This window comes from Eucalyptus grandis, chromosome 3 (genome assembly GCF_016545825.1).
Source record: "Eucalyptus grandis isolate ANBG69807.140 chromosome 3, ASM1654582v1, whole genome shotgun sequence".
Classification (NCBI taxonomy): domain Eukaryota; kingdom Viridiplantae; phylum Streptophyta; class Magnoliopsida; order Myrtales; family Myrtaceae; genus Eucalyptus; species Eucalyptus grandis.
Window position 1 is genome coordinate 14487954 of NC_052614.1, and position 69433 is coordinate 14557386.

Genomic DNA, 69433 nt, shown 5'->3' on the forward strand with positions numbered 1-69433 from the left:
GCATTCGTTTAAGTATTTCATTTTATTTGATAAAAAAATTAGTTTTTCTTTTCTTTTTTTCTCCTTCTTCATCCAATTGCCAGCCATGACAACCGTGGTCGACAATAAGCGAGGATCCACCTCACCAGGTCTAACGAGGTCAAGCTAGCCTTGATGCCGACGAGCTTAAGTCTCGCCCAGATCTATGAGGCTCAAGGCTCGGCCTTGCCCAAGGTCGACAAGCTCGAGTCTCCTTAGATGAGGGAGGCTCGAGTCCTATTAGAGCCAAGGCTGGCGAGCTCGGCTCACCAAATTTGGCTAGCTCAAGCTTGCCTCAAGCTAGCAAGGCATTGGCCTCACCTAATCGAGCTCACTAATGCAATTGGGTGGGGGCCACAAACCTTGCGCTATTGGCAAGGGTCGATCGTCGATTTCGTAGGGAAAAAGTGAAACAAAGAAAGAAAAAGAAAACAAAATAAAACTACTTAAAAATCAAAAATCAAAATGAACAAAAATGATAAAAACTGTTCAAAGAGGATAATATATCCTTCACAAGTTGACTCAACTAATAATATTTATAACTTGAATAGGTTATAAATGAATTTAAAGACAAAACCAATTACAACCCATTTATCATTAGACTTGCATACAACCCAAACCCATTAACAACTCATTTATTAAAACTTAATTAACTCATATATGACCCATCTTATTGAATATGGTTCAATCCATTTTGATACCTCTAGTCATTTTTAAACATCGTTAGTGCATTTTAAAAGTCGGTAAGCAATAATTAACGGTGGTATTAGTCATTTCGAACATGATTAGTACATCTTAAAAGTTGGTAAGCAACAAATAATGGTGGCAAGTTGATAGAAAAGTAAGTAAATTTACGGAAAAACAAAACCCATAACTAGTGAGCAACGGAAAAAGTGTTAGAAAAGTAATAAAGTTTTTGTTCTAGAGTCAATTTAGTCCTAAATTTTTCACCTAGCGTTAATTTGGTCATTTCAGCCGAACAATGCTGACATGGACATTAGTTAGCTATTGTGACACGACCAACTAGCGCTGACTAGATAACTTTCAATAATATTTTTAGTATTTTTTTTTTCAATATATATAATATCTTCTTCTTTTTCTCCTCTTCCTCAGGCCGATTGCTAGTCCTTAATGACTGACCAAAGGTGAGGGACCTCTTCAGCCTCTGGGCAAACTTGCCAACCACTGGTGAGGCTTAAGCCCTTGCCACAGGCCACAAGGGCAACCTTGCACTGGGCTGGCTTGTTGGTGACCCTCGCCTCTAGCTAATTGTCAAGGTCTAACAACCGGTTGGCTGAAGAGGAAGGAAAAACAAAAAGAAAGAGAAAGAAAAGGAAAAATAAAATAATAAATAGATAAATAATTTATTGAAAGTTATCTATATCAACGTCGTGTGCCATGTCAACCGACTAGAGTCTATGTCAATAATATCCAGCTAAAATTAACAAGAATGACTGAATTAACACTAAGTCAAAAGGTTTAGGACTAAATTAGTACCAATAAAAGATTTGTGACTAAATTAGAACAAATGCAATAGACTTAAGACTTTTCTAACATTTTTCCCGGTAAGCAACTTAATCAGAGAACTGTTGATAAGCCACTCAATTAATAGTCTGTAAGATATAAAATAATTGGTAAATCTAAGGTGTTGGTGAAAGAAGATTAATGAAAGTTTGTAATAGATGAAAGATTTTTTTTTTGTCAAGATAAGAAAAATTGATATTAAAATAAAAGACAAATAAACGTCCACATTTAACTCAAATAGGAGTTAGCAATGCATATTTTTAGTAACTTAGCAGGAGAAAAGTTTTTAACTATTTCAATTAAAGTTGGTAATCTCTAAAGGAATTGGTACATTTAATGGATTGGTAAATAAGACAAAAAAAAAACTACAAAAGCTTGGTAAGCAATTCAAATAGGAGTTAATAAATCAAAACTATTTAGTAAAACAACGAGAAAAAAGCCAATGGATCACACAAATATAATTTCGGTAAATCTATATAAGAATTGATAAAGCCATTGAGGATGAAATATATAGTTACTATGTCAATAGTGGTGAAATTCTAGGAAGCACCAACATCGTTCAAGAGTTTTCATGTTGCCTCAGACACTCCAACATCGACACTCTCCAACACTCGGTCAATATGTGTCGAAAATCCAACACCTAATTAATTTTCCCGATACTCTCCAATGGGAATCATAACATACGAGTTTTTGACATGCGATTCCAACATGCAAGGTGAATTTTAAAAATTTTCAATAATGAGGGGTCAAAATTTATATATATGAAAAATAATCAATAATAAACGAGGAAAAAGAAAAATATAATCTTCTCTTCTCTTTTGATTCTCGTGGACACTTCCCGTGATATACAATTCAACTCCTAAATTTTTTTCTCCTCTTCCAACATGTTTAACATGCGATTTCAGAATATGAATTACTTGTTTTTTTCCAAATTTTATGGATTATTGGAATAAAGTTAAATTTATCAAATTGAAACAATTAAGGTATTAATAAATTGTGGATTAATATTTTTAATATAAATTCATTATATGATTTTTTATTATTTATTTATTTGTGAATTTGAATCAAGTTAATTTGATTGAAATAATTATAAAATGATAATTTATTATGTATATATAAAAATATACATATAATATCTCAACGTGTTGAAATTCTTTATTTTTTTAGAAACAATGTGTTAGCATGTCGTATTGTATTGTATCGCATGTTGCGTATCAGTATCAGTGCTATTTAAATAAAATTAGACCTTAATCATCTTAATAGATGAAAAGCAATAAAAGTGTAACTTTTGGTATTATAACGCGAAACCTACATTATCTATTGCGGGCATCAGGTAAATCAAACAAAAAAACAGGGTCCTAGAATAATAGTCCTATTTTGAGAACCAAATTATGAAATATTTACTAACAAATGAATCTTAACGAGAAGAAAATCAAAGTGCCTTTGGTAGCATTTAATGCACAGGATGCAAAATCATTGACTACTCATTCTCTTTCGTGATTTCCAACGCCTGCACAAATTAGAAACGCGTCCGTGCTTTCCCATAGGACGTGAGATACTTGCATGGGTGGTTGCCTTCTCCATTTCCCTTCTCCATTAAATGCTGAGCTCCGGTTCTCAACACGAGAGAGAGAGAGAGAGAGAGAGAGAGAGAGAGAGTTTCGGAAAGATCACCAGAGCAGCCATGAATGGAGGAACGGCATGATCACGCAGAAGAGCACGCGACCGAGCTGGAATGAACGGACTGTAGAATTGAATGTAAAGTTTTCGAGCGGTGAGCAAACTGTAAAGACTGAACGAGAGCGCGTCCCAACTTCCAACCCCATAAATATTCAATCCTCTCTGACTTCGCGCCTTCTGTTCAAATTAAGTCGCTCACAGAAAAGAGACAACAACTTGACCAACTCGACCGTCCAAATATTCACGGAGATCCCTCTCCATATAAAGCCTACACGACCCTCGGATCATTCATTGCGTTTTGCATGGTCCATTCACGTACAGGGTAGTGTGCTCACAGATCGATTCGTGGTCGGTAGTCTATGAGTCTGATTGATGGCCGCCGTGAAATCTGTTGTCGTAATTTTAGCTCTGGCTTTTGTGGCGTGCAGTGTGTGTGCGGAGAGCAGGAAGCTGGAGGAGAAGAATGAGGCCGGCAGCGAGGTGCCGGAGTGGTTCTTTGGCGACAACAGTGGCTGGATCGGTGGAGCTGCCAGTGGTTATGGAGGAGGGAAAGGGTTTAGCTTTGGACACTCTTTTAGCTTCGGCAAAAGAGTGGGTTTCAGTTATGGTTCTGGGACTCCTGGCGTTCCTGGACTTCAGAAGCCCGACTGCGTTGGGAAGGGCGGTGGAGGCGGCACGAAGAAGCACCACGAAAAGGGCGAGAAGCCTCATCACGGGGGTATTGGAGGAGGTGGCGGAGTTGGGGGAGGTGGTGGCATAGGCAGGGGGTGGTGGTGGTGGTGCTGGAGGAGGTGTTGGGGGTGGAATTGGAAAAGGAGGTGGTGGAGGCATAGGTGGCGGTGGCGGTGGCGGTGGCGGTGGTGGTGGTGGCGGCGGCGGTGGTGGTGGCGGCGGCATTGGTGGGGGTGGTGGTGCTGGAGGAGGTGTTGGGGGTGGAATTGGAAAAGGAGGTGGTGGAGGCATCGGTGGCGGCATTGGTGGAGGTGGTGGTGCCGGAGGAGGTGTTGGGGGTGGAATTGGAAAGGGAGGTGGTGGAGGCATCGGTGGCGGTGGCGGCATTGGTGGGGGCGGTGGTGCCGGAGGAGGTGTAGGCGGTGGAGGAGGCGCTGGGGGTGGAATTGGAAAAGGAGGTGGAGGAGGGATCGGAGGGGGTGGAGGTGGCGCTGGAGGAGGTGGTGGAATTGGTGGAGGCGGAGGTGCTGGAGGAGGAACTGGTGGTGGGATTGGAAAAGGAGGTGGTGGAGGAATTGGTGGTGGTGTTGGAGGTGGTGGTGGGGGTGCCGGAGGAGGCGGAGGCATTGGTGGCGGCGGTGGTGTTGGTGGTGGAGGAGGCATTGGTGGGGGGTTCGGGAAAGGAGGTGGTGTTGGAGGAGGTATAGGTGGCGGTGGAGGGTTTGGGAAAGGAGGCGGTGTTGGAGGAGGCATTGGTGGTGGAGGTGGTGCCGGTGGAGGAGTTGGTGGTGGAGCTGGTGGGGGATTTGGAGGCGGCATAGGCGGAGGTGGAGGGATAGGAGGTGGAATCGGCGGGGGAGGTGGCGGCGGCGGAGGCGGCGGAGGTAGTGGTGGCGGTGGAGGAGGGGGAGGATTTGGAGGCGGTGGTGGCGGGTTCGGTGGTGGAGCCGGTTTTGGTCGTGGGGTGGGCAAAGTGGGTGACTCCGCTCAGCTCGTGGAAAAACCATGAGGGCTAGTTGAACCTGCGCTGGTCTTCGTACGTGAATGGCCCCGGTGCCTTGCACGAAAGTCGTGTTGTTTCAAAATAAAATTTTATCATTTCTTATGACTGTCTTAGTCTCGTTGATTTCACTGTTTTCGTTGAAGGCTTGTAAGGTCTCCCCAAGAACCGGACGTGTAATACCATTTCGATTTCTTCTTGTAATTATGATTGTATTTCGTTCTTATCATCGTCCATTTCGTTCTTATCATCGTCCATAAATTAGTTTTATAAAACCTAGAGAATTGAATTACCTGATAAACATATTTTATAATATGGATGGTCATCATGTAAATCTCGTTACAAGTGATGAATTGGAGAAAATATTTTATAAAACTTTAGTTTACAGACGATTGGCGCACAAAATCAATCGTAATGCAAGAATCCTATTGAAACTATTTGTGAGACCCAATATGGATCCTATAGATTCTTTAAAAAGAAAATTGAATTTGATTTAGTGGAAGAATCTACAATACCAGTTAGCACAGCATAACAAGAAAAATAAGCGTACTCGCACTTCTCTCTGTCTTGTCTCGTTGGCTTCCGCGCTCTCTCATTTCTTATAAGCACTCAATTGTGATCATCAACCTCCAACTAGCTTATATCAAAACTGATTGTCGGAAATTTGACTTTAGAGTTTTGATCTAGTTCGATTTTGTCTTTAGACAAGCCCTAATTAGCTAGTGGCTAATATTTGAGGTTAAGGGGGTGAATGATAACCATTCTCGCCGTAAATTGATTTATGGAAGAAAAATAGATTTTTCTATTTTTGTTTTTAGAAGAATTTATACGTAAAATTACCGTTTGATAATGACATAAAATTTCTACTTTAAAAATAAAAATTTATTTGATAACGACACAAAATTTCTTCCTTTTAGACAATGGTGGACCCTAAAACAATATGGATCGGCGACCACGGTGGCGACGGTGGCGGGTGGCGGCTTGCAACCTAGTGGGCCCGGCCGATCGGCGGCGACGACCAGCCCACCAATGGCGGCCGGCCGACAGCGGCGACGAACTGTGGTCGGCAACAACCGATGAAGGACCTAAGTTAACGAATAATGAGAATAATTTTTATTTTTTATTTCGCATCCTAAAATAGAGAAGTAGAAAATTTAACCTATTTCTAAAACAAGAATTTATTTCAAAAATATAAAATTGAAATAATTTTATCAAACGAATTTCTATTTTAAAACAAGTTTGGAATAAAAATTATTTCTGAATGTAAATAAAGTGGTTGTCATACACTCCCTAAACAACCACCATCTTGGAATGGTGGCCACCATCGAAGCTTCTTAATCAAACTTTCTATTGGATATCCCACTCTCAATTGTTAGATTTCCAATTCGCGGTTTTCATATTGTCCTATCATAAAATTCTCGAATATTTTAAACCAAATTAAATAAGCCAATTTAAGTTGATAAAAGTAACTATTTATTAATTATATATCAATAAAAAGAACGATTTACATACACATTATTAATCATATAATTTATCAAAATTAAGTACATATTACTTTAGTTTCCCTTTTCTCTTCTCATAATATATTAGATTTTTTGCTCGACAATGAATTTCTTTATCAATTTGATATTGAGATCAAGCTAAATCCATAAAAATCACATCTGCTCGTTACGTTGTTTTGTGTGGAGAATCCTCCTCAATCGAACAAGAAATCAAAATTTAAATTAGTTTTTTTTTTTTCCAAAAGAGAAAAAGGAAGAACAAATAAAAGAAGATTGTCTAGAAATCTGCTTTGACCTGGCCCTGACCGCCTAGCATCGGATCAAATTTAGGTGGTTAGATGGATCTAGTTCCCAATTCCAATTTATTGAAACTATTGAGTTCCGATCGGGAATCCAATTAGACTAGACCAATACTTATATATATATGTTTTGAAATGGATTTTTTTATTTATTTTTTTGGTTCGAATTAAAACGGAAGTGGAAAGCCTAAATGTGTTAATTCCCTTCGTTAGCTTCCTTCCTCTCTCTCTCTCTCGCTCCCGCGCGACCTCGCCTCTCTCTCGCTCTCGGCCGCCGCCACCGGCCTCGTCGCCTCCCTCTCTTCGCTCTCGCAGCTCGCGACCGGTAAGTCCCGGCCGCAACATGCCGCGCACGACTACGGTGGAGTCCCCCGGCTGCCCTCCCCTGCGGGCCCTCGCCTTCGACGTCCTCGGCCTCGTGAAAGGTAAGGCCGCCGCTTCATCGCTTTTCGCCTCGAGGTCTCGCTGCGCGATGATGATTAACGCTTCGATTTGTGCTCGGCTCGGCTGTGGCGGCGGCAGTTGTGGAAGCCAGAGGAAAGCAAGGAGGCGTCCCTTCGGTGGTCGAGCGCTGGGGCGAGCCGGAACCGCGCAGCTGCGTGCTCGCCGCGTCCATCGACGACCGCAAGCGAGAGCCTGTATGTGTTCTTGCCACTTCAGTGCTTTTACTTTTTATGCGCGTCTTAGTATATTCGGGAGGATTGGCAGTCGTTTTTCATGCCTGCGTAATTGTTTGGCGGAATGCTTGCCTTCTCTTAGCTGAATTTCTTCTGTCGGCTGCTTTTGATTACTTCTTTAGCGGGGTTATTTTAAAGTTTTCGTTCCTTGTCGATATGAGAACCGCCAAGGAATTCGTTTATCCCTGTCCATTATTTTGTTGGGGTTATGTGAGGGGTTCTTGATTGCAAGTTGGAATCTTTCAGCTATTGAGAGCGTATTGACGGTGGAAAGATGTGCTTTAGGCTTGTCAATTTAGTAAAGAGGTGGATATCATCATGCAACTAGCTGCATTTGTTGGAAGAATGCATTTGCGTTTCTGATGAGACTTCGGACAGGCACAATTATCGAGAAAGGATTTCGTGGAGTGTAACTCGTTGTCTCATGAATTAGTAGTTTTGCAGAGTCCAGGCGTTGCTCCTCCAGTGCTTTGACAGTACTTCTATTACAAGCATTGCCAATTCTTCAGGAAAAAAATAGCTGACTTGTGTGGTCACTCGATTGAATGGCATGTTTGGAATTACATTGGATATGCTGCTGCAGCTCTTTCATTATGTTTCACTGTCGAAACTGATTTGGCTTAAGTCTTGAGCACATTTATTTTTGTTTTATTAGTATGAGCTTATACCCTCAATTTTTACATAAAAAGATTGTAGCCCATTGTGTCGTTTGCATGTTTTAGGAAGATTTTGTAGCTTGTAATACGTTGCTTTAATCATTGATTGGGCTGCATTTTGATCTTGCAGATGCTAGCAGTTGCCAGAAAATGTGGTAAGGTAAGTCACAGCATGGAGTTCTCTGCATATGTATTGTAATTCCACCTGGCAACGCCAGGCATAAGTGGCCCTCTTTTTTATCATGTGGTTTACAAGTTCATTTGACATTTGACAGATTGAGCTCCTTAACCCTCTTAATGGGGACACTCGAGTTGTAATTTCCGATGCCATTGATACAAAAGCTGAAGATGATCCTGTTATTGGGTTACATCTATTCAGAAGAGAGAGAACAGAGGAAAGATCGAGGTATGCCATTTTTGTTATGCTATGCTTCAGTCCCAATCATGTCAGATTGTAACTTTACTGGCTATGCTAATCTAGCTAGTATCATCCATCTTCTTGTCTCCAGCTGTGAGTTTAAATCTTTGTTAATAGTTTTTTCTGGAATTATTTTTCTTGTCATAAGGTTTTTTCATTGTTCGTTTATGCTTTCACCTGACATGTACTTCAGATTAATTTCTGATTTCCCATCCACATGTATATCTTTGTAATGTTTTCCTTGGGCTCCATCAATAGGTCATGCACTTTACTTTCATGTACAACCAAGGGAAATGCAGTTATGAGATCCTTTGAAGTTACGGATTCACCTGAAGACTCTGTCGCCAATAGCACAACAAATAAATGGAATGTATGTGCTGCAGGGAGTGTATTGTGTTGTAAAGTGGATGAAAGTGAAAATTATGCTGCAGTAGGGGGGTGAGTGCTTTAATGTCATGTAATCCAGCCACAACAGCAAAAAGTCTAGTAATTTCGATCCCACTGGTTGCCCAGTTCTTGTGCTTGCCATGGCCATTGTATGGCTAAAAAGCGTATGCTTTCCTTTCCAATTTTTTTGGGTTATTGAAGTAATTGGATGTTGTTTCTTTGATATCAGCAAAGGGGTTGAACTTAACATTTGGGATCTTGACAAGTGCAGTAAGATGTGGACTGCAAAATCGGTGAGCGTTATTACATTACTGAATGAGTCTTGCAGCTGTCTCTTTCCATCCAGCATGTGGCTTTGGATTGATTGCTATCTATTTCTAACCATTGTAGCCCCCAAAGAACAACCTTGGAATTTTCACGCCTACTTGGTTTACATCCGCAACATTCCTTTGCAAAGATGATCATCGTAAAGTCGTGGCTGGTACTAACAGTCATCAGGTAAGTTTCATAAGTTTGAAATTCTTCAAGCAATGATGTAGTGGCCGGTTCTAAAATGCATCCTGGAAGCAAGACTCACGGGGATTTGTGATCGAGATTCCTATTTTATCTTAGATCTAATTTTTCAAGAATAGGTTGTTTGAGAATACTTTGATATCTTTGGAATAATATGGTGTTACAGAGAGGACTTAGAGTCAAGGTTAATGTATGCAGTTTTTCATGTCAACTGGCATATAAGAACAAAGAAAAGGAAAAGGTTGATGATAATGTTAGTCTATGAGTTCAGCCTTGTTGAGGGCTCTCCTTGGCTTTCCATATCTGTTTTGTTTTGTCGGAAGGTCAGTTTTTTAATTTATTCGGTCCAACTATCCTCATTAAGATGAAATGAAATTAAGCTGTAGGTTGAGATGGGAAGCACTGCATTTTCCACACTTATACAGTATGATTGTGCAATGTAGTCATTTTTGGAACGCGTTGCTGAAATAACCTATGGTGGTTTTCGCTTTGATGACAGGTCCGCCTCTATGATAGTTCTGCTCAGCGCAGACCTGTTTTATCGTTTGATTTTCGGGAAACCCCCATTAAAGCAGTTACTGAGGATATAGACGGTCATACAGTCTATGTCGGGAATGGGTCTGGAGATCTTGCATCATTTGACATGCGCACAGGTACTTTCTGATTAAATAAATGGTAATGATTTGACACAAACCTGATTAATGGTCACTTGGCCTGACAGGCCTGACAAGTCTACCCATTTGTGACGGCTAGACTTGGGTTTTTGCTGATGGTACAAGAACCAGACTCAGCCTACCCCAACCCCCTTCATGTCTAACCGTGCTTTCTTTCAAAATATATTTCAAGGGCAGCATTAGTTTTCCTGAATGCTAGGCTTGGGCTTGCACTATTACCATGTCAGGGCATCATGTTCGTTAAAGGCTACTCATTCATAGAGATACCTGTTAATGTTCTGCTTTCTCAATAAGCGTACTGATGGTAATTGTTTTCCAGGAAAATTGCTAGGATGCTTTCTGGGGAAGTGTTCTGGAAGCATCCGATATATATCCAGGCATCTGGACTTCCCAGTGATAGCATCTTGTGGTCAGTACCTGTGTTTTAGCTTGCTATCTGCTTTGGGGGTAAATGGTTGTATAATCCAGATCCCAACTTTTACAGTGCGAACTTGCTTTTAAGTTGGAGTGGAATTTTATTTTTCTAAAGTTGGAGTCTGTCAGGGCTAGCAAATTTGTTTGTACTTTTGTTTTGCTTCCTCTTTTTCTGGCACTGAGTCTAAAGCTTGATTTGCTTCTAGGACTCGATAGCTATTTGCGCCTTTGGGATGTGAAGTCACGACAACTTCTTTCTGCGGTATGTTACTTCTGTCTTTGTGACCTTTTTCAGATATTGCAATTACTACTCAATTATGCCAGTCTGTTGCTGGAAATATCTGTACTGTGTGGCAAGAACTATGAATTGTGACACAAGAATTATGTTGTATCTTATGAAATTTAGTTAGACAAGGATGTAAAAAATTGCATGTGCATTTTCATTCTATAAATGGAGGACATACTTTTACATTAATGAGCTTGTAATACTAATGTGATACTTGTCAGAACTTTTCTCCTGTAAGCCTTTTATGTGAAAATGGTACTGATTCTGCACATGACCTCCAATTTTTCAATTTTTTTTAATGAAAAAGAATTTTATTGTGCAATATTGATGGACAAATTTGTAGTGGAAGAATAATGAATGAAATTGAACTTAGGATGGACTCAGGTGCTGTTATTTTGACTATGAGTAGAACATTAGCACTTCCTGGGCACTTAGGTCATGGTTTTGTGGTATGGGTGTCAACCGTAAATGGGAGTGAAGCAGTAATAATTTGATTATTCCCTGAAAGCTCACGAAGGGAAGAAGATGGTATTATTTTCTGAAGTTGAGAGTGCTATATAGGAATCAAACGGGGCAATTAGGGTTGCAGTTTGAAGGGATGATTTCATTATTTCTATTGGCTGAAGATTGCCCTAATAAACAAGCATGGATTTATTGTTTTGATTTTGCCAGTAGAAGCACTGGCTCCATTTTGTCTGGAGGATCCAATTGATGACACTAGGGAAGTCTTGGTCCTAACTATAACGAAGGCACATTTTGGTACTAAAGCTGAATAATCTCCATCCGCCTGTTGCATCTCTTTGGCTTCAGAGCCTCTCTTCCTGAATTAATTTGCTAATTTTGTTTCCTGTCTATTGTACCACATCATATGGACACATCTTGTTTTTGTATGATTCCTGAGGCCTTATCTTGTGATCTGTATAATTTCTTATGCCTTAAATTGGTTTGGAGTGTCGATAGTACCTTTATGACGTGCCTCAAATCAATCTGGCGTGCCAATAGCATCTTTATGACAATGACTGGGTCATTGATTTAATAATATGCATCGATGCACACAGGTCTTTTTGAAACAGCACCTCAACTGTGTCCTCTTTGATTCTGGCTTTGCTGATGAAGGTAACATCCTCATTACTTGCCGTAGTGACTTAGGGAATCTTCCTCCTCTGTCTTTTGGTTCTGCTTATTGTCTAGATTCTGAGAGGAAAGTAATTATTTGCTCTATTATACATTCGATTTACGTCTCCACAGAAATTCAGAGGGAAGAAGAACGCAACTTGTCTACAGTTGGTTGTCCTTCTTACTTCTTAGTTAAAGCAATAGAATGAACTTCTATTAAATCGTGCATCCTGTAGCTCAAGTTTTGAGCTTAATCCAATGTCTCAAGAAGTGGTCACATGTTCTTCATTAACCATTAATTTTGATAATTGTCCAATTTACTTTCGCGATCAATCTTCACCGTGCACTTGCTTGAACAGAGCTTGTCCAAAATGCACGAGATGTGCCAGAAATTGAGGCCCAGAGTCAGAGGGTAGATGAAACCCGACTTGGAGATGAGGAAGGAACGCTCCCAGTGAAGAGGAAGAAGAAGAAGAAGAAGACACATAAAGAAGGCAGAGATCGCAAGACATCCAGTAAAGAAAATGATGGAAGTGAAAAGCTGAACCATAAGAAGAAAATCAAAAGAGTGAAGACAGTAGCTAGTGAAGACGATGTATTGTGACCGGAGATAAGCATGCAGCACTTGCGGTACTGTGATTAGGTCGATCCTCGGCCTTTGTGAAGCCATCGAATATTCATGAGGTAGTTAGATACCGAGCCATCGCCAAGTTTTGTCATTCACTAAAAGTTTTGGGTGAAGTTTTGTCATCGTGTCTCAATTATCAACACTGTAACATGGTTAGGAAAATACGTGAAGAGTATCTTCAAATCTAACCAGCTGAAGCACTTGGGAAGATATCGTGATCATCTTGTTGATTGTTGACTAGAAGGATCTTAAGATGAGAATGCAGAGGGTGTGTACTCTAGCTTTCATTGCATATTAGACAAAAATGGTCGTTTTCTTGCAATGCAAGGATACAGCTGATCCGCATTACCCGAGTGATGTAATGTATCATGTGACAATCTAGTAGTTAGATATGGTAGCCCGGGCACGTTATACGCTTGGGCCTCGTTTTTTTTTTTTTTTTTTTAAAACTAATTAAAACTTGATTAGTTCATGACAAAAATTAAAAGTATATATCTTTTAAATTATTTCCCATTTATGGTTTGTTGTTTTATATCTCCCAAGTAAGGATGGTTGCACAACAATAAAATACAAAATACAATACGTAAGACTCGGATGTAGACATGCATTTCATTATAAAATCAAATTACATCACACAAATTGCTTTTTGTCGGAAAAATGAATATAGAAGAGACAAGCACATCTCATTAAAAAAATAATTACAACCTAGCTATCGAAAGCGTGTGTACGCTGCATTTGGAATTGGCGGGCAATTTGGGAAGTGGGTAGGGTGCTGCTGCTGATTTTACGCCTACTGCGAATTCAAAGACCGGAAATGTCATGTGTAGGAACTGGGATTTTCTAAAAGTTACAAGAGAGCGATAAGGAGAAAATGGATGATGGTGAAAACGAGAGAGTTGAATTTATAGAAGATGATCTTTTTTAATGTGGCGGAACCACCACATTACCTACTTTTTTGTTTTTTTCAACAGTCACCCAACTGTCACTAGGGCTGCCAAGCACTGGCCCGGGCGAGGTGCAGCCCTGCCTCGGAATCACCCCGGCCCGGCCCTGCCCCTTGGCCATTGGCCGTTGCTAGTGGTAGGAGTAGTCAAAGCGACACCTCTCTATCTCTGATCATTACATACGTAGCAGGATTTGGATGACCAGATGCTTGATCAGGTCTCATCAAGACAGCTTTGTCGCAGCTGTCACGCATGAACGTCCAGGCGAGTCTGCATCTATTTAGCTGTGCACACTTCCTTTGGCGTTCCTCACCACTCGTCATCATCCGAGAAGTCGCTCACTTCTCGCCATGTTCATATTGCTTGCAGACCCCTCGTCTTTTGACCAGACGAAAGGGAAGACCCGGCGCAATTGCGATCCAATTTATTCCGGTCTGAATAACGCCATTGCAGTATCCAACCAAAACGACAAAACATCCCAAATCAAATTGGTCAAATACGTAGGCTTAATCATTTTCTGTCATCTCTGTCGGCCTAGTTTCGTCCGCTATTTCGGTTGTGATCAATCTCCTCGCCAGGCGAAAACGCAAACGTACTCGTTGAGCGTGAGTGCTACGGCTTTCGGACATCGAAATCGCATCTCCATATGATGGTTTAATTTCTTACGCGAGTAGACATCAATCTCATAATTTCATGACGCCCGCTTGTTCCACGGCGGGAAAGTCAAAACTGCTGGGGCTCCTCTTTTCAATTAAGCACTGGTTTCTGGTCAAGAAAGAGACCATTGAACACTGGCTGCCGTAGCTCTATGTATGCACCCAACAAATTCTACCGCTTGAAAAGAACACAATCTTAACAGAGATCAAACTTATGCCGCATAGCTAGGGACACGTCTCTCTTACAATCTCATTAGGAAAGATACTTGCACTCTTCATTAAAGAGCATTCAGCAGTTAAATCGTACTTCAACTTACGAAATTTAAACACGCGAATTACTTCACCCTGGTTCAGATAATTGTACAAGGTGCTGCGCTACGAGACATCGTTCGACGTTTCGGACCCGCCAACTTCTCATCTCATTCATGATCAATGAATGCATGCAACATATAGAAATATCTCCAGATGGGTAATGCCCATAGCATGTACAGTTCCTTGTGTAGTTGCGCGAACTCCACGCACCGAATTTCCATCTCTCATGTCAACACTTTAACATGAATCATGCAGATCGATTTCTCAAGCTTTTGTCGATGACCCACTCATCAGTGAACTGTCGGGCTCACCAGCTTTTAGCTGCTTTAATGGTATAGCGCAGCTAGCGGGACCTTGGAAGTTCAAACACACTGCAACAAAATTAATCTCTCTCTCGAGTTAGTCATGGAGGGTTTGCTTTTGAAGTCACATCTCTTTTGCTCCAACCAGACCGAAGCGATTCTTGTGATTGTCGTCGCTTTACAGATGCTAAAGGATACATAAAGAAGGGTAGAGAGACCCTAGAAAGACAGCAAACAGAACATCTAGAAAAAAGCAAGCATTTTTCGAAAGAGAGGTTTCAAATTTTCTTTTCCATTTTTGCTTTACACCTAAGAACACCGCGTCCTTCTCTCTTTTGGACACGCAACATCCTCGCATCCACACATCACTTTGCCCTTGTTTTGTTGTCCTCTTTACTCCACAGAAAATGAACCGGAACCGAACCCATAATTATTAGCCCGGTTTGACTCTCTCTCTCTCTCTCTTATCTTCTTGGTGTATTCTTGGCTATTATTTAGCTGATAATCACTGCTAAGGATGTTCCCATCAGCCCAATCATTTGATTCCTTCTTTTAATGAGGCATCATTTCCCGGCAAGAACAAAGGCGGTCGCTTTGCTTTTTGAGAATGGCAAATAATCACCAGAACACATGCTAAGAAAGGAACAAAAGACAAAAGTTCAAGAAAAAAATATGGTTTTGTGGGGGGCTGCTTATATTTTTCTCCTCAAGCAGACAAATCTTGCAAAACCTTAGCTGGCATATACTTTCAAAGTGAAACTAGTTTGCTTGGCCGTTGGCCCTGGTTTGGTTTCAGAGTACTTGGGTTATAACAAGAGCAGATTAGGTAGATAAAGCATGGCCAATGACAATCTTCTGTCGTTCAATGATTCAGGGTTCTTTGTTCTTACGTGCCGACATTTTCAAGGACTGTTTTGCCTTTCTCCTTCTTTGCCTTTGCTTTGATTTAACTTCTCTTGGGTTCACGCGAGATAAAAAAACAAAAGGTCATGAATTCAGAAAGAGCAAAAAGCTGATGACCGGTGGCTTCCCACTTCGAGTCCCACATGCGACGCGGCCAAAACCGAGAGCGTCGGCTTCCGAATTGCCCCAGTTTTACATCGGGACATGGAGGACTAACGTCTCCAGAACCAGTAAAAATAAAAACTTCCTCTGCTGAAACCGGATTGTCTGTTTCTTCATCTCGATAAGTTCACTGACTTGTGTTGTTTTGCCTGAAGGCCAAATTGATCCTTTCGAACAAGCGTACGAGGGAAGACGTTAACCGTTAGGGCAGTGTCGGTGCCTCTGATTCGAGTACGAAAAGCGCGAGAAGGAAAGATCGAAGGGAAAGCACATGGTAGGGTTTCGACTAGCACCATGTACAATGGCGACTCACCATTTAAAATTACTCATTTTGGTCCTCGAATTAACCCTCGACAAAATGGGGCCGAGGTCGCGACAAGTTACTTCATCACATTTTGTTTATAGATTTTAAGATGATCACGGTACGTCACGACTAAGATCGAGTTTGTTTGAACATGTCCTTTCTTGTGCAACTCGGGACCTAGATTTAACCTAGTTTTAAGCAACTTCCCGGGGAGTTGGTATTAGGGAGGTTTTATCGTAGGTCGATATGCACGTTAGCTGTAATCCATCCTGAATATTAGCATGATGCGCTTGTCATTCGGAACGAATCATGTAAGAGTCAACAGGAGCTAAAAAAAAACACTACAGATTGCTTAATTTAAGAGCTTAAAACGTTGAGGAAAATTCACCCAATTGCGATCATTCACGGAGCAAATCAATGATGCCATACCCCTCTAATCATCATGCGATTAGTGTATTATTGAACAGCTTTTTATTCCGATGCGAACATTCTCCGGACACGGGTTAGAATCATTGCAGAATGTTGACCCGAGTGGCGGAACAGTTCCGGGGGCGACGAACTATGTAACTTGCCCCCACGTTCTCGATTCGGAATTGGTGCTTTGTTTTCTCTCTTTAGACTTCTAATTCTCAATATAATTTGAGTCTTTTAAGGTATAATTCCAAGCTACAATGAAATGTCAACTTCACCTGGACCCCAAGACCCACCAGTCGCGAAGCGATTGAAGGATCGACGATTCCCGGGCGACGGAGGCGGCCGAATCCCCCTTCCCTTTCTTCCGCCGACGACGACGGTTCGAACGCGGGGAATGATTGGCTCGAGGGACAGCAACGCTGCGCCAGGCAAACCATGAATAGATTTCTTCTTCTCTTTCGAGAATGATAATGGTACGCGAGCAGAGAACGGATCTGAGTTACGATGAAGACGTGTTCCGAAAAATACCTAGGAATCTCTAGGAATTGTAGGGAGAGTAGGTCCTTCCTTTTTGGCATAAATAATGGGAGGGGCATCTTATCTTTCAACCGCTTGGCGGTACCCAATTCCTTTTGCTAAAGATGAGGGGCAACCACATGGGGGGATTGGACTTTAGACTTTGCATTGGCCACAACCTAGGCACAGTTGTTGCGGGGTTAGGACCACCACCACTATATCGCCTAGTAGTCCTAGTCCTCTTGTCATCTTGGGACATCGTTCATTGGCCATCTGAAATCCCCTATTCTCTGCCAGCCTTGCTTGTCTTTTTTTTCCCGGGGAAGAAGTGAGATTCGAGAAAGCATAGCTACGTAAGGGCAGAAAGTCCTAAATTTATTGTATGGTTGTCAATTTGATCTTAAGTCTTTCGATTTAACCTATATTAGTCATAAATTGTTTAACGAGTTATCAATGTAGTCTTTCCAACCGATTTTAACCTGAAATTGCGAATATTGATGCTAGCCATTTAGGTGACATAGTCAATACTGACATGGACAATTTTTGTAATTTTTTAGGAAAAATTCTAAACCTTTTTATTATTGTTTTTTATTTTTTCTTTTCTTTTTAAATCATTGTGGCCAGTGAGGGTCCAAGCTCTTGTTGATTGAAAAGACTAGCTTGACAATTCATCAAAAGGTTTATAACTAAATTGGTTAAATTGAAAAGTTTAAGACTAAATTAGTATCCGTATAATAAGTTCATGACATTTTTGGTAACTTTGCTATAGAGTGATCATGAAAAAAACTTGTGTATGGCTTTATCGATCGTTTTCATAAGCTATGTGTTTTAATCTTCAGTAGCAAGAAAATGATTCACTTACGTCAAACACACGAGTATAGTTTCTTGTCTTATACAACTGAAGATTTTTCATTCGGGAGGACAATAATTTGGTCTAGATAGTTCAATTTTTCGGACCATATAGGCTGGCGAAAGCCTACTCTAAAGAGTAGCGCGGTCTCTCCTCTCAAATGAGTAGGAATGATAGAGAAAGGTATGATCCTAATTTGTTGGGGAGCTAATAGGTAAGTTTTTTCTCCAGACTTTCGATTCAGCTGATCACCAAGGACGAAAGTAGCCCACCACGTTCATCTTCATCGGGTAAAAAAGCCATTCTACAGCGAGTTAGGCATGGCTTGACCTACTCTGAATGGAAGACAGCGTTATTTTTAACATAAAATTTGACACATCCGGACTAGATAAGGTTAGGGAAGAAAGCATGATGGGGTAGCCCATGAAAAACTCTGTAATCATTGGCGAAATTTACCCGTGAAAATCGTGGATTAGGAAAGTAAAAGGTTGACTATCTCGACTTTCCAGATGTCATTGGTAATTTTGTTTAACTTTCCCGTCGAAATTCAAAACAAACTTTAAATGATTATAAAAACATTGTATGTGAATTTACTTGATGATATCTATATATTATGAAAAAAATTTAGCCACTTAAAACTGGAAATGAGTCAAAGCGTGTGAGCGGTAATATTTATGGAAAAGCAAAAAGTCAAAAATATAAATTACTAAAGACAAAGTCATAATTTTATATTTATTATTCCACTCGACTCCCACATTGCATGAATAATTGTATGCGCATGGTGCCATTACTATTGGAAAATTAAGTTAAAATTCCTTTAAATTGTTTTTGTCGAGTTATTTTAACTAGATTTTTGGGCAATCACACTTAACTAAAAGCATAAATCGGCAAAAAGAGGGCGAAAATTACATGAAATGAAATGTCATTTAGCACTCCCAATTGTATAAACAACTACACGAGAACCTAGCAATTATCTATGTCTTTCTCGTGATATATAAGGCTGTGCAATCGGACCAGTTCTACTGGAGAATCGGGTTGGATCATTTTGAAAATTAGCTTGATTCTCGATTCTAAGTGAAGATTGATTGATTTTTAAAACCTTTGTTTTTCTCTTGGTATTTTTTTTCCTTCTATCTCTCTTTTTTGTCTATTATCTCCAAGACCTTACCTCATTCAAACACTTTACGATTCTTTCTCTCACTCACTACTTGCCCTTCTCCTCACTTGGTTGCAGCTCGTGATTGCTCATTCATGTCTCGCAACCCTCGCTCATTCTCGACTCGCCATAATTTGGAACAATGCTTTTTTTTTTTTTATGTCTTACATTACGTGTTTTGAACTTTTTATCATTTATAATTGTACATGACTATGTGTTCATCTTATGAATGGTTGCTTTTAACAAATAAGAGATTTCAGTTGTTCATCTTCTACTTCGAACCATTTTGTTGCTTGGAACAAAAGAAAATTAGGCTCTTGGATAGACTATGAAATCAGATCGAAAAACCAAATTACATTTCAAGTTTCAAAATAGGAACCGATCATAATAGGGCCACCGAAAACCGACCACCTTATACCATTTGCTAAAGGTTGGCATTATGCTTTTGAAGATCTTCACTGAAAGCATATTCGGACCGTAAAATACGTTTTGCAGCGCTCGATTTTGAAAGTGTGTTCCATACGAGAGTTCTCTCAACTATGTTTAGCGAATTTAACTGGGACATCTGCTACTGCTGCGCAATATTCTTGTCCGAAAAGCTAGACTTAAGTCTTCATTAACAAGTCGATAAACCCATGATTAAACAAAAGTATCCAAAGAGCACCACCCGTGTAACAGGGGCGGTGGTGAATGGTGAATTTACCAGAATGACACGGGCCACGAAAGCCATCATCAATATGGTGGGCCCCGCGTTCGGACTTCCCGCTGTGGGGCCCATCCATTGGGCCTTTGCCGTGCCGACGCGTGTGGGCGATCACATGACAATCTTAAATCCCGCCTAATTCTGTCCGTAATTTGCGTCCGACCTTTTTTCATCTTTCGTTTTTTATTATTACCGCAACAACAACAGTAGAAAATAATAATAATAATAATAATAATAATAAATCGCCCGCGCTTCCCGCTATCGACGCGTATTTCCTTTCCATCAATAATAAAAAGAAATCATACGTTATTATAACCTCCTCTTTTTTTCTTTTTCAAATTTTAAATTAGTTCGAGAAATTATATGCGCGATTTTTATGTGGGTGGCACACCTGGGATCGGTTCATCAGTGCGCGGTCGGGACGACGCGTAGATTTTTCTACTATTTGACCGAAAAATTTCCGTGTTTTTTATTTTCATTTTTCGAATTTATTTCTTGATTGACGAAGTGGTGTCATGGGTATCATTTGACATCAATAATTCGTGCCTCTAATTATGCGAGCGTCGGCGGTCCATTCACGCCACTCTTTCATCTTTTTTTTATTTATTATTATCTTTCATTTTTTTTTTTTTTTTATGATGATGATGAGAAAGAACTCAGCTTCTTTGCCCAACAATGCAAGATAATAAATATGAAATTATAAACTTATGGTCGTCCTTATATATATAAACACGGTGTGTCGTGTAAAAGTGACTTGCGTGGTGGTGCTGATGGGAGTTATGTCTAGTGACTAACTGGGGGTATTTATTGACTAAGAATTGGATATTCCTTATCTTCCTCTGAACAACTAATCCGTTAGAGTTAAGCGTTGGAAGATTACGAAAGCTTTTATTAAAGGCGCCGGAGGAACTTGTCAATTATGCGGTGGATAAAAAAATGTTGTCGTTTTTTAAAGTATGTCTTTCTCGTCGACGTAATGAAATTATAAATATTTCTTTATTAGATGTGACTAGCCGTTGTTAGGAAGAGGCACACATCCATAAGACCCGTTCACGAATCACATGATATTTATCACGTTGGAGTGAGTCGAGCGACTGCTAACACTTTTTACGGACCCGCAAATACTTGGAAATGTAATTTGCACGGTTCTTATTTCGGTTATTGCTAAGAGGGAGCAAAAGGTAAGGGTGATTGGGTCCTAGGTAAGGTATAAATCTTGACCCATACTCGACCCTGTTTGTATTGGATCATGTACCCAACCTACTTTATTTTTTCGATCTAGTTCCAAGGCCAATCCAGTATCCACTGAACCTGTTGTGCAACCTCCCGATATCTTATCTGACTTCGAATTTTACATTAATACGCAATAAAATAATATAATCCTCCTAATTTGTATTGAAATATTAAGCACTTGTAATAAATAAATATATTAACTTTTTAATTAAACGAAAAAATTAAGAATCCATATGGCTAATTATCATAAATAAAATTATAGGCAAAGCAAAAATCATAATATTGCATAAACATTAGCAATAAACATGGGTCTAATATTAGTCTTATTCATACACCTATTATATGAAACTATTCATTTATGCAAGTATAACTCCTCCTACAAAAGAGAAATTAGACAAGCCAATCCACATGGTACACAAGAATTTGGTGGTAATGATCTCACTATCCGACATGGACGGTGCGAGAGGGAGCTGGTGAGGGAGGGAAGCAAGTGAGGAAGAGGAATGACAAAGGAGGAGTGTCGTACATGTCTGCGAGAACCAAGAGGAAAAAGCCATGTGATTATGTGAGTAAAAATAGAAATAAAGGGAAAAAAAAAGTTTTTGACCTTTATTTACAAAACTGGTTCCCAAACCAATGTTCCCAAACCGATTCCAAAATGGGTTCGGGAATCGATTCTCAGACCGGTTTAAATAGGTTTCGAATTTTGGAAACTAGTTCCTAGACCGGTTTCAACGGGAACCGATTTCCGACCCTATTTTATAGGTGGACCAGTTCGATTCCTAGGTATACTTGGTCCGGTTGCACACCCCTAACAAAAGGTACTAGATTGGGCTTGAGAATTAGTCAGATTTTTCTTTTTTGTGGGTAATAGTGGAGGGAAGGAGAGCGGGCGCTAACGATCTTCTCTTAGTGTTACAATTAGGGTTTTACACTCACTACTTAAATTCAAATCTTAATTGCTCCATGCCTCCCACAATTCGAATTCCAAAGGTTCAAGATTGACGAATCCATCACTATAGTTGTACCAAAATGCCAATAAAAGAAATCTCTTCCGATAAAAATCCATTGCAATTAGGTAATGTGGTACGGGCCATTTACATGTTCGGTTACGGCACGAATCAAACTAATAATCTCTTAGAAAACACGTTACCCATTTATCACTTGGCCAACCACTTTGGCAATGATCGAGAATTACTCGAGTACTGGATCCGTAAAATGCGAAATTTATACGGTGGTAGGTCCCTAGGCAAGCTGCGCACCGCGAGAAAACGTTACCAATTGGCCAAATAGGTTAACGCGAGATATGCACAAGTGGCGTCGTGACAAGGAAGAAATAACACTTTTAATGGAATCGGGCATCATTAATTCGACAAGCGGGGTGATGTTGCGATTTTGTAAAATCCCACTTGACTTGACCACTCGTATTTATTAAAATGAAAATTAAACCAGTGTGTAATCCAGAAAGCGCCGTCCCTTTCACGTTGAATGGTTCTCTGGAGCCCGATTGATTCGATATCAAGGAAGGAAAATTACGCACGGACCTCGCTTTTTCTCGTTGCGCGACAGAAGTTTGCAGCACAAAGATGACCTTCGAAATCTCGAAGCTTTCGATTTGGACTTTTCCGATGCTAATCGGAAGGATTCCCCGCCGGTTTGTCGCTCCCCCGCGACGCTCCGATTGCTTCCGCGTTTCCTTTCCCGTCGTTTTCGTACATGCGGAATGTCGTGAACCGGGCATCTTTAGCGTATCTATCGAGCAATTAAACTACGGGAAAATTCTCGATGCTTAGAATATTGGGTTCGGTCAAATTCATACGTGATGTTTATTTTAAACGCTCGAGAGAAATAAAAATCATTATCGAGCCGACCAATGGGTTTCGAAAATGATGGGAAAGAAACGTCAAATGAGACTTTAGTAGGATCCAGTTAAGATCTATTATTTTGAAGATGATCAAACAATAATTTTTCTACCGAATACAAACTAGACTCTCCAATGAAAAATCAAACATCTTCATGTACGAGTACATATAGAGCTATCACTAACGTCAAGACACAAATTACCGAAATTCTTTAATATTTAGGTTAATACTAAAAAAAAAAAACCTCAAATTATACTTCTTGTGAAACAAATATCCAAAACTTTTCTGTCTCACTAAAAATCATAAACTTGCCCATTATTACATAAGCATCTCAAACTTTTTATGTGCTACAAAAACCCTTGAATTTTTACTAATATATTAAATATACTTTGAATGGAATTAAAATAAAAGGTATATATATTTTTTCCGTGACAAAAGAATATGGGGATATTTATATTATAGTGAACATGATTCGGGACTTTTCGTGGTATTTACGCTTAACATTTTGATTTTTTTCTTGAAAATTCTCGACGGTGTTCTTAAAAATTATAATAAAAGAAAAGAAAGAAAAGAAAAAAAGAAAAAAAAGCAAATTGACTTTCCGAAGGTGGAGAGTAGCGGGCGATAATTACGAGTCCCTTCCTTGCGGGGTCAAAGTGGATCGAGTCTTTATGCCACGTGGGCCCCATCACCTCCGCTCGTTCGTTGCAACCGATCCAACTCTGGTCGCGTCACGGACACGACGACGACGAGATGGAGGCTCCTGATGCCGACACGTGTCGCTTTACGGCGGTACAGCTGGGCGCTTGCCGGCTGGCAGCGTTGTCCGGTTACGTGTGCAAGGCGGGCCCACGCGCTTTGCTGATGACCTGGACCCGTGGGTTAGGCTTGGGCTTACAGATAAATAAATCCCGATTTTTATTTTATTTAATCGAGCATAATAGTTTTTTTTTTTTAAAGTAGGTGATTTATTCGCTCTTTTGTCTTTTTGGTCCCCAAGTAGGTATACCATATATATTCGCATTGAAGCTTCCCGGAAATAAAAAAAGGGTACTATTCCGATGAATAATCATTATTAGATGAGATTGACCATCAAAATTGTTTTCTAGCCCAGAAATAAAAAGACTATTAAAATTTTCCAATGAGTGTTTGTTTTTTTAGCCAAATTTCCAATGAGTACTGTTTTTTTTTTTGAGCCAGATTTCCAAGGAGTAATTCGAAGAGAAAAAGAACTGCTTTCTTTTTTTCCTGTTTTTGCACCCTTTCTTCCCTTGGCTATTTAAAGTTCAGGATGTGTTTGTTATTGTGAAAAATGAATGATTAAGAAAATATTTTCTTAAAAATGATTGTAGTATTTCTTTGGCTATTTTGATAAGATACATTTGTTTTGCGAAAAATAAATAATTTTAAAAATAAATCCATAAAAACAATCGTTTTTATCTTTTGTAGAAATGAGTTGACAAAAATTATTTTCATTGTCCATAAAAATTTTAGATGTACATTGTAGTGAATAATGAAAACTTTTTTCTATGGACTAAGTATTTCGAGCAATATGAACAATCATTTTTGAAGAAATATTATTTTTCAAATAATTTGTTTTTACAAAATAAACAGACTTTTATAGTGGGTTTGCTTAATTGAAAATAGCAGAGACACAAGAACGTTTTCTAATGGGCATAGGTTAATAAGCATTTTCTATTTTGTACTATTATTGTAAATAACTGAATATACAACGATACTCCCGAATCAGTAATCATGAAGCCAGATTTCTAAGATCAATAACGTGTGATCGCATTATATCTCATATATATATATATATAAATAAATGATTAATGATTTTCTAATTTTTTTCCTGAAAAATGTTGATGGGCATTTGCGTTTGGGGGAGTAAGCATTCGAAATTTAGCTTCCAAACAACGCATGAGCGCGTTTGGTCTCGACCGTTCACACTGCTGGCAGCGAGTAGCCACTTGCATGACTTTCCCCTTCCTATTTTTTAGGTTCAGTTCGCGAGAAATAACGCGACCCGAAAAAATAAAATAAAAAATAAAAAAAAGTTCGCGAGAAATGGCGATTTGGTAATTAACAAGTATTTTAATTCCCCGGCGAATTTATTGATAGAAAAACGGAACAGGATTTACGTGCGGGGGGATTGACGCGCAATGGGGACGCGGTGCACCAACCTAGCGTGGGGCCCCTTTCCAACGGCGACCCACGGGGGCGCGTACTCCGCGGGCCCCACCACCCCGCGGAATTTTTAAAAAAACCCCTTCCTTTCATGCGACGCCGTTTTCCGAACGCGTGACGTGATATCAGGGAAAATGACCTTTCGAAAGCAAAGCAAAAAGGGTACAACTAGCCCAAAAGGAAAATTATATATACATATGTAATGAAATTTTAAAAGAGACGCAAGGACATGGTACACCGGAGAAAATTACATGTGGATTGCAATGGCGAGACTGAGGTCTCGCTGACATAGTTTGTAATTTGAGATTGGATTGTAGTTTTGTCAAGTTGTAATGTATATCTCAAAAGTCGATATAAGTTGTTGTAACGTGAAAATGTCATAATTCCAAATATATCATGGTGTCGATTGTTGAACAACTCATAAAGGCAGGAAAAAATATTTTTTCACTGTTGAAATTGCTTGTTAGCGAAAAAAAGTATCAAATAAGGAAAATACAATTAGTATAACAATATAATCTTCTTCTTTTTTTTGGGTCAAATAGTGATGCAATGTCCAAGTGAATAAGATTAGCACAATAACTTCGTGACAATCTATCTACACGTCTAAGCGCACAATAAACATGATGATGATTAATTTTACGCGTCTAGGCATTAACACTAATTGACATTTCTCGCTTCACATTAAACTAGCTAGACACTAATTTTTAAATGCCTAGTGGGCCTAGCCTAATGTATTGAGTGACATGATTAACTTAATTTAAGTAACATGCTTGTATAGGTAAAAAGAGAAAGAGGGTGATAAATCATTGGATATGAAGATGTTTTTTTTTTTTTTTTTTTTTTTTTTTTTTTTTGGTGTTGGATGAACCGCCGCCGACAACTGCCGCGTAAACCCCTGTGTGGCGATAGCAGGAAACCACCACCCCGCCACCATTGTAAATCGCCTAATGATCCGGGCTAACCTCCTGCAACTGCGTTGCAGGGCTTCGAACTCCCGACCTCTTCCTCTTCAAGGCCCGAAGCCTACCTGAGCCACCACGCATGGTGGATATGAAGATGCTTTCTTAAGCAAAAAAAGGGAAAAAAAAACAGCTTTTCTACTCACCTACTCCCCCCGTCCCTCGCATGTTCGATGGCACCCTTTCGTTTGGATTTTACCAAATTAGCAAATGAATATTTGGTGCAAGCTTTAGTCGCACTTGTTATATAATAAACATGCTTGCTTATATATATTAATATAATTATATACGGAACCTAATTATTTTAAAATGTCTTTCAAGCAATAATAATCGGTACAAATATTAAATGGAGGTTTGGCTTTTAAGCCGAGGACGAGCTTCCTTTTCGTTTAAAAATTGGGTAAAATTCGCTCCTTTTTTGGGTTTTTTCGCCTTTTTGGTTTTGTAACCCATGATGACCTCTGTTTTTTTTATTATTTATTTTTTAGCCGAATAGGGTATAATTACCTTTGACCATTGACCAGAACGCTCCAAGGGGTTAGCTGGAGGCCTGACCAGCGGGTCTTATGTATTCCGCTGCATCGGCGTGCGAAGGCCTCAAGTCGATATTATCTCTAGTCAACGAATTGATAATGTTGTTCCTTTTATCGAAATGTGAATCGTCGAAATTTATAGTGCGAAGGCACCATTGATTGATGTCGCAATCGACATGAGAATGAGAAGAGTCCTCAATGTCAAACTAATTATTTCAAATTTGAAAGATTATGACATTGAGAAAAAACAATCGAGAAAAATTTATTATACCTAAAATTAATGTCACGGAAAACTCAAAATTAATACACTTTTAATGAATTTATCTTAAATTAATATTTTGATCACCAAAAACTTTAAATTTGTGCATCCACAATAAATTTATCTTATATTATTTTTATACCACAAAAAACCTCAAATCGATCTCTTCCTTTTATGATGAACAAATTTTAACTTGCAATCCGTGTGCCCTTCCATGGGTCATGAAAAAATCGAATGAATGATCTCGTGGAATTTCTCTATCATATTTAGACAATTAAAACAATCTCTCATTTGCACAAAGAAGTGGCGAATTCTTTTGACTTCATCCAAATCACGAGTGCTCAAATTACAAAATTGGGTGGTAAATGTTAGTTTTCATGCAGAAGAATAATGTCAAAAAGCCACAAAAAATCATAAATTATACATATTGCAAATTATTTAGCATAATTTTTTTTATGATACTAAAAACCCCACTCTCATATAACATGTTTATCTTAAGTTTTTTCTCGTGACATCAAAAAACTCAAATTTATACAAATGCAACACATTTATCTTAACACAAATCTAAAATTTGTGATTTACCCTAAATTTCGATATAAATGTATCGCATAGGTACAGATTTTGAGTTTTTAAGTTCATAAGAAAAATTTTGGGATACATACCTCACGTAAATATAAATGTGAGATTTTTTGTGATATACAAAAAAGTTTAGAATGGAGATGTCTTGGTGATCATAATTGAACATTTTTGGTCGCTTTTTTCTAAAAAGTGAAAGGACAGCTCTGATCAACGAAGGGAAAAAGCGCGAGGGGGGCAATTTCGCAATTGCGTGGATCGTTACTCGGTTGGTAAAATTTTCATTTAAGTCCGAAAGCTATCTGATTTGACAAATGACACCCAAACGGACAGACACGCAGGGGGCGGACTCCAAACCCCTCTGTCCACGTCACCCCCGCTCCCGACCGAAATTATTATTTTTTATTTTTGTGGGAAAGAAAAAGCAAAACGGAAAAGCCAGGCAAGTCCCGTGAACGCGAGCGCACCTCCGGCCGCCGGCGACCGGCCTTGTCGCCGGACTCCGGCGGCCACCGGCCCTCCTCATCACGTAACCAAAACCCCTAACTGCTTCGATTCCTAAGTGGCGGATTAATCAATCCCCACCAATGATTAGCCCTCCCAAATCATCATTCCAACTCCCCCCAATTAAATAAATGGACCGCCCACTTTAAAAGGATAAAAAAAAGAAAGTAGAGAAATTATTGCGAAAAACCCTCGTTTTTTGCTAATTATTATTCGAAAATACGAAAATCGGCGAGGTGGGAATAGGATTTCACCGGGAAGAAGAAGGAAGAAAGAATAAAAGCAACCACCACCCTTCACGAGAGACAAAAGTTCCCCCCGGAAAAAGCGAAAAAAAAAGAAAAATAAAAAGAAGAAAAATTGGAGAGGGAAATGGGGGAAATTGAAAAAGATAAAAGAGAGAGAGAGAAAGTTAGTGAGAGAAAGTTAGTGAGGGAGAATCTGGTGGGCTTTGAGCTGTGATTTAGCTGTCCCTTGATGCATTATTTTCTCGCATCCCTCCCTTCCCCTCTCCTCACTTCTCACACACCTCCAAAATCCCTAGAAAAAAACCCTCTCTTCCCCCATCACATTCTCTCTCCTCTCCATACATAACACTCCCTTCTCCCTTTCTCTCTCTACTGGTCCTCCTTCCCCTCCCGCACTACTCCCCCACTTTCTCTCTCTAACCCTCCCACCAGATCTCGAAAAAGCCCGAGACGAGCGAAACCCACATTTCCCCTTTCCCCCCTTCCCCCCTCTGCAGCACCTGCATTTCGCCATTGCTGTCCCTTCAGTCTAGAGAGAGGGAGTGTGAAGGGGAGCTGGTGCGCGGAGAAAGGAGGTAAAGGTGGCATCTTTTCGGGTCTCAGATGCCTCACGTGAGATGAAGAAGCAGACCCATCTCTTCCTCGTCTCCTCCTTCCTCCTCCTCCTCCTCTGCGCCTCCTGCTCCGCCGCGGAGCACCTCCGCCTGAGCTCCTTCCATGGCGGCAGCGGCGGCGGCGGCGGCCTCCTCAGCGACGCCGAGGCCATGTACATCAAGCAGCGCCAGCTGCTGTACTACCGGGACGAGTTCGGGGACCGCGGGGAGAACGTCAGCGTCGACCCGTCGCTCAAGTTCGAGAACCCACGGATCCGGAGCGCCTACATAGCCCTCCAGGCGTGGAAGGAGGCCATCCTGTCGGACCCCAAGAACTACACCGCCGACTGGGTCGGATCTGACGTGTGCAACTACACGGGCGTGTACTGCGCGCCCGCCATCGACGACCCCAAGATCCGCACCGTCGCCGGCGTCGACCTCAACCACGGCGACATCGCCGGGTACCTCCCGGAGGAGCTCGGTCTCCTCGCCGACCTGGCATTGTTCCACATCAACTCCAACCGCTTCTGCGGCACGGTGCCCCACAAGTTCGACCGCCTGAAGCTGCTCTTCGAGCTGGATCTGAGCAACAACCGCTTCGCCGGCAAGTTCCCGGCGGTGGTCCTGAGGCTGCCGTCGCTCAAGTTCCTGGATCTGCGGTTCAACGAGTTCGAAGGCACCGTCCCCAAGGAGCTCTTCGACAAGGACCTGGACGCCATCTTCATCAACGACAACCGCTTCCGCTTCGAGCTCCCCGACAATTTCGGCAACTCCCCCGTCTCCGTCATCGTCCTCGCCAACAACAAGTTCCACGGCTGCGTCCCCTCCAGCCTTGTCAACATGTCCAACCTCAACGAGATCATCTTCATGAACAATGGGCTCAGGTCTTGCCTGCCCACCCAGGTCGGCAAGCTCAAGAACGTGACGGTCTTCGACTTCAGCCACAACGAGCTGGTTGGCCCGCTGCCGGACGGCGTCGCGAAAATGGTGAGCTTGGAGCAGCTCAATGTGGCTCACAACCTGCTGTCCGGCAAGATTCCCGCCGGCATCTGCACCTTGCCCCGGTTGGAGAACTTCACTTACTCGTACAATTTCTTCACCGGCGAGCCGCCGTCGTGCTTGAGGCTGCCGGACTTCGACGATCGGCGGAACTGCCTGCCGAATCGGCCGTTGCAGAGGTCGCCGGCGCAATGTAAGTCGTTCCTGTCCAAGCCTGTGGATTGTGGCTCCTTCCGGTGCGCTCCTTTCGTGCCTTCTCTGCCGCCGCCTCCTCCGCCGTCGCCTCCGGTGGTCATCTCAAGGCCCCCGCCCCCACCACCCCTGTGCATTCTCCTCCTCCGCCGCCGCCACCAGTCCACTCACCTCCGCCACCGCCCCCACCAGTTTTCTCGCCTCCGCCACCGCCGCCATCCCCGCCGCCGCCGGTTCACTCACCTCCCCCACCTCCACCGCCCCCGCCACCAGTTTACTCACCTCCCCCGCCGCCTCCACCACCCCCGCCGCCACCACCACCTCCTCCACCTGTTTACTCTCCCCGCCTCCTCCCCCGCCATCTCCCCGCCGCCTTCTCCACCGCCGCCGTCACCTCCGCCACCCGTTTACTTGCCTCCACCTCCGCCGTCGCCTCCGCCTCCTTCACCATCACCCCTCCGCCAATTTACTGTCCCAGACCACCACCTCCTCCACCGCCAAGCTCGCCTCCGCCGCCAGCTCCAGTATACTCACCCCCGCCGCCGCCCTCACCCACTCCTTACTACTATAGTTCACCTCCACCGCCGCCTCCTCCCACCATTCACCACCACCTCCGCCCCACTCACCACCACCACCTCCACATTCACCTCCTCCGCCATTCTATCCTCATCCTTCCCCACCTCCTCCGTCACCATCACCACCACCACCTGTCCATTCTCCTCCACCGCCGTCGCCACCACCTTGTATAGAGCCTCCACCACCACCTCCGCCTCCATGTGTTGAATATTCACCCCCTCCACCCTCACCCTCGCCGCCACCGCCGATCCATCACTTGCCGCCACCATCTCCTTCACCACCACCTCCACCAGTCTATAAATCACCACCACCGCCACCACCCCCACAGTATATCCGTCCCCACCTCCACCCCCACGGTATATCCGTCCCCACCTCCACCCCCACCAGTTCATCACCATTCACCCCCACCACCAGTTCATTACAGTTCACCCCACCGCCAATCCCGTGCGAGACCCCGCCCCCATCTCCCTCGCCGCCACCTCCGGCACCAGTATACGAAGGGCCTCTGCCGCCGGTCGTCGGAGTTTCATACGCCTCCCCTCCTCCACCACCCTTCTATTGATTCTTTTGAGAATTTTCCTCCTCTAACCTCGCCCCTCACTTAAGAATTAAAAATTCGAGTCAGTCCTGTGTGTGTCACTATTTCTTTCGTGCTCTCGACATCTCTTTCCTCTTGTCACCGGCGCTTCCTTCCAATCCGAAAACCCTTCTCTCTCTCGCTCTATCTGGGCAATTCTCGTCGCTCGCTGGAGACGAGTCAAAAAGGGATCTTGTGCAGTTTTAGATTGTGATTTTTCCCCCCGTAAGATGGTCTTTTGCTGAAGATGACACAAAGGGAAAGAGGCGAAGGGAACAAGAGAGACGAAGAGAGAGTGAGGTAAGAGGAGATGGTCTCTTCTACTCCATATTTATTTGCAATTGTTATGCATAATCTCGAGATGTCAAATAAAATTTCCAGAGAAAAAAAAGAGTAGGTTGCAGAGAAAGTGTATGTATAGGGATGTTGATGAATTTGGAGATCGATTTAATCGGGGGTCCTTTTACTCAGAATCCAGGGGGCTGCTGTGCTAGTGCAGCTTGCTGTTTGTGGGGGGTTATTGTTGTTCATCTCATTTTATAATCATACTTTTGTTCATTTTTCTTTTCCTTTCTTTTTCTTCGATTCTTACAGTATAATCATGATGAACATTTTTACTTGTATCGATGATGATGATGATTTCAGAATGATCATTCCTTTCCATTCCAAATTGGGTTCTCCTCTTTCTCGCTCTGTATGTGTATACATGTATTCTTCGTGCCTACCGCGATCTGTTCTGTGAATTGCTAGTGACTTGGGGGTGAATTCACCTCCTTTCTCGAAAGATCTAGGGCAGGATATGGTGATGTTCAGCTTCTTTAAACACTCGTGGAAAACCAACCCTCTTTTTCAGATAGAACCTGTTCTGATGGAGAAGAACAGGAGCAAGTCGGTGGAAAATTAGGATCCTTTTCCACGAGACATTCTGCTTTATTTATTGCCTTCAATGGCGGATTAGTGACCACATCTTCTTTTCCTCCTTTCCGGTTCCTATTCAAATTTTGGGCACCTCCAAAAAGCGATCTTGGTGGGGGCCTTAAATTGGCCCTCCTTTTCTCGAGTTCCCGTCCCTTGATTGGCGCAACATCTTCCAGCGTTTCGGAGTCATTATCGGAAATAAACTAGTGACATTGGGATCGACATCATGTGCGCCCTCTTAATGCGAGGTTTCGAAATTCCTGAAGACCGGAACCTGTTCCTTCACGCTCACACTTTTCCCCCCATTGAAATGTGTAATGTCGATCCCCCTTTTGATCTTTGCCTAATACCCTTTTGACCTTTCTCCATTTCAAGATGTCCAAAAAAGATCAAAAGGAATAAAGAAATCCCAGAAAACTCGAGCCATCAAGGAAGCTGTGCAGACGACCCTGCTTTTGCATCTCACGTTCTGCATCACTTAGGATATCCCCAGTCGGCCTTTCCCTTTTGACCAGCGTCTCAGTTCTTGCGCAACCTTTCTGAAAAAGAAGTTTCAAGCACGCAGCTTTAAGCTTTTCCGCATGATTTTACTCTCCCTCGAGATACAAAACAACTACAAAAATGAATTGTGTTTGCTGTGATGATTTGGGGTTATGGGAATTGAGAGAGGTTCAATTTTCTTGTTGGGTTTGTCCTCGGAAAAAAAGAAGAAGAGTTTTTAACTTTATTCACTTCGATAGTGGGGGACAATAATGGGGACTCGGATACGATCCCACCAACCGTAATCAATGATGCCTCCCTATCGTTTTCACCTGAGTTGCCACAAACCCCATTTTCAAAAATCTCAGCATGGACTCCAGATCCAGTCGCTGTGCGGAAACCAAAAAATTCAATCGGTTTCCTCCTCCTTTTCGGCACCCTACTTGCTAAAACAATGCTCGTTTTCGTACCATCCACTAATGTAAAAACGACCCGTTCCTCATTCGGCACCCGGCACGACCCACTTCGGAGAAAGCGATCGCCACTCCTCAGAGCTCGCGAGTTGCGCCGGGCATGATGGCCAGCTGAGCATGGATCCAAAATGGGCTGTCTCGGTAACAATGCCTAACCATGTTTATTCAATTTGGCTAATTGAGCACCAACGGAATGAAAATCAAAGGGTAAAGGACTGTGCTCCGCCCCAATCGATTGTCCTACCATGGTGTCCTGAAATTCGAGAATCTGTATTTGGCAACATCACTGATTACATTTCCTGCGAGATGGACAAGCCCATGTGAACGAGGGTGTGGCATTTGTTTCTGTGCAAGTCCCTTTCTTTCCCTAGAATCTCATCTCAAGAAACCAGAGATCGGAAGGGGGAAAGCTGTAATTCTAGAGAGCGATATCTATCCACCGCACGTACCGATTTGCCCATAAAGCGCTAAAACGGGGAAAGAATAAAGAAGTTTCTCCGGCTCGCATTTGATGAAGGGAAGGACCATACGACATCGTTGTCCATGCCGCTGCTTATCCCGCATGCTCATTTGGGTAAATTTGCGGCATGATTTCAGGAGCGATTTCTCCCTGCCGTTCTTTTACTTTTTCCCCCTCATCTCTTCCTTCCACAAGGAAGAATCGATCAACAAGATCGTGGCCACACATTCTAAGGCTTCCAGCTCAAAATTGATCAAATATTCCTGAAGAAGTCATCTAGAATCTGGTGACTAGTAAACGGTGGCAGGCGATGACTCAATATGTTCACTTTACTTTGTTAGAGAAAGTGCACATAATGCGTCCGAGATGAAGAAAGAAGCGGTCATGGACTGCACAAATTGTGCCGACCACGTCTCGGTTTCTTTCACATCTTAACTTAGAAAAATGGGGAGGAGCCGGCTAAGGGGATAGACGCAGGACAATCGTGGCCATAATCTAAGTGCACTAGAAGCTAAGGGAACACATCAGCTTAGATTGCTAATGTGAAGATTAAAAAGAACAAGACAACCGCCGACGACGATACCCGCACTAATTTAACCCCTTCGAACTTCACTCGCGAAGTACACACAATGTATGACCTCGCACTTTGTCGCGTTCTCCCCACCTCTGTGTCGAAGAGAAGCAGCGGCAGGCGCCGGTGTCCCCACCAGGAAGAGATGGGTGACGAAACAGGGGATGGACCATCTTCAAGATAGTACCCCCACATGGGTTGTTAGGGCTTTATACATCAGGGTGCTGATGCATGTCTGTATGTGCATCTCACTCGATGATGCTGAGCAAATCTCGGTTGACCTGCTCAATCCCATCTCATTTCCCTCTCTCTGCCATTTTAATTAAGGGGGGGGGGGGGGCACTTCCTGCGGGACAGGCTGTTGATTAGGTCGAGTAGATTAATGGCAACCATCGCCACGCCCTCGGGACGACGGCCCCGCCGCCCCTGCTCGTCGGGCCCATTGGCCACATGATAGTTCGAGCTCCGAGAGCAATAAATTAAGGGGAGGGGCATCTTTTGCCCGAACCCAACTCCCCCGACCCACCTCTTGAGCCGTATTCATAATCTTCTGCATCAGTTGTTAGGATTCATCTAACAAACGGGGCCTACAACTTTGCCTGGATTTCTATGGGGACGTGTTTAACCGAGTGCTGTCGAGGCACTTCCGGCGTAAGCAGCAGCGCATTGAATGAGTTCGAAAGGCTTAGTGTAAAAAAAAGGCAAGCTAATGTGCCGTAACAGGCAGTGCGTCCGCACGAGATTCGGAAGGTGAGAGGCCATGATCCAAGTCCGTAATTATTTGCATGAGACGGACGGCAGAGAAGGTCCCGCACATTGATTTGATTTCGGTGTTTTGTGACGGGCGATGGCTTTAAATGCATCGTCCTTAAGTGGTATGACTTTAAATTCAGCCTGCAGGCTTAAAGTTCTTGCGGACCCCTAAAATATGTCCCTCCGGCAACTACTTGCGAATGTGTTTGATTTCGTTGGTGTGGCGTCTTGAGTTTGAGTCGTCGTGGTGTCTATGCGTTGTCTTCGAGCCGCTTCAAGAGCACAACCAGTGCACTTCGATCATTACTCGGGTTGTCACAGTCGCGCCCAGCGAGATCACTCGAGCCCTGAAAAGACCCTCCGAAGCTCTGTCCGCGAAAAATGTAGTAGTAATCGACAGTTGTGTTCATAACACTCTTTAATCGTGACGGTTCAGTGAACTTTCCGAGTTGGGGAGAATGCGATGGACAAAATGAAACTTAGATGGTAGTCATGCATGCATCATTGTGATTAATGGGCTTCTCTCCGAACGGCACAAACGAAGGACTTTCAAGGCCCGCCAGCCTCCCTTTCAAAGTCGGTAATCTAATCCGTAGCAGAAATCAGGTGTTAGTGATCTTCATTCTGATCTTCTTGTAAAGCCGAATCCTTCAGATAAGCCCCTTTTCGAAGCCAATCGGCATAGAAAAGAGTTCGGGAAGGACGAGAAGTCGCGAACCGGGTGATGGAGCACCGTGAAGTGTGGCCTTCAAATTGGCTAGAGAAACAAAAAATGCTGAATGTTGTTCTCTGTTCGAGAGAGGTTAAGTAGGCTCCAAAAGGACTGGACAAAAATGGGCTCGAAAGATCGACAGGCTTTGCCATGTAAGGCTCGTGTCACTTTGACACGGCTAGACACGATCTGTTCTCGATGCAAAGGCAATTGGGTGCTGGGCTTTACATGCAGATCTCAACATCAGGGTCAGGCAATGTCATTGAATGAGAGCTACAAGAGCGCTTGTGCATTGTGCAGAAGAAGCCCCGCTGCAAATGCAGTAAATTAGTAAAAGTGGGCGAATAAAGTTCTTATCTTTCAATGAAAGTAAGTAGCTGGGGGGGACCCGATCAGTGAACAAAGCTGTACTCCTCGTGGATTCCCTCGTTGCCGACAGAACAAGATAGTAACTTTGGCCCGGCGGTTAAAAAACCAATCCCCTCACCCGCGAAATCAGAGGCTTAATAATTGATTAAGCGCGTTGCTTTTCAACCCAAAAAAGGTGCACAATCCGCAATCAGCTCTAATCTAATCAGACCGCATGATATGCTCTCCTCCATTTGCAGTACAGCAATAATGCAGAAACCAGAAACTAATGGCGACCATGTGCATCCCACATGAACCCAACATGGACGAGGCAAGAAGACTCGAGCTTTTCGACAGACATTTAACTAATCCCCAACTTACCATACGAAAAGTACCCACATAAATTTGTCTCTTCTTCTAACTTTTCTTTGTTAACAAAGACACGTTGTCATAGAGATTCCTGGGAATTAAGGATGTTCAGAGACAGAGAATCAGCCTTAGTGCAGTTCTTGATGGACGGCTTCGGGTGTCTTTTTATTCCCTGTAAAATAGCACGTGGAAGAGTTATCCACGCAAAGCGTGCTTCAACTGTGCAATTGCTTTTGCTCAGCCAAAAGCGAGAGCTAACGTATATAAAATTATCTCCTCAACTCGAGTGGAGGTTCTTTTTCTCAGGGGACTTTTCTTCCTTCGCTTTGATTCATGAATCACTAGATCTTCATATATTCGGTTTCATTTTTGTCGGGTCTACTTATTTTATCAGGTTGCAACTAAATCTAGTTCCATAACTCAATGAACGTCGAAAAAAGGTTATCAATCCAGCAGATTTGCGAGTAGATGTGCTGCCCTTTTGTTCCCCATAGACGAAGTCTTCTCCGGATTGACCAAATGGGAAATTTTTTTCAAGGCTTGTAAATCATCCATGCTCGAACACTAACTACTAAGCCACAGATCGCAGATAATGGTCCTGTCGAGGGTCAAACTCGATTCATTTCGACTAAAAGGCGATTTCTTTATGTCGCATGGATGCTACTTAGTGGATTTATTGGAATGATCAGGAAACTGGAGTCATGGATGTGATGGAAAGCGTGCTCATTTGCCACCCAGGAGTTCACCTTGAATGCTATAATAGCCGTATCGTAAAGCACTATCGTATGTGCTTTGCTTGTCGTCCCTTTCTGCCATATATAAAGCAGCAGATTGAGTGACGCCAAAGCAAACAGTCATCTTCTGTTTCGGTGAAGATCGGAAGTATTCTCATGTTCTCTCGAGATCGCATTTAGCAAAAGGATAATCTCACTCGACACTGCATGTCATCTTTTTGAGAGCTACGACCTCATGTCAACACCAAGAAAAGGAAAAACGAAAGCAAAAAGAAAATGCGTACGGCGGGAAAAAAGAAGAAGCTAATGAAAGCAACAAATCTCTCTCTCTCTCTCTCTCTCTCATATGTCAACCGTTCAACCACGATTGAGGGGGGACTTTGGACTGTGCTGTCTTTTTACAAATAGCAAAAGCAGAAACATGAGATTTGCCACTCTGTTTTTGTTCTGGATATATCCGAGGCGAGTGTGGGCTTCTTGAACAGGATCTTTCTAATTCTTCACGAAATTGTCTCGAACCATCAGGTACTATCCAATTTCTTCAAGACCCAAGTCTTTTTTCTTTTCAATCTGTTCGGCATTGGATGAGAATAGCTCGTCTTCGCTGCTTTGCTCAACTGCTTTCTTTTTCTTTTGTTCCCAGTTAGAAGTCTCTGTTCTGTAATCCCCCAAATGATTTAAATGGTGACATTGCATTGTCTCTGGATTTTTTGTTTCAATGAGTTCAATGGCGAGAACTGATATGAAAGTATGAAGTGTTGCATTGTGGATTTGGAGGTACAAGATCTTTTGCTAATTGCTGTTATACCGAACAAAGGGAAAAGTTGGGGGATTTATTCTTTAAGCAAATCCCTTTATCAAAGTTCCTGCCTTGCATTCTACGTCTCTCTTCTCCTCTTTTTGGTCCTCTCCAAATTTAGAAGTTGCTTCCATTTTAAAAAAACGCCTGCATATCCTTGCATTTTGGGTGCAGACACTAAACCTTATACGTAATGTCTCATAGCTTGCCCGCCTAGGGAAAGAGGGTGCGAAAAGTGGAGATACTCTCTGGATATTAGTGTCAAAGTCACAATGGTTAAGTCTCTTCTCCCTAGGCAAAGTGCAGAGGACTACGTATGTGTTGGCTAGTTTGGGTGGATAATTCGGGAACTTCGGTTCATTCCAACAACTCAGGTTGGGAAGGAAGGTTATCAATTGTTTATCTTTCCGGGGGTGCAAAGTATGGTTTATCTTTCTTAGAAGAGAGCTAGGCAATGCAACGATTTTGCGACAATCTTTAAGCCCTTTAGGACTGAGGTGAATCACAAAAGAACTACCTGCAGCCTAGGCATGACCATGTTGTGGACTCTTGCATGCTGTTTCTTTTGATCACCCTTGTTAAACAATCCTAACCTGCTTGAACTGCAGATGCTGAGATTTTAGTGGGTATGCAAGGCTATGGATGTTCGTCGCTTTAGTGAAGGAGATATGGATAGCAGCGCAAGTAGAAGCAGTGGCAACGAGAGGGAGAATGCCATCTTGAATTCCAAGGCTGAGTCTTGTTGTGGCCAGTTCCGAAATGGCTCTAACCCTTGGATGGCCAGATATTTGTATGCTTTGATGTTTCTAGTTTGTAATCTACTGGCTTGGGTTTCTCGGGATTATGGCTATGGTGCCCTCAAAGAAATGGAGAGTAAGATTTTTATGGTTGTCATTGATTTGTACGTTCTTTGTATTTCTATGATTAGCACTAGTACATGCACCAGATGGAGCACATCCACATGGACACAGGGCTACTATTTTTTTAGAACTAAGGAAATAGTTGCCTTGTACAGTCTCAAACTTGCAGGTCCCTTTACATGAAAACTCCCAAACGAATGTAAAAAGTTTGGCACTATTAATTGCCTTTTAATGATAGTAGTTTCGCTCTGTTAGCTCCCAGGGGATGCGAGTTGCATTCTCCAACACTCTTCCTTTTCCTTCTCTTTCGTTCTTCATTTTGCTTTTTGGATTTTAAATTCATGGATTCTTTGAGAAAATTTGTGAAGTGTATCCTCTCACTTGAGATGATCTTTTATCAGGGAAGTATTATTTGTCGGGCCTATAGCTCACTTACAGCCATATCTGCTAGATAAATAATTGAGGAAAGGTGCTCAAAGAGGCTTTGACCATTGCAGGATTAGAAGGATGCCACGGTGCACAAGATTGTTTGGGCACAGAAGGAGTCTTGCGGGTCAGCTTGGGATGCTTCATATCCTTTCCACTTGAGCGCATCATTTGTTGGCTTTCGTACTAGGAATATGCCTACAGTTTCATGTTGCTCTTCTTCCTATTTATTGTGTGTATCTTCCAGCTTTGTTTGCATGGATTGCTTCAGCCTTAATCCTGCAATAGACCTTCTACTTACTAATGTTTCTATCAACTGTCTGCACGTCAAAGTTGCAAGAGCCTAGAAATGCATGGCATTCCGGGTGGTGGTCAGTCAAGACTGTCCTCTTGATTACCTTGATTATTGTCCCCTTTCTGGTTCCTTCAGCCTTTATCCGGATCTATGGTGATTCTCTTTGTATATCTCTCTTTTAAATAAGCTCTAGGGTGGCTCCAATTTATGGCATCCTGGGTGGTGACACAGTTCCTCTGATTTGACAGGAGAAGTCGCACATTTTGGTGCCGGGTATTGTTCATTATTGGGTTACTATGATCTCTACATCATACTAGAACAACAGAGCTAAAGCCAAAAACTGGGGGAATTTTCTCATTGATTTCTGACATGATTTTCAGGGTTTTTCTTCTCGTTCAGCTTGTAAGTATAATCAGTTTCATCATGTGGCTGGACGATTGCTGTCGCTCTGATAAATATGCGGAGAAGTGGTAAGAGTGTCCGATTCATCTCTGCATTTGGGCAATTCATTCTTCTGCATCATTACTTCTGCGTCTGACGAAATTTTCATCTGATGCTATTCCTGCTCGCATTGCATCAAGTGAAAACCTTTTACCAAACATCCTAGATGACGCAAAACTCACTTCTAGTGTCGTTCATAGCTTTACTAATCATAAAATTATTACTACAGCCTGAGTACATAGGCAACTAAATTATTTCCGTAATCTAGGGAACATAGGCAGCATGAGCAAAAGTGCTCAGCTTCTTGGTTCATTCAAGAATTTTATGGTAATTTCCCGAAAGGATGTCTATGCATTTAACTAATGTGTATGTCAAGAATATATCTATTGTGTAATTCAAGGGCCCAATGGAGTAGTGAAGTGTCGCTACCAATTTATTCTAAGAAAGCTCTCTTGCAGCTACATCCAGAAGATATTACTTGCAGCTACTGCATATGTTGTTTGCATTGGGGGGATCATCTTAATGTACATCTGGTATGCACCGGACACATCCTGTCTACTTAACATTTTCTTCATCACTTGGACTCTTGTGCTACTGCAACTCATGACCAGCGTCTCTCTGCACCCTAAAGTAAGTTCTTATCCATTCCAAATCCACCAGTAATAGTCATATTAAGACAGATAATTAGTTAATTTTGGTTGTAAAACAGGTCAATGCCGGCTTCTTGATTCCTGGTCTCATGGGACTCTATGTTGTGTTTATCTGCTGGTGTGCCATTCGGAGGTACTATTCTTATGTCTTCGCTGCTGTGCGAAATTGCCTTTGGACAACGGCCATACTATGTTGTTTTCTTTTAGATTTTTCCCAAAAGTACAATTTTGTGTGACAAGAACTGTAGCTTACCATGAGACTCAACCTCATTGGCAAATCCACTTAAATAATTACTCTGTGCAACTTCAGTCTGGAATGACCTTGGTTGAGGTTTCTCACGAACTCCTATAAATAGGCAATAGCACAAAATTTTCCATTTCAAGTGATTGAGCTTTTTGCATGGAGAAAGTTTCCAAGCTTTTAGTTCGAGGTTGAGTCATTAGACTGTGCGAGGTAGATTGGAGTTACTTGAATGGAGCATCTAGATAAGCTAACTCCAAAATAGACTGAAGAGTTCTATTTAATCTATTTAAGTTACAAATCAGTTAGTGTGATATTTACATTTCTCCTAACTGTTCTGCATTCCAGTGAACCGGCGGGAGAAAGTTGCAACAGGAAAGCTGAAGCTTCCCACAGTACTGACTGGCTCACAATCATAGTAATACCCGGATTCTGGGCATTTCTCCATTTTTGCATTTAATTAGCCGACAACATCCTTAAGAAACACTGGGGCTAAATCTAACTGGTTACTTGCTACCTGGAAAAGGTTCATCACAAATGTTACGGACTCCAACAAACTTGGAGCTGGGTACCTTTCCCAGTTTATAGGGATCGCCTGTGCTTCTTTCTTAGCATGCTTATTACAGTCTCAATACATGACTGAGTTTTTTAGCTAATTTAGCTTTCTAGAAGTTCATAGAATGGATTGATCTAAAGGGGCCTCTGTAGCTTTTGTTGTGTATAGGCTTGGTAGTTACATGATTTGGGCCAAATGTTGCTGAGAAAAGCTAATAGCAGGAGTAGGAAGTCTACAGAGATCGAGTTCACTGATCATATGCACTTTGGCAGCATGATTATATGATCAAGTTACCTATGATTCAATCCTTTGACTCTGAAATATTGTGTATCCTACCATATTGTAGCTTGTGTTTCCTAACTTATATTTTGTAGTCTAGAGTGATGGGATGACTATGCTTACTATCTTTTATGTACTACAGAGCTTCATTGTAGCGATGCTTGCCATTGTCATTGCTACCTTTTCAACTGGAATCGACTCCCAATGCTTTCAGGTTTGTGCTTCAATTAGCAGAAACATTTTCATGACTAGAACATTCAGCAAAATAACTTTTTAAGTAACTGCAGTTCGTGAAGACTCAAGAGAGAGCTGCCAGTGACGTCCCATATGGCTACGGCTTCTTCCATTTTGTTTTCGCCACAGGAGCGATGTACTTTGGAATGCTGTTTATTGGCTGGAACAGTCACTACCCAATGAAGAAGTAACATGACTTGCTATGTTCTAGAGATTGATATTGCTTTTCGTATTACAGAAACTTAAATTTTTGTGCACTGAAGTTTCAAAGAGCTGTTTTAGTATATACTACATGATTTTTTCTGAGGAAAAACAGTTTTGATAGGCAAAAGCACTTACCCAAATCAAGCATGATACCTGGTCTTTGAAATGCTCGTAAAAGCCAAGTTCTTTTGAATACTGAATTAGAAAAGCAATTTCATGTACGTCAGACTAAAGTGAAAGTTTTTCTCCGCTCATTCTTATGCAGGTGGACCATTGACGTGGGATGGACGAGCACTTGGGTCAAAATCGTCAACGAGTGGGTCGCAGTCTGCGTTTTCAGTATGTGCTCGATAGAGAAAGCTCCTTCCTATTTGTGATCAGTTATTGTTGTGCTAAGTTGCTAATGCCAGCTTAATCAGAAAAGTTCTTTTGTAGTCCTGATTTCACGAAAGAAATAGCGTGAATGAGTAGTGATGGAAAGTGATTGTCCTTGGTGCAGTATGGATGCTCGTAGCACCAGTTGTGTGGAAGTGCAGGCAAGCTGGCGGAGCCACATGAGCAGTCTGGAAGTTCCAAAGCTGCAGTTACATAAAAGTAATGCATGGCGTCATCCAACTTGTGCAGATGCAATAGTATATTGATCCCTCGAGTACCCCACCGGATAATTCGGTGGATAGAGTAGGAAGCAGTTGAGCGGTTCTGGCCCAGGATGAAAGAGTTTGACGACGCGAAACGCCTCCTGGCTTTCACTTTTGCCGATGTCATAGCTAGGAAGCCAACTACGTTGGTTAAATTAGTGCAGAATCTTGCTGCTGTTTCGGCTTACGCAAGAACAGAAAGGATACATAGTGATAGTATGCCGCATCACGATTCACACCCGTGATTCATTCATGATGATGTAGATTGCATTCATGGGTTCGCATTCGGAAGTTCTTCATGATAGAGACATACAAGATCGCCAAGGAAATTATTCGAACATAAGCTCGAGAAGAGATTCCGGGTGCTTTTGATTCTTGTTAGCGTTCTGCTATTGCGTTCATGCTAAAAATGCTATTCTTTTGAATCCTCTCTCTCTCTCTCTCTTCCTGATTCTCAGTGCTTTTTCAGGTTAGGGGAGCAGTAATACTTAGGTGACAGAACTACACTTGACAGTATGGTTACAAAACTCATCATTCGATAATATCAACATATACACACCCCACAATACATCATTACAGGCTTTGTTTCACGAACGTAGTGATTGACATGCGACAATCTCAAAACTAGAACAAAAAAGAAAGAATTTTACAACAGAAGCAATCGAGTTGGACCATCAAATGCCTAATGAGAATCTACAAACAGATTTAACACCGTTGCTGCATAAACAAAAAAAGAAAAAAACTTGGATCAAGGAGGAGCCGTCTCGAGGCCACGTGATTTCGGCTGGAGTTCAAGTGATTTCTTGATCTACTAATCGAAGGTGTCGACGGCTACCCCAAAATAATGGATGCAAATGAATCTCTCTCTAGCTGCCTCTCTATTAATATAAGAAACCAAAACTTTCAACGGGACAAGATGAAGAGGAGCAACAAGGAGATGCCCAAGTGAAGTCAGAGAGCTTTGCTCTTTGCATCTAGCCAAAAGGGTTTCCTCCGACTGGTGCCGAAGAATTTGGTGTATGAGGGGCTGGAAAACCGGCAGTTCCAAACTGATTCGTATTCAAGGGGCCATACGAAGCTCCCTCCATGCCAAATCCCCCTACTCCTTGATACCTAACAAAAGCAAAGCAGTGAGTGGAAGCTACTCATTGCCCAATAAAGGCACGCCATTAAAACACTTCCGGAAATTTTCCCATGCATTCCTTGCTTTAGGGGGACAAAGCATCATGAAACAATATTTCGCACTTGACAAAGTGGGATTAAACCAACCATGAACACCAAAGGTATCCTACAAGATACGTGCTTCTTGAGAGCCTAAACAGTGACATTAGCTTGAACGCACATGAATAAACAAGCTCAAACTATTTTCGATGCTACAATATCGCCAGTTCTAAGTGAATGGGCAGAGCATGACAGAAATAACATGCAAAGCACATGAATCATTTTGGTCAGCACCCTGAACGCGGGCGTGCGCGCACATCTCAGCCAAGTAAACAGCATCTGATGAAAACAATAATCAGTGATAGTCACCTGGAAGGAGGCATGTTACCATGCATTTGCTGTCCCATGTAGGCACCTGAAGATTCACACAAAGAATCAGCAGACAGAAAATACAGACCATAACTTTTTCTTTGTCTTGTCTTTTCTTGTCATTAATCTATTTACACCAGCAGGGTTGCTATCATCGCTTACTTGGAGGCAATGCTGATGCGTGAGCTTGTGGCTGCAGAGATGCTGCTGATGCATAAGTGCCTTGAGGGGGTATCCATGATGGCGTGGGAGTACCAAGACCGGAAGCATGCATGAGACTGGAAGAGGGTGGGACATTTGGTAAAGCACCCTGCAATGATGCCATGGAGGGAAACTGCATAGAAAGGGACGAGAAAAAGAAAAAGTTATTTAAAAAAAAAAAAACAACTAATGCTTTGCAATATACCTCGACTATAATTCAAGGGATTCAAAAAGTGTAGTCAGGCACTAATAGTGATAACCAGCTACATGTGAATCTACTTACCCTTCTTCTTCATCAACAACATCCAGGGGTCCTCAAAACAAGCCCCCTCAACCCCAAACCACCAAAAATACAATAATGCTAATAAATACTGACGAAAGAAAAACAAAGTAGCCTAAAACCCTAATCCATCCAAGTTGTTATGTTTTCAAGTTCATGAGTCTGCACTATGCAAGCATACTTCTATTTACAATTTCATACCCTACTTTCCCCTGATATTGAATAGGAAGACAGCACAAATAAAATTCAGAAGTAACGACCATGAATTTCAAACAGGGCACTAATACATGTTCTATTTTATGACATCACCATTCCTTGACATTCACTTAGCACATCAGTAAAGACTGAGCTGTAAATTGGACGTTTCACATACCATTGGAGTCTGAACTTGAGAAGGTTCACTTGTATCAAATGGGTTCACTGATTTTGATTGCTGTGGCAAAGGTTGCATTGTTTGCTGTGGCAAAGGTTGCATTGTCTGCAATAGTAAAGTATATATTTTGAAATATGTTAATAAGAAAAAACGGAAATGGCATTAAAAGCTAGGAGGCATATCCAAATATTTTGATACCATGACAGGGTTATATTGCATATATCCCATGGCAAAATGAGGACGATTTTGCCACCCCATAACTGGTGCTGGATAGGATGGATAAGTTGCAGTGAAAAGATCCTATAAATAACTCCGTATTAGTTGTGAGAAAATAAATCATGAGAAGACTTGGCAAAGTCACACCAAAAACACTTGTAGGCAGAATTACCATAGGCAACTCTTTTCTTGAACTTGATTTTACATCAGCAGAGACATTTTGCAAAACCACAGCAGAAGTGACCTGTTCAGGAGGTTTTGATGCATGATGTGCTTGAGATGAAACCATGCTAAAAGGTCCTTGTACATTTGCAGGAGGTGATGCATTCCAGGACTATGAAAAAGATTAGAAGACAAACAGGTTATGTGGTGCATTAGAGAACGACATTAACATTCATACAGATAGCATAGCCAACCTGATTGCCAGATGTTCCATGAATGTGCATTGAGGATGGTTGAGTGGTCTGCATACCAGCTGCTGGGAACAGGGTAGGTTGCTGAGGTGGAGTACTGAAAGCAGGGCCACCACTTACAGCAGAAGTTGATACCAATCCCGGGGCACTCACTGAAGAACCTCCTTGAGGGAATGTTGACAAACCACCTGCTGGCACAACTGTGGAAGCACCGGCAGTCAAGGGCAACGCAGGAGTGTTAACTACAGGTGCAGCCATTGAATTACCAACCAGTGGTAACACTGCTGAGCTGCCTCCAGGTGCAACAAATGCCCCCCCAAACCCAGGGCCTCCTGACTGTTGACCAGGTGCAGGAGCTGGAGTAGTCAACTGAGATATGACAGAATCCAGGGGACTTGCGTTTGGAGGCTGGGATACTATTGTGGCAGGTGCGACATCAAAAGAGGCCCAATTATCCTGACTGGTAGAAGTCATCGGTGTAGAAATGGCTTGACTCATGGTAGGTGGATGTGGCTGTGTGGTGGCTGTAGTAGGAGGTTCAGGATCAGCATCAAAATCAATTAAGCTAACTGCTTTCTCAGGTTTAACTTCTGCAACATTCCCGTTTGTTGAACCCAAGCTACTGGAAGATACAGTCCTCTGCAATCAGACAAGATAATGACTTTTTTCTTTTGCAATGAAGACGAGATAATGAAGGCATATTACATTTAAAAGATTCTTATCGAGTATCCCAGAAAGGAAAGGGGAAAAAAAAAAAAAGCATCTGGTTTCTCTAGAGGTTTGCATCTGAATTGATCATGCAGTGCATTTTAGGACCAATGAAAATTTGATTCAGTTCTGGACTCGAATTATTAGCTTTCTAGTTAGAATGCCACCTTCAGATCCACTATGGTTATGCACTCAGGAACACTAGAGAATTTATCTTTTCAACATAAATAAGAGGCCACACCTGTGTCTGCACCAAGCCATCAGTTGCCCTAGTACCATTGGCTTTTGGAGGTTCTACTATCCTAAGAGGCAAAACATTATCTCCCAGTATTTCCCTAACTGGTCGCACCACAGGTGGACTAGATGTCTCTAGATCTTTTGGTCGTTCAGGTGATCCTCCTATCTTTGATTCTCCGTCAGAAGTTCGGCGATCGTCCAACTTCTTTCCATTTCCAAATCTGTCTTCTCGACGCCAATCATTGATTACATCTGGACGAGAAGGACTTCTCTTGAAATCACTATGCTGTCTGCTTTCTTGATCGTATGCTGGACTTCTTCCACCGGAGCTTGACCTATCACTGTATCGCCGATCATATGTCTCCTCGTATGGAGGACTTCGAGAACCTCCATGGTATGAGTCTTCTCTGTCACTCTGCACATTGTACACAATTAGATGAGGGCAGAATATCAAATACTGTTAACAATTGATGAACAGCTTTGTAGATACAAGTTTGGGTTCATTCAAACTGCTCTCATTAGTTAAACAGTAAAGAAAATTAGTTCAAGATCAAGATAGCCTAATCAACAACTCAAGAGGTTAAGTAGCACTGCACCTACCTTCACCCTTGGAGGTCTATCAAAACTCCTATCACCTGAATATCTTTTGTCCACATAGACATGCTTAATAAAATCTCGCAGCCTGTCGACATTACTGGGAAAGTAGAAAACCAAATCAGGAGACTGAGCTTCTGAAGAACACACAGGATGCTTGGCCTCCTACTTATCAGAAGAATAATATATGTTCTTGTTATATACCATACCTGCAATCAGGCAGAGAATTACGCTGTGGATCCCATTCCTTGAGATAGATTTCCTTTGCACGCTGTAAGGCAATTTTTCAACGGTCATGTCAACAGCTTAGCAACATTATTGCATGTCCAGCATAAGGAATGCTTACATACCTGATTTCCACCTCCTTGGAGGGCACTAACTTCTTGTGATGTGAATTTAGCCATCGATATAGACTTCACACGATGTGTGAACTCCCGGCTGAAGCAATTGCTAGCGGTCAGCTCAGTTTAAGCAAATGAAAGCATAATGCACGTAAGAACATATTCATCCCCTCTCAGAATCCTCTTTTGCTTAATCTTGTCTCAAGATGTGTCCATGGACTATATTCATGTTTTTTCTTCACAACTAGTTTGAATCTTCCAAACCGACAGCTAAATACACATATGAATCGATACATGTACAACAAGGTAAAAAAGGTTATCAGTACTTACTGTATTCCACTACATGTTGTGCACACGAATGTACAGAAACTGGTGCAAACATACTGTGGTCCCTGTTCACAGAAATAGAATTCCCAAAATAAACGTTACTTCTATTTGATCAGGATAAGAGTTCAAACTCCAATATGCATGATCAATCCCAAGTTAACATGGAATTTCGCCACATTCCTATTGTTTAGATGTTTTATGAAAGAATTTATGAACTACATAGCTTTAGAAGAGTAACATTTTCATGGCATCACCAAAATACAGTTTGGCATGAAAATTATTAGCTTGGAGCAAAGCACTGATATCATCTAATGCATGTCATGGTTTAGATGCCTCTATCCTTTTCAGAGATCTCAAAAGCAGTGGCTCTATTATAGTCTACCAGGTTGACAGACTTGACCCTGGAATCTAAACTAACACAGGAAGAAGCAAGGTACCGACAATGGATAGGTAAATATATGATGCTGAAAAAGATTTCCCACTCATCACAAGCCAACTAAGCAAGCTTGGCAGGTAGCAACAAAAAAGGATGGAAGACACAACCGATCATGGTAGCTTAGTAACTCAATCCATAAATAATCTTCAGTGTGCTTGCTTACTTCATGATGTTGCAGCTAACTCAGTTCAAGTCAGAGAATTAAAAAACAATTTAATTCTTAACACAAACATCATGAATTATATTATGGGCTTAGACATTTGAGACATGACGGCATGAAGTTGGAATGCAAAAGCAAGCAATGTGCCGCATACCAGGCTGTTGCAATTGATACATCTTTTATTCTCGGGGAGCTTGAGAAGACCCCGTATAATTCGCTCGTTTTTCTCATCTTCCTTGATCCGGTTGGCCATTCCCCAGATGTCACAGGCACCCAAATCCAAGAATCAACTGGTCAAAAAAGGGCAAGCACGGAAGTCAATCCACTAGAATTCGCCGTAATTCATCCAAGCAAAACAATCGCTAAACTCAGTGCCCTCCTCACGCGAATCTCAATCACCCAATCCTGCAGACAGACGATTCGGACAGCATTCAAACGGGAAAAAGAAATCATTTTGACCAAGTAAACGACGTTCCAAGTCGACAAAACGACTTGCAGAGAGAACAGAAATGTCACTCGCTAAAGTCTCTTTCCGCTCATTCTAACCGAACAAACCAACATCTAAACGCACAACCCGGGATCTCTAATCCCACCTCCCCCCCCCCCCCTCCCAGAAACGGGCGCAAACGAAAACCGAAGAATTCTCCCCACAACCAGCCAGCACGACGAGATCAAAAACGGGCGAGCAAGAATCCCAATCCGGCGGGCGGCGGATCTGAGGAATCGAGGCTCGCCGGAGCACACGCCGGCTCCGATCCCGGCAAGAATCGGGGAAACCGCGAGGAACCCACCAACGCTCGAGCACAGACGGACAAGAGGGAGAGAGAAAGAGAGGGACTTGGTGCCTACTTGCGCAGCCTCCGCAGCAGACCACGATGCCGACGATGCCGAAGCGAGGGAGGAGGAGAGAGAGAGAGAGAAAGAGAAGAGGAAGACGAAGAGGGGGATCGAGCCAGCAGCGAGGCGAGTGTGCACGCGAGCTCCGCTCGAGGAATTTGCAGAGCAAGAGCTAGAGAGAGAAAGAGGGAGGGTAGAGAGAGAGAGAGATGGCAGCAGGGTTTGGTGGAGTCTCCAGCTCAGAGCTTCGCTCTCGCTCTCTGTCTCTCACAACCAAAGTCGCTTCCTTTCTCCTTCCTTCCCCTCAGAAATGCTAGAGAGAGAAAGAAGAGATAGAGAGAGAGAGAGAGAGTAGAGGGAAAAGGAAGGCTTTTTGGTAATTTTGCTTTTTTTTTAGAGAGAGAAAGAAGAGAGAGAGGGAGGGAGGGGTTAATGTTACGATGTTATCGGGCGCACAGCGTGGTACGGTGTCCTAACGCCGGCGTGGCCCCCACTCCTCCTTTGACGGGCTCTGGTCCGGTCCGGTCCGGTCTACGATCCCCGTTTTTTTTTTTTTTTTTTTACCTTTTTCGTTTTTCGTTTATCGTTTTCTTATCCTCACTTTTCCTCTTTTTATTTTTTTTCGGTCGATAACACAAAAACCTTAAACTATACACACTGTCATATTAATAATTGTGTCACTAAGTTTCGCATAAATATAAAAAAATTGACATCATAAAAAATGTCAAACTTATGTTAATGTGACAAAGTATATGTGTATAAATTTGGGCTCTTTCATAATGAAAGAAAAAGTTGGGTATTTGTTGATAATATGATTGGAAGTTTTTTCTGTTCTCTTTGTTATATTTTTATATTTTAATTTTCTTGGGATGGGCGTGATTATGATGGTCGCATAAGGCGACTGGGATCGGTCAGCAATGACCCCCTCTCGCTGGTCGCCATAATCACGCTCGCCACGCGACGATTTCTTCTTTAATCATTTTCCCTCTGATTAATTAATTAATTTTAATTTTTCTTTTTAACTGAAATTATAACTGGCGCCGGAAGAATTTTTAGCAGCACGTTGACGTCAGCTCCGGTTCCAGAACTGCCACGTCCTGTAATTTTGCCGAGATGTTGCAATGGGAAGATCTTAAATTGGGATTATTTTTCGGAGAGATTTTAGGGTGGGGAAAATGATAAGCACAAAAAATTAAACTGGCGGATTAAAGAAATAGGGGCAGAGAAGATTGTTGATTTTTTCCATATTTGTTAATGGGATAAGGGTTGAATGTGGAGTGTAGAAAGTTGAATTTGGCCTTGGAGAGAAAGAAAATGGGCGAAAAATAAATTAAAATAAGGCATTTTTTTAATGTAAAATCGCACTTTGAATTTTTCAATTGACTATTCAACCCACTTTTCCAGAAAGGAAAAAGGTGGGAGAATTTGGAGGATTTGAACTGCTGAATATTGCCGGACGTGCAATTTCTTCACAAGATCAGGGAAAATCAAATTTTAGTGGGTCCTAAGGATTTCACATCCTTATCCTCTTACTTCGCCTCGCCTCAAGTAGCCCTTTCATATATGATCGATCAATCTCAATTTTTCTGAGTCAAAATCAATTCAATGCTATCTTTAATAGAATCTGAAAATGATATTCGATTATAAAGTTTGACTCAGCCCGATTAAACTCAACCAGGCCGAGCCAAGTTCCTTAATTATCGCACGGCATAACCTAACCCATTTAATGATTACATCTATTTCATATTCTTCTCGGCTTAAAAAGAAAAAAAAATCATCACCCTTGATTTGTTCTCCTTATGTCATACCATTCTTTTCTATTTTGAACGCACTTTCATATTTCGAATTTAAGCTTCACTCCAATCTAAATAAAAAAAAAAATTGATATATCGTTTTAGAATATTCGAATATTAGAATCAATTTTTCTTCTAATAATTTAGACTATTCGAATAGTTGGTGGTGGTTACGTAAAATTTTACATTATTCTAGAACACTTAACACGAGGCATGCTATCAATGCTAGTCATTGTCCTGACTTTTCTTTGTGAGGCACCTAAACCTCGAGGGCTATCGGCTGGTCACAAACCTCCCATTAGCTCCACTTCATTAGAAAACATTAGTGGTGATAGGACCACTTGACTTTCGCCACAAGACGGTTCTCTAATCTCTTCATTAAGGGTTTAAAACGACGGCTCTAGTCCCCGTCACGCTCCGGTTCCCCCGACGATTTCTTTCAATGAAATGCAGTCCCTAAGCCTTCGACGTCCTGCGGAATCGAGTCCTCCGTCGTCAGCACGAGGGGGAGAAATTAGGGCGGATGCGGCTGGCGTGGCCTCTTTCCTGGCCATGCACTAGTAAAGTACCGCATCTGCGCTTTCCAGGACCCCCTGAAACTCGGAGTATATTTTATCCTTTGCTACTTTCTCGAATGTGCTGGAAAGTACTGAAATGAACCTTGGTAGGGACGGGTGGGTCGAGGTGCGTTAGCGTTGTGTACTGTCTTTCTGACAGATTGTTTTCACGGTTGCTCTCTAGCCCACCAGTGCTTTCGGCGCGTTGGCTGCACGTCTCGCTCGAGATTGCCAGACATAGGGACTAGGGAGGCTGGACAACCACCTCTCTAGGAGTTTTGGGATGGCTAGGACAAGGACGAGGACAACTGCCTAGAAAAATGAAGGGATGCTAAGGGTTGTGATCTCGATCAACCATCAGTTTGGGTAAATACTTTCTTGGCCCTGGTCCGATGATGGGTCGGGCAAATTAATTCTTTCTCTGCATTCATACTTGTGTAGATCTCATGCGGATTTAAGAGCGCGCATAACAGCCATTCTGTTTCAAAATAATTTCGGAATAGAAATAAATTTTTATATTTTTATTTTTATGAGAATTTTTAAGTAAAAATAACCGTTTGATAACGACACAAAATTTATACTCTAAAAATAAAAATTCGTTTGATAATGACAATTTTTTTTTTTCCTTTTGGATGACCGCGGATCGGTGGATAGCGGTGACGGACAGTGATGGCTGTGGTGGCGGCCGGTGAACGATGGCGGCGGCGGCGGCGAACGGTGGCGGCAGCGGTGATCGGCAACGGCGGGGCGGGGGCCCGACGGGCGGCAGCCAATGACCAACGGATAGCGACCGACGGCAACGGATGAAGGATCGGTTGATAAACAATGAGAAAATTTTTATTTCTCATTTCTATTATAGAAATAGAGAAGTAGAAAATATTTACTTCGATTTCTATTCTAAACCTATTTTTGGAAATAAAAAAAAAAACGGAGTAAGTTTATCAAATGAATTTCTATTCCAGAAATAGTGCGGAATAGAAAAATTGTTTCAAACAAAATAGACAATTCTCATGCACCCCCTAATTAAATTCAACAACCGCTAAGGGTTTCAATTTGTACCATCCAAACTAAATTTGAGTTGGATATGATTAAGTATAACTAGAACAAAGTAATTCCGCTTAGGGGATATTTCCTATGGGGATGAAAGGAAATGGGGAAAATCAAAAAAAGAAAAAAAAGGTCCGCATTGCCCAATCAAGAAAGAAGAGGGACCAGAAGGGTGGTGGTGGTGTTGTGAATGGCGACACCGACGGTACGGTGGTCAACGTCATTCAACAAGCGTGGCCGCCATGGCGAGGAGTGCAACCACCTTGATGGCGATCACTGTTCTAAAATTACGGGGACAGGAACACTTCACGGTGGTTGCAGTCCCACGGTGATGTCATAACCCTTGGTGGTCATCGCTGCCATCGCATGGCCCGTAGGAGGTCTTTCGTGCGATGGTCCCCAAGCGGACATCGTAACGCTTGCTCTCCTCCCGTGTTCAACCGTTTCTTTACTAACTATTTAATGTACTATCTAGTTTTGTCCATGTCCACAAAACACACTGTTATAGTCAAATATCTACCGACTATAGTACAAGATATTATTCATTCTCATCTTATCCGATCTCATATCATCCAAAAAAAATATATATCGCAACTTAGCCCTAGGGTTTTTAACACTCGAATTTCTACTATTTTTCAACCTTGCAACTCGTAAAAATCGAACTAGGGTTCGGACGAATCCGATATCCCATTATACCCGTATCGTTTCCACTCCTAATATACCATTCAAGCGTTCGTAAGTTAGAACAAATAGATCTCCAATCGAATAGATCCGGGCTTCTTTACCAATCCCGATTCGGTAGAGAAATCCGGCATGTCGACCGGTCTCTTTGAAGAAGAACGACGACCGTCCCGCATGAAAAACCATCACATTCGAGCTGTTCCATCTGAATCTTCAGGTTTAAATGCTGGCACCGTCCGGGTTTGCACTATCCAATCGCCTCACCATAAGCATTTTTCGTACGCAGGTTAGACGGACCCCACGGAATAATGCCGCGGGCACCGCACTGCCGTCGTGCGTTTCCTTCTCGCTCGCATCTCTCTCTCTCCCGGATGGCTTTTGCTGTGCGGTTCTGTACTCCAACCTGGACGATACGGCCGGTCTCATCCCACCGACGCACGGCTTTTGATTACCTTCGCATTCCCTTACTATAGAGCTGACAAGAGTTTCATTGTTTCGCACTCTTTGTGCAATGCATTTTTCTGCTGCTGCTGCAATTGATAGAATTGTCGTGCCTTTATCAATTGAGAGAAAAGTGTCAAATAAGTCCTAAACCTATTATATTTATGTCAATTTAATTCTAAATTTATTAATGATACAAGCTTAAAGTCGATTTAGTCATTTCAACTAATTTTGAGTGGGTATTACTAATGCGAACAACTTTTAACGGTATTTTAATAATTTTTCGAATTACTTATTATTTTTATTTTTTCTCTCTTTTTTTTCCTCCTTCTAATTAGACACCCGACCTTGGCAATCGGCCGAGGCGAGGGCCAGGCTTGACCTCCCCTGCCAACCCAATGCACAACCCTCATGGCCTTTGGCGAGGGCAAGGCTAGCCGAGGGCTAGTGAGCCTCTAGTTGGTCGTCAAGGTCCAACAACTTAGCAAGAGAAAGGGAATGGATAAATAATAATAATAATAATAATAATAATAATAATTCAAAATATTATTAAAATTTTTCTACATTAGTATCGGTTGTGTCATGTAAACTAGCCGGTATCCACACTAGTAATATCTGGCCAAAATTAGTCAAAACGACATAATTGACCCTAGGTCAAAATGTTTAGGATAAAATAGGTGCAAATGCAAAAGAGCTTAACACTTTTACGACACTTTCCCCCATTCACCGACGTACCCTATCACGGCGAAAATGAACTGGATTGACAATGCCATGGCCATACTTATACGAGATGAGTGGATCTACCATGCGTATGGTCCGGACGACGCTGAAGGCCATGACCCGAAATGCTAGCCGCCCACAATCCCAAGCCCGTTCCAACAGTCGCGGCGTGCGTGCTACATGTCCTTCACCGTAACAAGGTTATCTAGGTTTTGGGATTGTTTAACTTCAATTCACGCCGGTCAATTCCTCAAAACTCAAAAGGGGTACTCGCGAAGCACGGTTGGGTTCGAACATGCGCGGGATGTAGAATGCAACATGGTGATGCGAATCCGGAGGAAGAAAGGACTTTGCAATTGGGGCTAACATAGGATTTTTCAGCTCATACAACTGAACGGCCCAAGAGGCCTGATCGTGCCATCGACCTTTTTCTTTAGGTGCAATTGCCGTGCAAGCTCGATCACTGTCAAGACATGATGATGGATCGAGGGATCACATCCTGCTTAAACACCAGGAGAAACTAATGTTAGTATAAATGCGAATCTCGCATGAGTTGCAGTTCGCATCGGGTTCAAAAGGAATGGGGAGCATATATGGAAGTTTGACAATTTGTGAAATCGGGAGAGTCCGGAACCCGGTGCCAAAGATCACGTGCTTCTTGAGGCGCAAGATCCCAATCGTTTTACTAATCAAACAGCCTATGAACGTTAAATGGGATGTATAGAAGATAATTTGCATTGAAATTCTTAGGATGATTATGATATGATTCCCATAAATCTCTCAAACACCCGTAATCTTGAATTCTAATTTTGGATTTGTATATTTATCGATTTAACTAACTTCTTCATTAGAACGTTTTGCCTATTTTCACTTGCATGAAATGTGCTCTTTTCTCCAGTATTTAACTTTTAAAAAATTTTGGATATCAAATATTGCCTTCATTTAACAGTTCAGTTTAATGATTCGAGTTATGAAACTTATTTCGTATTTTCTTTATCTAACATTTTGAACTGTTCAATGACATCATCCGTGGCATTCCCAATCAAATGCGTTGATATTCTTTTTTTTTTTTTTTTCGAACGTTGATATTCTTTTCGTTTCGTCAAAAGGGTGCGAATTACAAAGGGCCGCGCGATGTCGAACTTAAACCCTACACGGGTGTTTTTCCTTTAGCTGTGTCCTTCGAGGTACTGTCCAGTTTCCGACAACTGGGAAACACCGATTAATGCATTTCACGTGGGGTTTTATTATAATTCAAACCGGTAAAGAAATCAGATTAGATTATTTCAATTTATTTTGCCTCAGGACTACCAATATACTCACTATATTATTAATAATTCGCAATACAAATTCTCTGGTTCATATTCTGCACAGACAGAAGCATGGAAGCTGCTGCTGCGTTCCCAGAAGATTAATGCCAAAATCCAGTATTTTATAACCAAATTATTTATAAAAAAAATAAAAATCAACGTGCCATAAGTCTCGTGAAAGATTAATTATTAAGGGCTACTATTTATAACCAATTTTTTTTCCCTTTTGGAAAGGAAAAATCTCTCCGTCTATATGAAATGAATGCAATCACTGTATATGAAAAGTGCATCTACATTGATGTTTAATAGGTTTAGATGATAGTAAAAAATCTTCAAAAAAAAAAAAAAAAAAAAGAAAAGAAATCAGGAAATCCGATTTAAGAGTTTATTTCGGATCACATCCTTTAAACAATCCCACCTCTCATTATTTTATTTACAAATTTGCCTGACTCTAGATATTATTTCTGATTGCTTTTTTTTTTTTTTTTTAAAGACAGCTCATTTGTCAATTTTGCCTCTATATATAGTTTGTATCATCCGATGTGTAACTCGAAACGTACCTAAGTACCTCCCTACAAATGCTCTCACTAAAACAAATGAATTGAGTAGTGGACGATAGACTTTACGGTAACCACCCTAGAAAAAGTCGACGACACCGATTGCCTCTCCCCACCCTTTTACCCAACAAACAAAAAAGTAAGGATAACATCCTAAAACACATGTTTGTAGTAGCATGCAATAGTGGGGATGATTGGTTCCTGATCTAATATCCGTGTGGTCCAGTGGAACTAGTGGAGTCACAATAATTCCTCTAGATCCAATACTCACTTGATCAATTGAGCCTCTACAACTACACATATCCTGTCTTGTTTCGAAACTCTAACAAAAATCTTTGCACCCACTGCGAAACATGCCTGTTGCCTCGACCACCGATGGCGATGGTGGCTTGAAGAAATTGGAGTGCCTATCTCCGGTCTTTAAGGCTTGCTCCAAGCTCGAGACTCGCTTAGGCTTTGACGATGAAGTGCTCGCCAAATTCATCACCGAGCTTGGCCGAAACAGCAATCGGTCGACGAATTCAATGCAAGCTCAAGGAGAATAGAGCCTAGAGGTGGGAGGGAAAGGGCGAGGCATGAGAGCTGAGCATCAACTATCAAGCAAGGCTTGAGGGGCAGGAGGCAATTATTGTCGAGCAAGGCTGAGAAGCGACTAGGGTTTAGGGGATTAGGATTGTGAAAGAGACATGCGTGAGAGAGGAGAGGAAAAGAGCAGAGGAGGCATGACTTGGCTTGTGAAAGACGAACGAGGAAAGAGGAGAGGATGTGTGAGAAATACAAATAATTATAATAAATAATAAATAATAAATAATAAATTCGGTCCGGGGATCTAGTCTTCTTTGGAATCGAAAACCGGACCAAAAATCACCGATTCTAATTTTATGGAATTAGGAATTGGACTAACGCTCCTAAGAGCTACCTAAAGATTGACAAATTTGGTCCAGTCCGGTCCAAGCATTTCTCAATTTGGGTGGTTCATTGTTGCTCACCCATATGCAATAGGTTACTACATCGATCCTCAACTTTTGTCGTTTACACATTCGATGGGGAGAACTGGTCTTGCCATTTTGAATTGAATTCTAGCATCTTCAAAAAGATATTAATCATTCATGCGATGTAAGTCGACTTTGAACCCCTAGCTTCGCATTTTGTCCTTTTGAGGGTTAGGAGGGACTAGGCTCAAACCCAAATAAAGCCGCCATCTTTTCCTAATAAAGTCACTTTCTTTCCACGTGTGAAAGCTTAATCAAGCATATAATCCTCCCCTCTCCAAAAGCCACTGACCTATTCCTCGAATGATTATACTTATACATCCACAAAATCACGGGTCACGTGCCCGGCACGACTCCCTCCTGCTACGCTAGATTCCGAAGCTGGTCCTGTCCCTCCACGGACTATATATATTATCAGCCACATGCGCCGACCATACCATGGTGGCGTCGACGTAGACCCACTCCCCATCCCGCCGATAAACAACCGTAATAATTCATCAATCATGCCCCTATTCCGAACTGTGCCGTGACCTCACGGGCCACCAATAATGCAAAAATCCCCCGGCCAGCCCCTCCCGGAAATTCAAATTTTTCATGTGGGGGGTGGAGCAAAGGACAAGAGCCCTTTAGGTTTGCCGCCGCTGTCTGCAGATTGATAATCTAAGTTTCGACCACTCGTATGTGAGATTGAGGCACCGGCAGCAGTGACGCCCCTTTCGGGACACGTTCGTGTTTATACTAAGCCCGAATTCACGTACGTCCAAAGCTGGAATTCATAAACTAGAATGTTTGGTGGAGGTTCCCTTTATCTTTTAATTCGCCCGAGGAACCAAACACTCCCTCCACTACCATTTTCTTGAAGGGAGAAAAGGATTGGGAGACCGAGGCGTACTTGATTGAACCGACGGGTCGGGTCCGATTATAAAGGTACTCCCTCGCGTATGTTTTCCGTATCCGTAAGTGGGCATTTCCGGGGTTCGTAGGCTCGGAGCTTCATCGGTCGCTTGGACAGCGATGGTTGTGAAGACTGAAGAGGGCATGCTCATGCAGGATGCTCCCTGATTGACAGCTACTTATCTCTCGTGCTGCCGCCTTTTTCCTTTGCTCATGCAAGATCGTTTCATTTTCGCTGGCCGCTTTCATGGTGCTCCTGTTGGATTTGTCCCGTTAACACGCACACATGTCGTGCCATATGACATGTCTCGAAAAGGCAATCGCACATGAGATATTCCCTCCATTTATTGAGCTTCGTCTTCGTTGAGTTCACTGAAAGAAAAGGGTGGTTTTCTGTAGTCTCGACTCTGCTCTGTAGTGGTAGTAGTGGTTGTAGCAGTTCGTGCACAGTGACAGGATCTAGCTCCGCACTGAATCGCAGATTGCATTCTGTAGCGCGCAGCAACACGTTTTTCCTCCCGAGTTAGGTTTTTCTGAGCTGTTCTCAACACATTTTTCTTCTCTCTCTCCTAGCTGATCTACATAGGTAAACGGGCCTATTTTTTTGGGGGACTTCTCAAGACGTTCATTGGATTTTGCTACTTTTTGTTCGGCTTTATTTTTGGCCTTCCCGAGGACAAAGTTTGACCTTTGAGCTCCACCCTCCACGACCCCCTGCGTTCTGCCTTAATATTACCTAATGCGAATTTAATATGTCGTCTCCATAGATCTGTTCTTTTCGAAAATTGAAACAGACCATCAAACGAGCTTCCAAGATTTGTGCTCTGGGTTATTGGTCTTTTTTTTTGTGTGGATGAAATGGGGAAGATGGCGAGCTTTGGCAAGATCTTGGAGTGTTTTAGCCTCTCATCACCGGCTGGCTCGTGCTCCTGTTTCTGCATGAACTCCATGGATGATCAAGCGGAAGGCCTCGGTCAGGACATCGAGAGCAAGCCACTGATCCCAAGCGACAACAAGCAGGTGATGAGGCTCAAGGACTTGATCGGTGGGACTCATCAGACCCTGGCGTTTCAGCTGAAGCCCAAGGTCAGATCCTTCTTTCAGTTTTCATTTGTGGGCTTCTTTTCTTTTCATTTGTTTAGTCTTTTTTGCGATTAGTTGAGCTTCTTTTCGAGTTTTGCAAGAAGGGTTCGGTTCAGATTCTGTGTCCGGGTTTCTGAATACTTTGTATGGGTGAAACATTTCGTAGATGGTGACTTTGAGAGTGGCCATGCATTGCCAAGGGTGTGCAAGAAGAGTGGAGAAGCATATCTTAAAGATGGATGGTACTAATGCTTGTTACTCTTTCCTAGTTTCTTCTTCATTTAACAGCTTCAATATGTCTCTCTCTGTACATGAACAAGATGAAAATAGAACTGCAGATGAGTTACCATTATCCACTAACTTTGAGGTTTCTTTATTTTGCTTCCCCTGAAAAAAAGAGAGGGAAAAATCATCCGGATGAAAACGAATTAGTATATGGTTTCAACTTTCAGAATTTAATTGGAAAAAATGACAGGAGTGACCTCTTACAAAATAGACCTGGAGAGCAAGATGGTGGTGGTGATTGGAGATATAATTCCTTTCGAAGTTCTTGAGAGCGTCTCCAAGGTCAAGTATGCAGAGCTATGGAGTGCCTGAAAGCTAATTGCCGAAAATGGTTAATAAATATCAAGAGCTCCTTTAGAGTCACCCATTTGCAGTTGAGATCTTCAAGAAAGCTAGCTCCACAACAGAGAAAAGGGCGATTAAAGAAAAATCTGTATGTCTTTTTACTCGCGATCATTGACGACTATTACAGTGGGATGAGCACAACAGGTTCTGAGGAATGTGCAGCAGGGAAAGTTGAGTGCGCACTTGGCAACGAAAGCAGATCCCCTTTTTTTCATGTGGCTTTATATTCTCGTGTTCGATTTTGTACTGATGTAAAGTATGACGGGCAAGATTGATTGCTCCATGGCACAAAAACTCGAAATCATATGTATTACCGAATTTGGTATGCACCATTGATAAGGTGATGGCTCTACTCCGAAGGGTGCTCTTATGATGCTTTTGGACAAGGTAGGCTCCACCCTAATGGAGGAGGCTTATCTCCACAAGATAATGGTCTAGACTCTCTTGATATCAGTCCTCAAGGCTATCAAGTTTGCGATTGTCCACAATCCAAATCCTCATAATTCATCCATTGTCTTGTCCTTCCAATTTCAACTAACCATTACTTTAGCAGTTTTTATTGTAGATGCAGTCTATGAAAAGCTCTACTTATGCATAGTGATGTGGAGAGTTCGGTGAGGGAAGTTCTTGTTTCTTAGCTCCAGATTGGCACCCTGAATATCGGTAGTTCTTGTCCGTAGCTCTTCTAGCTCCTGTTCCGGCATTCTCCTCTCCCTATTTCAACTATCACTTTAGCATTGTAGAACCTCCCTTCCATACTTCAGATTGTGAGCTTATTGGCAATTGGAGAAAAAATTAATGGACTACATGGGTAAGATAGAACACACAGTAAGAACAGAAAGAAACATGTATCAAATAAAAGAGAAACGACAAATCTACCTAACCAGAGACAATGTGAGAGTATGAAACGTGATTTATAAGGAAGGAAGAAATAACCGGGAATATAAACATAAGATTGAAAATGAAGAAAGAAAGAAAGAAATAAAGAAAGAACGGGGAATATAAACATAAGATAGAATACCTGGTAAGAACAGACGATAGGACACCCATCACATAAATGGAAATGGCAAAACTACCCAAGAAGTCTCCGCATTAAGGATGAGGATAAATAGAGAGAACTGAAACTTGTCTGGAAGAATTAGCATGCCCTTATCTTTTCTGCGAGTATGACTTGCTCCTAACATGCAAAGATTACAAAATCCTTTTTCCAGAAAAGGAGACTCAAACTTTAAACAGTAATTCTCTCATACAACCGTTATATCATAGGCAATCATAATAAACGGAAGAAACCTATCATCATCAAATTAAAACCCAAAAGTATGAACCGAACATTCAGCAGCCTCTGTCAAATACAACAAGGAAAGGATAGAGAAGCTCCATCATATGTTCATTCATTTACCTCATTATTTTAAAGGAGGATGTATATTTCTACTTCAGACGCACCATTGATGTCGCACGCTGGGCAAAAAGTACATCAAGAAGACCCTTCAAAGTTTCCGATGGGACCAGCTCCTTATATACTTTAGTCTCCTGCCATGACAATTTTCTTTGTCAGCAAATTCACAAACAGAACTAAGCTTTGCTTCAAAACTATTCACGCCCCTACTCCTTCCTCCCAAAAGCTCCTCCCAGCAGATAAGTTGAGCCGAACGGTCTACAACGTCCCGAGAATGCTAGTAATGTGGGCATATTTAGTGACTAAATGCACAATATTATCCAACGTTGTGGCCACAGCAAATCTTGCTCTTTCGAGGAAGACAAATTAGGTATCTATGCCAGATTAGCCACTCTCTAAAATGTACCTTTAGAACCTGAGTACATCCACCGTGAATAATGCCATCTTCGATCACATCAAGGCACGCCTGAAGCTGAGGCAAGTGAAGGGCAGTCTTCTTGGCTTCATCTCGTGCGATTTTCAGTATCTTGCATGCTTTGGACAGGAAGGAAGCTTATCTGTTCAATGGAGTGAACGAACACATGGTTTATGCCTATATGCAATGTCCAGATCCCAGAAACCAGATACTTTCAGCAATTCTCCTGGAGAAACGATGTCATCAATAAGACCTAGTCCTTCCCCTCTTCTCGCGTACTTGGTTTGGGTGACTGCAGATCATTATATGTTACAATAAATTAGCATGTTCTTAAATTAATAAATGCATATACATATCACTGGGGAGCTGATTGCTCTTTTTCTTGGAATAAAAGTCACTAAGGCTAAGCAATTGCCTAGGTTTGGCAATACTTTATTTAGAGCAATTGGATTGAATCTTCCCCTTCACATGCTTCATCCTAGAGATTCCTCTGATTTTCAAATACTTGCAGCATCTATATTCTCTTATGTTATAGCAAATCTTCATTAGAATACGGCAGCAAGATATTCTAGTACCATTAATATTATCTACTTAAGATGCTGCTCATTTCAAAATTGGTGGTGGTTTGGGATCAAAACAGAACTTCAGATGAATCTTCCGGTGGACTTAGATCTTTGTATTTCGCTATTTTTTCCATACATGCGCAATAAATTATATTCTTCTGTATGATTCAATTGACTTAGATGCATGGTAAAATCCGCAGCTAGTCAAGTATATTCATACTCTTTTTGTACTAGGGTGAATGGCTTCTGTTTTATCTTGCTAAGGAAACCTTGCTTCTCTAGAAGAAACCCTTTGCCTTGTTTATGTGATTGACGAAAGCAAGCAAGAACGGTAGATTTTTTTTTTTTTTTCTGTATTCTTCATGATCCAATGCTTCATCACTTCCTCTTTTTTCGCGTATTGACTTGTAAACGTACTTTGAATTTGCTTCTGCATAGATATACACATATATCAGATCCGGATGCTAAGGGCTACTCTGACATACTGATTAAGGAAGGTAATGTCAACTTTTTGTCTCTCGCACAAATCCATATGGTGGAACAAAGAAAACTATTTGAATCTAGACACCAAACCAAACGAATGTGTGATCTGAGCATCCATTCTCAGAATATCAGCTATCTCTCTTAAGCACTAGTAAGGATCAAGAAAAACAGAAGGATGAGGGATCAGCATTATCGGCATATCTCCTCTGGATTCATCCAGCTCCTTCTGATCGGATGCGCGTAGATCTGCTGCCTCGCAGCTTGTTACCTAATCTTCTGGTGACTTCTTTTACCCAGCTATCGCCCCACAAAGAAAGCCGAAATCGGAAATGACCATCTTTATTAGAGACATCACTTTAACAAAAAATATATATATACGCATCCTGGCGCGGAAGTTTAACGAATCAGCTTTTGGGTTTTCGTTAGAAATCTCCCGGGTCAAACGTGGATCCTCTTGCTTGTTCAAAGCCACTTGTGCCGCTAACACTACAGAAATCGGGATCACGGCACGATGCCTATTCTTAGCACTCGTGGTTTTGGCTAGTGGGTTTACGTTCACCATTACGTTCCGCCTCCCTCTCTGCGGACATTACAGGAGTAAACCCAAACTCATCTAAATCAAAGTCAGGTCAAAACCCATTAAAATCAAACTAAGCTCAGACTCAACAAACCCAAATAAACTCAAGATTCCACAGAGCCATCTGAGCTCATACTCAACAGAATCATCAGATATTCAGATTTACACGGTCGACTGCCGTATTCGGCCATTTCAATCAAAATAGGGTAATTAGCATCGCAGTTTGAAGGGATGATTTCATCATATCCATTGGCTGAAGAGTGCTCTAATCAACAATTGACTAAAAAGATTTAATGGTATTCAAATGCATTTTTTCTCACGGTTCATTTACAGGCATTTTTTAAGGAAAATTACGACATTTGAGCACAATTATTCACTGATGGGGCCTGAGTTTGAGAAAATTGTCCAAAAAGTCATAAATCTATTGCACTAACTACCTTATATTTATGAAGGTTTTGGCCGGAAAATGCTGGCGTGGACATTGGTGGTGCCACGTAAGACTGATGGCGTTGTTACTAAGAACAAGAAAATAAATTTACCTTACATTTGGGTTGATTATGATTTTTCATGAAAAGTTATTAGGGGTGATCATAATCCGGATTGGGCCGATCCAACACCTAAGGACCAACCCGTATTAAAATTCAAAAAATATTAAAATATTATTAAAATTGTTGGTCCCTAATTTTTTCTAGAAAAATTGACCGATGGATTGAATCCGATCCAATTGAGCGTGAGATTGAAAAGTGCAGGGACCAATCTTATGGGTTCGATAAATTTACCATAGATTTGGGTTGAGATTTTTTATGAAAAATTATTAGGGTCAACCCAACACCTAAGAGACCAATCGATAATTTTTTTATTTATTTCATTTTTCGTATTCCATGAGAAGACAAACCTATTATTTCAAATTACATAACCATCAACAAGGGCAAGTCGCAAGATGAGGGCCAACCGTGAGGCGAGTGAATAGAGGCAAGCCGTGAGGTGAGTGACGAATGGTGAAGTTGCTCATGAGCGAAAAAGGTTTCTAATTAGGGCTTTGTTTCCTTCTGATTTACTTGGCAACGAGCGAGGTTAGTGAAAAGAGGCAAGTGGTGCGAGCGTCAAGTGATGAGGGGCGCGAGCATTGAGCATTGAGCATTGAGCATTGAGCGCCAAGTGTGGTAAAAGTCATGCGGCGAGCAGGGGGAGGTTGCTCATGAGTGAAAAGTTGTTTCTTTCAAGTAAAAATTGAAGATGATAAAGAAGAAAGGAGAACAATAATAGTGGAGGAGGAGGACGTCGTTTGATGCTGTTATATAATATATATATAGTCAAGGTTGGTTCTTGTTGAACTAGCCCCAAATTCTTAGAGTCAAGGACCAATTTGCACAATACTGGTCAAGGAAATCTCATAACCAAGGATTGACCAAGTTCTTTTTGGGAATCGGACTAGGATTGACAGGGTTGGGCCAATCTAGGGTTAACCTAGGATTGATGCTCACCCTTATAAGTTATAGGGGATTAGATATTGAACCTTATAGATTTGAGAGTAAATTATTTTCATATGAAGAATGGTTACTGATTTATCATTTACAAAATCTTATACAAAAACTACAATTACAAGGGACAATCACTAAGCATAGCTACCCTTGCTTGCACAATTTGAGGTATTTTTACTATGCTACTGATTAATTATTGAGTGTCAACATTTTTCACGTCAAGAGAAATATAGACAAACTATTATGTATAATGGAGAAAATTATCTAAAAAGTTATAAATTTATTGTACTTTTGCTAATTCAGTCCTAAACCTTTTAATTTTACTAATTTAGTCATAAACTTTTTCACATTTTGCCAATTCAGCCCTAAATCTTTTCACTTCTTGCCAATTGAGTCCATTTAATTAATTTTGGCAAGAAATTGCTGATGTAAATAGCCGGCACGACGTCACAATTTTTAAATAATATTTTAATAATAATTTGAATTTTTTTAATGGTTTTTTCTCTTTTTTTTAAAAAACTTTTTTTAGCTAGGGCTAACCAAGGTTGCCGGCCACAATTAAGGGCCAACCAACCCTCATCGTCCTTAGGCGAGGGCGTCAAGCCCCTTGCTAGCCTTGGGTGAGGGCTGCGATGGCGTCGCTAGATTTGGTTGGGTGAGGGTTTGTTGGCCCTCGTCGGCTCCAGAAGGGCTCCAAGTGAGGTTGTTGCTTGGGGCCATCAAGGGCGTCTCGGCCCTCGCCCAGGGTCGATGAGGGTTGGCCTACCCTTGCTTGTGCCTAGCGAGGGTTGCCGGCCTCCCCATGTGGTTGGTGAGGATCAGCCGGCCACCCCCTCATCGGCCAAACTCCAAATCCCAAAAAAAAAAAAAAAAGTAAACAAAGAAAAGAAGAAGAAGGTTGCCTTCACTTCCTCCCAAATTCATGGCCAAAATTAGTCAGATGTGGTTGGTGAGGATCAGCCGAAAGCCACCCCTTTAGGACTCATCGGCAAACTCCAAATCCCCCTAAAAAAAAAAAAATTATAAAAGAAATTCAAGGTAAACAAAGAAAAAACCATAGAAGACCAAAAGCTAAAACCATTGTCATCACTTTTTTTTGTCTGCTAGTGGCTTTTCAGGCCAATGAATGTCAAACAAAGAGTTTAGAAATGCTTTCGGCCTTTTCTTTCATTATCATACTTTCCAAGTGTCTAAAGGATGATTCGTGATTGTCTCTATATTCCATTAACTAAACACCAAGTAATCTAGAAAATTATAATATTCGACCATTAAATATTCTGACAAAAAAACATTAAATATAACAACAAAAAGAAAGAGGTCTCGGGTCAGGCCTCTCAAAAGGGTCTAGCAATGTGGCTTCTTAGGTCAAGATAGGTTTTAGGAGGCATGGTTCTCTCCCTATAACTTCACATAAAGGATTCCATACCTCTTTGTTGATGAGGACCAATAATTATGTGGATCTCACAGTAATCAGGGTGCATTTGGTTCAGCATTTTGAAAACCTATTGGGAAAATGCAAAGCAGTTTAGCCTAAAGTCTTTTAAGCAAATGCAAAGGTCGTTTGGTAAACTATGCTTTAAGAAGCAACTTTGAGAAAAATGTTGTTTGGCAGAAAACACATTTGAACAGCTTTTTGGGTGATTAATATTAGTTGTATAATTTTATTTATTTAAAATTGAAAAAATAATGTATGCAACTTTTTAAATATAAATTTTGAACATATATATATATATAAACAAGACCAAATCTTTCCTCGGAATTTTTTAATTTTTATTTGTTTAAAATTGAAAAAAAATACTGTATGCAACTTTTTAAATATAAATTTTAACAATCATACTAAAAAAATCAAAAACATATATAATTTTTTTTAATGTATGCAACTTTTTAAATATAAATTTTAAGAAATACCAAACCCTTTATTAGAACTTTTAATTTTTATTTGCTTAAAATTGAAAAAAAAAATGATGTATGCAACTTTTAAATATAAATTTTCATAATAATGTTAAAAAATAAAATACACACACACACACACACACACACACACACACACACACACACATATATATTTTAAAAGATATATATATATATTTTAAAAGACCAAATCCCACGTCAAAATTTTGGCGACCCAATCATCCATTAAAAATTAGGGATTAATTTTAACCCCTAAACAAAAATATTAGAATTAAATTGTATAACATATAGTTTTAGGAGCATTTTTTTTTATTACATTTGCAATTGATTGGTGACGGATGGATTTGAATCAATGGTGGGAGAATTTGGCCAAGCTCATTATTCTTTAAATGGGTCTATCTTAATGCAAACGTGAAAATCGCTAATTAAGCTTGATCTTAGGAAATATTGAGGCAAACTAGGATAATGATATCAAGAAATCTTTTGGTCGCCTAGTAAGCAATCGGTATGATTCTCAAGGTACTTGCGTGTGTGCTTAAAAGGAGCAAGTAAGCCATGGTTGATTCTGTTAATCGTGGAGAAAAAGAAAGAAGGGGCAGAAAGAATTCTTTTGCTGACCTAGTGAATATAAATATGCAGATAAAGATACCGAAGGAAGGGCATGAAAAGATCAGCATTATTCATATATGGAAAGGAATTTTTAAAAGAAAGTTTGGTGCATGTAAGAGGGGAAATACATTGTGTAAACGAGCTGTCTTTCTTCAAAAAGGAAAGAAGGACACGATTCTTCCATGAGGACGCGTGGATTCGCAAAACATACAAAGGAAAAAGTGGAAAAAAAAAAAAAAAAAAAGAGAAGAAGATAGACCCTCACAAAAGAGGGAAGTCGGATACGTGACACTATTTCATATATTCATGTTTCCCCTTCTGAAGTTCAGAGTCGGCTAGTATAAAAGTATGACGATCAAGAAAAGAGGGGGTCGGCATTGAGAGATATACACGTGAGAGAGAATAAAGAGAAGGAGCTCTCTCGGCCAAACCGAGGAGCCCCACGTTGTGCGAGGCCCTTTGCTGCAGCGTCACACCCGAGCCGCCTAAGTTACCGTTACTACACTGTCTTTGCCGCGTCGCCCCCTGTAGCGACGATGGACTCGCTGCTGTGACCTCTTTGCCTTTCCGACGAGCTGCTATCTGGTGCCAACTTCCTACCATCGTGACCAAGGACGAGTTACTGCCTTCCTCGCGCTCAACTGTTGCTTGATTCGCTTCTGCCCCGGCGGGACCGTAATTTCTCCTTGCAGCAATCACTCGAGCAGCCCTCGCATCCCTGATGATCCACGATCTGCTGCTTTTGCTATACCGTGAACCAGCGAACCCCAGGGACGCTTGAACCACTACAGCCTTGTTCGGAGTCAGCGAGGACTCCTGCAAGTTCCATCTAGCCTGGCGATGCCCTGAAGTGTTTTCTTCTGACTCACCGACAATCACCAAACAGGCTTTTGCGCTTTGTTCGTATTCGTTCTTTGCAGGTTTCGTCGAAGTCCAAAGAGGGCCACACAATTCAATACGAGGTCACTCGTTGAACATACGGCCACAATTGAGAGCATAGAGAGAGAAGAAATCGTGAGGGGATCGGCCATGATCCACAATTGAGAAACGGCACATTGAGAGAGCTTCAAATCCGCTAGTTCTGGACGAGCTCCAAATCCCATCGACATATCTGCTTGCTGGCCTGAAAGTGTCGTCTCTTTTGCTCGCTGTCCCGAAACCACCAGCGGCTCTACTTTGTCTCGGACAACGCCTTTAGCTCCTGATCCTGTGACACCTCACGCCGAGATCTTCAAGCAGTTCCAGATTCGCAGCCTATCCGACGGATGCATGCTTTAGCCAAATTGATTCTGTGTTTGCGGATTAGTAGGAGTTGATCCATCGTTGGTTGAATCACATTATTGCCTCTCCAAGGTGTCGTTCCGTCAGTTGTCCAGCGAGTGCAGTCACGTCCAGCAACTACCCGAGGAGTACCACTGCACCTAACCCATCTCGACGCCAGAACCTCACCCAGCTTATCTCCATTTTGTTACGCCTAGACTCGCTGTCTTATTGCTTTCCCACACCCGAGTTCTATTTTGCAGATTCACCCAAGGCTAGTCCAGTGTTGACGCAGTCGAGATACTCCTCCAAGCGAAGTCCAACTTGCTGATACCCTTGCCGAATTTCCCATCATTGTTGCTGTTGCCTCTTCATCGTGAGCTCTCGACGATAATCACACGATGGCTACCGAGAGCTCCTTACACTGCCGTGATCAAGACCCTTTCACGTTCGTGAGCAACCCCTTACCCGTGAATCACCATGCCGCAAGTCACCATCGGGCCATCGCCAATCACCCATAGCAATTCTCGCCATCCACCATCCGTCTGAATTTGGAAATATTAGGGCCTATTGTGACGATCCACGGCTGAAACGCAACACGGTTTTCCAGTCCCAAACATCATCGTGCGTAGCTGTCGAAGGCCACGCAAGGAAGGTCAAATCTTTAGTCAAAAGAAAGATACAAGCGGTGGTCAAAGAGCCTTGGTGGAAATTTGAAACAAGAAGAGAGGGTTAAAGCGATGGTGGTTTTCCTTTAGCGGTCAAAGGGTGATTCAGCTAAAATTTCTCTGTCCAGTGCACATTGAGGAAAGGAGAATCTTTGGTCTATTCTCGTAGAATTTAGGGACCATCAAAGAAAGTCCGTCAGCTTCAAATTTTTGCTTTGTTCGTGCCTTGCAGTCCGCTTTGTTCTTTCTTGCAGATTCATGGACGTTTGTCAAGCGCCGTCGGCACC

At 41.8% G+C, this 69433-nt stretch overlaps 6 protein-coding genes across 11 annotated transcripts; 5 read left to right on the plus strand and 1 right to left on the minus strand.

Moving 5' to 3' along the window:
• The first annotated feature begins 3594 nt into the window (after nt 1-3594).
• On the plus strand, nt 3595-4715 carry LOC104439084 (glycine-rich protein 5-like). Its single transcript, XM_039309339.1, has 3 exons — nt 3595-3970; nt 4170-4480; nt 4602-4715. Exons 1-3 carry the CDS (start codon nt 3595-3597, stop codon nt 4713-4715), a joined length of 801 nt encoding a protein of 266 aa, XP_039165273.1.
• A 2199-nt stretch (nt 4716-6914) lies between these two features.
• On the plus strand, nt 6915-12809 carry LOC104436615 (WD repeat-containing protein DDB_G0290555). Its single transcript, XM_010049443.3, has 12 exons — nt 6915-7120; nt 7218-7333; nt 8159-8188; nt 8304-8434; nt 8705-8884; nt 9063-9126; nt 9224-9331; nt 9846-9999; nt 10340-10429; nt 10641-10696; nt 11779-11836; nt 12196-12809. The coding sequence occupies exons 1-12, from the start codon at nt 7039-7041 to the stop codon at nt 12438-12440; spliced, it is 1314 nt and encodes a 437-aa protein (XP_010047745.2). The 5' UTR covers nt 6915-7038; the 3' UTR covers nt 12441-12809.
• A 15468-nt stretch (nt 12810-28277) lies between these two features.
• LOC104439085 (leucine-rich repeat extensin-like protein 4) lies at nt 28278-31654 on the plus strand. The gene is given in 5 exon segments (XM_010052204.3): nt 28278-29969; nt 29972-30175; nt 30177-30285; nt 30288-30425; nt 30428-31654. Coding segments are annotated over 5 exon segments (2298 nt in total). The 5' UTR covers nt 28278-28664; the 3' UTR covers nt 30970-31654.
• Nucleotides 31655-37128: 5474 nt separating this feature from the next.
• On the plus strand, nt 37129-42806 carry LOC104436616 (probable serine incorporator). 5 transcript variants are annotated; one of them, XM_039308131.1, is made up of 14 exons: nt 37129-37327; nt 37446-37579; nt 38210-38474; nt 38959-39032; nt 39176-39335; nt 39431-39455; nt 39563-39652; nt 40082-40253; nt 40333-40406; nt 40863-40932; nt 41492-41563; nt 41637-41770; nt 42053-42126; nt 42287-42806. In XM_039308131.1, the coding sequence occupies exons 3-14, from the start codon at nt 38240-38242 to the stop codon at nt 42343-42345; spliced, it is 1239 nt and encodes a 412-aa protein (XP_039164065.1). In that variant the 5' UTR covers nt 37129-37327; nt 37446-37579; nt 38210-38239; the 3' UTR covers nt 42346-42806. The 5 variants fall into 5 exon arrangements, with proteins under 5 accessions (XP_039164065.1, XP_010047746.2, XP_039164066.1 ...); XM_010049444.3 differs by lacking the exon at nt 37446-37579 and having other exon boundaries at nt 37130-37327; XM_010049446.3 differs by lacking the exons at nt 37129-37327; nt 37446-37579 and adding an exon at nt 37612-37975.
• Nucleotides 42807-42944: 138 nt separating this feature from the next.
• On the minus strand, nt 42945-49418 carry LOC104436618 (probable ADP-ribosylation factor GTPase-activating protein AGD14). 2 transcript variants are annotated; one of them, XM_039308130.1, is made up of 15 exons: nt 49091-49418; nt 48396-48531; nt 47649-47710; nt 47328-47415; nt 47187-47248; nt 46984-47077; nt 46388-46798; nt 45737-46077; nt 45442-45706; nt 45198-45359; nt 45008-45109; nt 44810-44914; nt 44118-44289; nt 43956-44001; nt 42945-43538 (listed from the first exon to the last, which is right to left on the minus strand). In XM_039308130.1, the coding sequence occupies exons 2-15, from the start codon at nt 48492-48494 to the stop codon at nt 43400-43402; spliced, it is 2148 nt and encodes a 715-aa protein (XP_039164064.1). In that variant the 5' UTR covers nt 48495-48531; nt 49091-49418; the 3' UTR covers nt 42945-43399. The 2 variants fall into 2 exon arrangements, with proteins under 2 accessions (XP_039164064.1, XP_010047751.2); XM_010049449.3 differs by having other exon boundaries at nt 45442-46077.
• An 8375-nt stretch (nt 49419-57793) lies between these two features.
• On the plus strand, nt 57794-60236 carry LOC104436619 (protein SODIUM POTASSIUM ROOT DEFECTIVE 2). Its single transcript, XM_010049452.3, has 3 exons — nt 57794-59156; nt 59320-59395; nt 59629-60236. The coding sequence occupies exons 1-3, from the start codon at nt 58929-58931 to the stop codon at nt 59748-59750; spliced, it is 426 nt and encodes a 141-aa protein (XP_010047754.2). The 5' UTR covers nt 57794-58928; the 3' UTR covers nt 59751-60236.
• Nucleotides 60237-69433: the final 9197 nt, after the last annotated feature.

What these genes read in the sequence shown, in the direction of transcription:
- LOC104436615 (XM_010049443.3), top strand. Translation starts at nt 7,039, where the DNA reads ATGCCGCGCACGACTACGGTGGAGTCCCCCGGCTGCCCTCCCCTGCGG. An exon ending in CGTCCTCGGCCTCGTGAAAG is followed by an intron (nt 7,121 to 7,217) that starts GTAAGGCCGCCG and finishes TGGCGGCGGCAG; the next exon opens with TTGTGGAAGCCAGAGGAAAG. An exon ending in ATCATTTGACATGCGCACAG is followed by an intron (nt 10,000 to 10,339) that starts GTACTTTCTGAT and finishes ATTGTTTTCCAG; the next exon opens with GAAAATTGCTAGGATGCTTT.
- LOC104436619 (XM_010049452.3), top strand. Translation starts at nt 58,929, where the DNA reads ATGGGGAAGATGGCGAGCTTTGGCAAGATCTTGGAGTGTTTTAGCCTC. An exon ending in CGTTTCAGCTGAAGCCCAAG is followed by an intron (nt 59,157 to 59,319) that starts GTCAGATCCTTC and finishes AACATTTCGTAG; the next exon opens with ATGGTGACTTTGAGAGTGGC. An exon ending in GCATATCTTAAAGATGGATG is followed by an intron (nt 59,396 to 59,628) that starts GTACTAATGCTT and finishes AAAAAATGACAG; the next exon opens with GAGTGACCTCTTACAAAATA.
- LOC104439084 (XM_039309339.1), top strand. Translation starts at nt 3,595, where the DNA reads ATGGCCGCCGTGAAATCTGTTGTCGTAATTTTAGCTCTGGCTTTTGTG. An exon ending in AGGTGGCGGAGTTGGGGGAG is followed by an intron (nt 3,971 to 4,169) that starts GTGGTGGCATAG and finishes GAATTGGAAAAG; the next exon opens with GAGGTGGTGGAGGCATCGGT. An exon ending in GTGGAGGAATTGGTGGTGGT is followed by an intron (nt 4,481 to 4,601) that starts GTTGGAGGTGGT and finishes GAGGAGGTATAG; the next exon opens with GTGGCGGTGGAGGGTTTGGG.
- LOC104436616 (XM_039308131.1), top strand. Translation starts at nt 38,240, where the DNA reads ATGGATGTTCGTCGCTTTAGTGAAGGAGATATGGATAGCAGCGCAAGT. An exon ending in GTCGCACATTTTGGTGCCGG is followed by an intron (nt 39,456 to 39,562) that starts GTATTGTTCATT and finishes CATGATTTTCAG; the next exon opens with GGTTTTTCTTCTCGTTCAGC. An exon ending in CTGACTGGCTCACAATCATA is followed by an intron (nt 40,933 to 41,491) that starts GTAATACCCGGA and finishes TATGTACTACAG; the next exon opens with AGCTTCATTGTAGCGATGCT.
- LOC104436618 (XM_010049449.3), bottom strand. Translation starts at nt 48,494, where the DNA reads ATGGCCAACCGGATCAAGGAAGATGAGAAAAACGAGCGAATTATACGG. An exon ending in GTATCAATTGCAACAGCCTG is followed by an intron (nt 47,711 to 48,395) that starts GTATGCGGCACA and finishes TTCTGTGAACAG; the next exon opens with GGACCACAGTATGTTTGCAC. An exon ending in AATTCTCTGCCTGATTGCAG is followed by an intron (nt 47,078 to 47,186) that starts GTATGGTATATA and finishes CTACTTTCCCAG; the next exon opens with TAATGTCGACAGGCTGCGAG.